Genomic DNA, 57,871 nt, shown 5'->3' with positions numbered 1-57,871 from the left:
CAGAGGATGAGAGAGAGAGAAAGAAGGAGAGGTGGAGAGAGGGAGAGAAGGAGAGAGGCAGAGAAGGAGAGAGAGGGAGAGAAGGAGAGAGAGGGAGAGAAGGAGAGAGAGGGAGAGATGGAGGTGCATGTGTCTGGTCTATTGCTCTACTTTCCCTCACGTGCCCCTAAAGAATAAGAACCACAAAGCCCGTTTACAAGCCCGCCACCAAACACACAATCACTCTACAGCACCTGGCATGGCCCAAGGGTGTGTGTGTGTGTGTGTGTGTGTGTGTGTGTGTGTGTGTGTGTGTGTGTGTGCATGTTTGTGTGTTGAAAGATGTTTTATATTTTTTTTATACTCTACATCTGTTTAAGATGTATGAAGTGTTAATGCACTATTTCGTGTAAACAAAATGTGTGTAATTAAGATGGTGCATATATAACTATGTGCAGATGTGTTTACACACATAAACATGTATGGGTGTATATGGCTGATTTCATGTATCATGTTACTGCTGTGGTGTCATCACCTTGATGGCCTTGCTGATACCCCACCCCTCTTTACACACACACACACACACACACACACACACACACACACACACACACACACACACACACACACACACACACACACACACACACACTCCCTCTGTCACTCTGTATAATATGGCCAGCACTTCTCCATCGGCAAGACTTCACCAGAAGGATACTAACAGAAAGAGTGAGAGAGAGAAAGAGAGAGGGAGTCCTGGGCGGAGGACTGGAACCTCTTCATCACTGGGGGAAATCGCTGAAAGACTCTGGAGCTTTTGTAGACGTGCAGTGGGGAAAATAAGTATTTAGTCAGTCACCAATTGTGCAAGTTCTCCCACTTAAAAAGATGAGAGAGGCCTGTAATTGACATCATAGGTAGACCTCAACTATGAGAGACAAAATGTGAAAAAAAATTGAGAAAATCATTTTGTCTGACTTTTAAAGAATTTATTTGCAAATAATGGTGGAAAATAAGTATTTGGTCAATAACAAAAGTTCATCTCAATACTTTGTTGTATATCCTCTGTTGGCAATGACAGAGGTCAAACGTTTTCTGTAAGTCTTCACAAGGTTGGCACACACTGTTGCTGGTATGTTGGCCCATTCCTCCATGCAGATCTCCTCACGTTTCATCTTCATTGCCTTTGCTGATGGAAGGAGGTTTGCACCCAAAATCTCACAATACATGGCCCCATTCATTCTTTCATGTACACAGACCAGTCGTCCTGGTCCCTTTGCAGAGAAACAGCCCCAAAGCATGATGTTGCCACCCCCATGCTTGACAGTTGGTATGGTGTTCTTTGGATGCAACTCAGCATTCACTGTCCTCCAAACACGACGAGTTGTGTTTTTACCAAATAGTTCTACTTTGGTTTCATCTGACCATATGACATTCTCCCAGTACTCTTCTGGAACATCCAAATGCTCTCTAGCAAACTTCAGACGTGCCTGGCTTAAGCAGGGGGACACGTCTGGCACTGCAAGATCTGAGTCCCTGGCGTCGTAGTGTGTTGCTGATGGTAGCCTTTGTAACGTTGGTCCCAGCTTTCTGCAGGTCATTCACTAGATCCCCCCTTGTGGTTCTGGGATTTTTCCTCACCGTTCTTGTGATCATTTTGACCCCACGGGCTGAGATCTTGCGTGGAGCCCCAGATCGAGGAAGATTAGTAGTGGTCTTGTAGGTCGTCCATTTTCTGATTATTGCTCCCACAGTAGATTTCTTCACACCAAGCTGCTTGCCTATTGCAGATTCAGTCTTCCCAGCCCACAATTTGGTTTCTGGTGTCCTCCGACAGTTCTTTCGTCTTCACCATAGTGGAGTTTGGAGTGTGACTGTTTGAGGTTGTGAGCAGGTGTCTTTTATACTGTTAATGACTTCAAATAGGTGCCATTAATACAGGTAATGAGTGGGGGAAAGAGGAGCCTCTTAAAAAAGAAGTTACAGGTCTGTGACAGCCAGAAATCTTGCTTGTTTGTAGGTGACCAAATACTTATTTTCCACCATTATTTGCAAATAAATTCTTTAAAAGTCAGACAAAATGATTTTCTCAATTTTTTTTCACATTTTGTCTCTCATAGTTGAGGTCTACCTATGATGTCAATTACAGGCCTCTCTCATCTTTTTAAGTGGGAGAACTTGCACAATTGGTGACTGACTAAATACTTATTTTCCCCACTGTACATGTATGCAAACTCTCACAGTTCAACACCAAATCCTCTCCTCGAAACGCAAAACCTTTCAAACACAAACCACGTGCGAGCCAGGATCCAGGAGGGCCACATCGTATGGCTTCATTAGGAACGCGTAGCCCGAGGCCCGTTTGCTGGTTGGGAGAAGCCCCCAGGCGGCTCTGGCTGGGATTACAGAAGGACGGATTTGATGGCAGCGTCCAGCATCAACACAACCAAATCTACTCTCTCCTCACTTCAAACCTAAACTTACTCTATCAGGGGGGCATCACTCGTTTGTCATCAGGGTTTGAGCCCCCAGCGCATTGGCCATGAAATATTTTGCCCTGTAATCGGAGCTGGATGTAACGTTGTTCAAGGATTGCAATTTTATTTGCTGTAATTAATTGCAACTTTGGCTAAAAAAAGCTATTTCAAAAACCTGAAATGTATAAAACCTCCACCTCACTCTCCTTTAGCCCGCTTTTGGAAGGAGGAGGGTGTCTAAGGGGAGGAGCCTGTACAAAAGGGGAGGGGCCTGGCAGATATTGTAGTGCAGTGTCAATAGTGCTTGAGTGGATTGTTTTAATAAATCTGGAAAATCTTTGAGGGGATGGCATCGAAACATTCATAGCTTAAATCCTCAAGACCCCTAACGATGCCCCTACAGTACACTGGGCTGGATTATAAGGAAGACTGTAACACACACACACACACACACACACACACACACACACACACACACACACACACACACACACACACACACACACCAGCAGTCCAACTGTCTTGTGGCACAAATATCATTGAGATACACTGAATGAAGCAGGAAGTGTCTGCCATCTTTGGTGGTTGTCCAGCTCATTTCCAGAGCAGGGGAGTTTAAACTGGAGTGTCTAGAATCAAGTAAAACTCAACACTTTACAGCACCATTACACTTCCTCTGAGGGGTCTCAACCCAACATTACCTTCACACCACCAAGGGACACTAGAGGCAGTTAGCACATGATGTTGTGTGTGCTGTGCCGTCCCATGTAAGGTGAATCTGGCACCATAATGAAGCCCTGCTCCCGAGCATATAAACATACGTGCGGCTGGAGAATGTCTGCTCAGAGCAGGGGGAGGTGGATTTGTTTGGCATGAATCGATCACGATGGCTGCAACCCCCCACCCCCAAGCCTGAGGAGAATTATGGGATGGCTGAGTTGCCAGGGATAAGGAGCGAAGAAGACAAAACAGCGAGGGAAGGAGGGATGGAGAGATGGAGGGATGGAGAGATGGAGGGAGAGACTGAGTTATGGTTGAAAGTAAGGGTGTAAATTACACTGCACCTGAGAGTTTGAGCAGGATTTGGAAAAGGATCCGCGCTCCGGCGTAAGTGCTGACTGAAAAAAACGGAAAAATGGGATTTTGTGGAGTTTGCTTTGTTCCTTCACAAAAGCAGCCATGACCGTTTGTCATTCTCCGTACAGGACTCATTCTTCCGCTCGTTTGTGATATTTGCAGCCATGGGATCCCGTGGGACTTGCTCCTGAGATCCGCCATCACGGTGGGAGGTTTTCCTTTTCGAACTGGGGCTTGTTTTACGGCGAGGTCCACCATCAGCCTCTGACACCTTGAACTTGATCTCCTTCCCCTCAATGCTGGTCACCATCCAAGATCCATTGCCTCCCTCAACCCAAGATGGAAGACACTTACCATGATGCTTGTTATATTAGCGCACAGTGAGCGAAAAGCATGCAGTGCGTCAGCTGACCCAGCAGGGGGTGCTGTTGACATCGCACGACGGCCTCGTACTCCAATGGTGTGGTGCCTTCCATTGCTGCATTGTTGAAACTATTGACTTCCATGGTGGAGGCATTACTGCATGCGTTCTGGAAAGCTCGCTTGAGCTGAGTTTGGGTCATCGACCAGGTCATCTTGGGTGGACCGTAGACACGGTGGCATCGTCTGTGCCGGGCCCACACCACAGTCTTGCCTGTTCTGGCGCTTTTTTTTCACTCCCACTCCCAAGAAGCCGTTATGGATGACCTACGGATGTGGAGAGCCGTTGGACAATCCTGGCCCCAACAGAAGATTAACACATTTCCCTCACTCAGCAGTGGTTTCTTCCATTTTTGGCCTCTCATTGTCGATCCTTGTTAATGACATGTCTTTTGTCGAGGCCCCAAAATGATCGTTCATCTTTCGGCTTGTGTAAACGGTCTGTAATGACCAGGACATTATTGGGAGGAAAAATGTGCAGTCTTAATAAACTGGGGCACTTGGGCTAAAACTGTGTAAATCCCTTTAGAGTCTGCTAAGCTGTAAAGTTTAGAGAAGGCAGACACAAACATTTGTATGTGTATTAAAAGTTGGAAAGCTCTAAAATGGGACTCTTAGACTCCAGGCCCAGATTGACGCGATTGGGTGTTTCCTGACTCTAACACATAAGATGTTGTCCAGTGGTTTATGATCGGGTTCTTCAGGAACCTTCAGGCCCAGCATATGTGTTTCCCCAAGTATTCCTGAGGAACTCATACACATGGTACAGTATGTCCTTGTAAAAATAAATCATGCTCTTCAATATATACAGACACACAGTGCATAGCATAGCGTATAGACCAGATGTTTTAGTAACTTGTGAAAATAACCAAGCCGTCATTGTTTTTTGCCCTAAATTTCAATCACCGCCACCCATCCTCTCACGCTTGTTCTTCGTGGTCTCCTGGTATGCCGCTGATCACTTAGCCAGGAGATCTTGGACTTCAAAACCTTTAACACCCCATCAGGGTGTCGCTAAACACATTTAATTATTACTCAGGAAGTGGAGATGTATTCAAATAACCACCATGAATTAGATTTACCGCCAAGTGCTTTATGGTGGTTTATAATTCCCTCAAGATCTTCTGGACACTCTGTGAACACCAATGTGTTAATGGGGGTTTGCATGGCTTATGTTTCAGCTTCAACCCAATGGCTAACAGCAGCAGGCATCCGAGAGCACCCTCAATCTTGAGTGTTGCGAAGGGTCCGCGTGGTTCCGCGTGGTTCGTTGTTCTGACCCCCCCGGCAGCAGCTGCGTTTGGCACCGTGCAGCGAATCGGCTTGAAGCTCTTTCAACAAGATCAAAACCGCACTTCACTGTCAGCTTTAGGCCGAGCTTTACGATTTATCCATCCTTTGTCGCCAGCTCCCGCAGACCAACGGCCGCCGTGGTCGTAAATGACAACGATGTGTTGTAAATGACAGCGTTATGGCCTACGTTATGGGCTCTTTAAGGCCCAAGGGCATGTCGGTTCATCGACATACACCATGGGGAGCGTAGTGGAGTGGAAAGGATTCAAACTTGTGGATCTACTGGGAACCGACAAGTGGTGCTTCCTGCCTGTATGGCATAGACAAACCGACATGCTGTTGTGTGGATAGGCTTGTCCGGGGTAATTCTGTGGCTATGGGGAGTTATGTAGTGTGCAGTATTATTATTGAGCTCTGACTCAGCATATTTACATGGTAGACTTGAGGTGCATTGCTCTCTCTCATTCTCCCTATCTTTTTGTGTGTGTGAGTGTGTGTGTTACCACCCTTCCCTCTCTAATCTGCATGCGCCCCTGGTGACCTTTTGACCTCCACCCCATTCTTCTTTCCTACCCATCAGCCCAAACCCAGGCCCATCACGAGCACCCTCCAGCTGATGGAGCAGCTCTGAATGGTGTGACACACGGTTATTATTGTGGGGCTCCCAGAGAGTTCAGTTATGCAACAGGCCCGCAGCCTGAGTGACTCGGGGTGTGGCCCGCATTCCAGCGGGCTTTTACAGCTCCCGCAGGTCACACTGCACACCGGACACTGCAGCATGGCCTCTGTCAGGGAAAGAATGAAAGACGAGCAGAAAAGAAGGAAAGAAAGGGAGGAGGGGTAGCACGAATAAAGGAAGGGAAATGGAGAGGGAAAGAGAGAGAGAGAGATGGATGAGGGCATTGAGGAGTACGAAGAGGGGAAGATTTCTCTGCTCCATCCATTATGAGGAGGGAAGCCAAGCAATCTGTTGCCAGTTTGTGCACGCCATGTCTCTCTGAGACTGATGTACGTAGCTCTCATCCTGAAGACGGAGCGGAGGACGCATGTGTCCAGGCAGCGAAATCGGCCCGAGATCAGCGATTTTCTAACTACGCTGGCGAACTCGGCCAATAAGAGCTCAGCAGTAAGGCGAGATGGGTATGACGTGCAGGGAAACGCCACGGGGCAAACCCAGGACGCGATGTCCTCCGAATGAACACAGGCCATCACACGGCCCACGCTGGCCAATAAAACCAACGCGCCAGTGCACAGCAGCTCTGCACAGAGTACGTCAGGAACAGCACATTTCATCTTTGTTCTAAGTGCATTTTTACAGACTGCCATCGGCTATCTTGTACAGGAAACAAGGCGACAGAATCGCGAATCTACTGTACAAACAGCATACGGAAAACCTTAATCTCCAGGGCTTGGGAAAACAACAGCTGAGAAAATACATAAGTTCAACTGAAAGAGCCTCTGAAACTTTATTCCAGCAAAACATGGTCTGCCGTTGGACGCTGCAGCTCTGCCTCGAGAACATTGTGTTTTTCTTGGCGTTAACGCGTTATAATATTGCCGTTTGTGGCTAACCGTGTTGTCAAAGGGTAGGTTTTAATACTTCACCAGTTTACCTTGTGTAAACCATGAAAACCACTTCACAGCAAGTATCCCACCACTCTAGTATGATGTGCAATCAGCTGTGGTTTAGAAATTTGTTTAGAAGGCCAATATATTGTTAGATGTTTAAATGATGACATATTACAATAGAACAGCCTGTTTATAGCTATTTGTAACTGTCAGCAGTAGCTGTCTAACTAACTCTCTGCAGTAGCCTAAGAATGCTTTATCATAACACCAATGTTTAGCAATTAGCAGTCATTTCTAGACGAATCAGAAATGTCTCATCATTTATTACAAACAGTTAAACAGTATAACAACACAGTTCTTTCTGACAAATGTTGTCAGAAAGCATGTGTTAGTACATTATTGTTAAAAGCATCACCAGCTTTTTACATATAAAGTTCCCACACAATAAATCCAAATGTTCAGATGTTGAAGCCATATTGAGGAGGGGGGGGGGGGGTGCAGTACAGAGATGAGACGTTAACTTGTCTTGGAGCAGAAGGAGTGTTGGCAGCTGGTTGTGTGCAGAAGGGGACACATTCATAAATTCATGTTACCCAGTTACCCTCTGAGAGCTGATTCAAAATGCTAGGATGCAGAATGCTAGGTAGGCCCAAAAGTGACCCGAGATCACGTCTTCTCTTCCGAGAAACTGTCGGCCTGCAGATATTATGTTGAGTAATGTGCAGAATATCCCAGCACTGACAGGAGGCTTCATCAAGCGTGTTCTCAGGAGTGCCGTCAAAGCACTGGTGTCAGATCAGTGGCCTGCGACTGCTCCATCTTAGGGGACAAACCAGTCTGTCTGGTCACAGCGATAAAGAGTGCTTGGGACTTCCTAGTATTATAAGTTTATATATAGTTTGATTTGATAAACAGTTTAAACATAACAGGACAGTGATGTCTTTTTAAGGCATTTTCGTTAATATTTGTTAATAGTCATTTATTAATAGTGCTTTAAAGCAGGTTGACCAGTAGAACCCTAAGTGTAAACAGTGTAAAACAGTAAACAGAAAATGAAATACGCATATTCAAAACATTTTTTTAGATTTAAATGGAACTTTGAAAGGACACTTTGGGGGTGTGAGTTTGGACTACACTATTTTGTCCTCTCGTTCCACACTTCCTTGTGGCTGAAATCGTGGTAAATTGAGACATTTCAGTCATGCTTGTGTTAAATGATGAGCTGAATCAGGCATTTTTTTTTTGGGGTGGGGAGGTGGATTGTCAACAACACACTAATAGCCCTCCAGGAGTGGAGTTACCTATGGCTGATACACAAGCATTCTCTTGGAAGGCTTCATGAAGGCTTCATGAGACTACCTTAAACTTTCCCCATTTCCATTGCCTGTGATACATCTTTGCTGGTCACTAGAGAGCCATACTGGCGAGCCCATTCAGCCGGTGCTGTCTAAAGTTTGTGATGCAGCAGGTTTATAAGACAGATTGAGGATTAAAATGAGACAGAAGGCAGGAGTGTTTAGCTTGGCATTTGTCCACAGCTTTATCTCTCATGCTCGGCCAGTGTTCTGCGGGGCGACAGCTAAGCAGACTTAACAGTCGCACCTGGACAGGTGCTGGCTCAGGTTCCAGACTGGACTTCCAGCACTGGACTGCAGGCCCTACTGTCCCCATTAGGCTTCAGTCATTTTCATTTTTGAACAGAAATGTTTCTCCAACATGACAGATCAAACTTGTCCAACGGCCCGGGCGTGTATCAACAAACATGAACCAGATAATTAAGATACCTCTTCCTTCACCGGTTAATCACTGCAATCGTTCTTTTTATACGGTATATTGTCTGTGTGATCCAAACGTCTGCTATCTGTAAGCCAACACACAGAATGATCATGTTATGATAAATCTGGTATTGGCTGTTCTCCACCTGGCATGAGTGAACGTTCTCTCCATGCACATGTTCTCCAGAGTTCATTTATCTTTCCCAGTGCTAGACATCTTGTGGAAGAAAAAAAAAAAAAACGACCGCGGTATGAAGTCCAAGACCGAAAACATCCTTGTGTGCACCCAAACATGAGGCCTTGAGAGAGCCAAGCACACCCACATACTACTCAGCCTTTGCTGAACAGCAAAACAGACCCAACACCTGATCTCTACTGTAGGGGATGATGGAACAGTACTTATACAGAGATAGAGAAGTGCCCATATAAATGCACCGAAACACCAGAACCCACCAGTAACTGACATCAAACAACTTTAAAATGAACTTACGCACAACCCACATTACAGTTCAGTGTTGAATTACGTGAGGGCGTGGGTCAGGGCCTTGGGCCAGATCTGACCTCAAAGTCATAAGAAGCTCACAGATGCTAACAGGAGTGGTAGGCGTTGGAAGGTCTTTGAAAGGAGGAACAACATCAAGTGGAATTGTCTGAAATGCCCAGACATTACATTTGACGTTGCAGTAAAGTGCCTGTCCTTGTCTGGTGTTCAGTTAAATTTCTGACAGTGCCTGGATTCGTTTCCAGTCCGAACTATGAACTGCTCTGTGTTATGTGATATTTTTTTTTTACAGCTTGGAATATGGATCTTAAAAGTTTAACTGAGTTTAACAAGGTCGTAAGTTGCTGGCGATGTGTTTGTAATAATGGTGAGGTTTTCACAGGGTTGGCCTTCTATCTCACTGTCAGCCTGGATATGTTAAAGAATACTTCAAACGGATGAGGTAGAAAATGGCTTCGTGTTACAGACACACACATGCGTACATCAGAACTGGAACTCATAATAGGTCAGTAATGGTTATTTTACTTCATTTTGCAAGTGCTCACCATCTCACGCTGTCTGCAGGGCTCCCGGTGAGCAAATGGGACTCTTCTGGTACTCGCGGGGTTAAAGATGGAGACTCCTAACAGTCGTGACCGGCTGGATGGGGAAAGTAACAGCGAGAACGTCCGCTGCAGCTCTGATCCAGCGGCCCGTGGTGCAGCGCAGTTACTCTCTCTTTCCCCCCCAGTATCTCGCCAGCACGAAATCACGAAGCATCGTTTATATAACGATTGTATTTATTACCCCAGAAGCACATATTTCATACTCCAGTCTTAGCCAGAGCTGAAAACCCTAACCAGGCAGGCCAGAGCATGCTATTTTGCAAACTACAATAAAACAAGGAGCCTATACGTGTCTTGTCTGATCAATGCAGGTGCATCTCATCAGTGCTGTTATATTCCCCTGATCAGTCACTGTTTGTACGTCTCATTCCTGAGTTTAGGGTTCAAAATGGGATTTATGATTTACAATGTTTCTTACGTAAAGGCCTGTCCCTGTATAAGCTTTGTAGATCTGCATAGCAACAGGATGTTTCAGACTGTTTGGACCTTTGGACCTCTGTCATTTTATGGAAGAGCAGAATGTAACACTCAGCAATAGCTCCGCCCTGCCGGCTGCATTTGTTGGAAGGTGTTTTCCAAGCTGTTCCATCGGAAACGCGCCAACTGGCCAGCATCGCAAAGAGAAAACCATGAAAACCAAATCACTGCAGTTCAGGTCTTCAAATATACAGAGTAAACATACAGCAGCCACGGTGTTCATCGAGGTCTTAGTGCTGACTAATCTTTCGATACTTTGAAGATTATAACCAATGGGGTACACAATGTGATGGTTCTGATCCGATTGTTTTGAAAGAAAATTGGAAACAACTGGTTAGCTGTCTATTGAATGAATTAGATCTGATGCACCGGTTAGGCTATAATCAAAGGAACATTGTTTTAAGAAACCATATGCCCTTAAACACAAACATATGGGTGTGGTTTTCCACACTGGATTCTCTTAAATCTGTGTAGACCTGAAATCCACCCATCGGTGGGCAATCAAGACCTCAAAGTTTTCAAATTGTGCCAAAGGAATCATCAGACTGGGAGCCTACATCAGAATCATGTCTACACCAGTTTTAATGTATCAGGTCATAAATGCTTATTATACTCATGCTTATTTTTACATTAATTGATCTAGAAAATAAAATAATCAAGGGATTTAGGTGAGGAACGCTAGTAGAATAGCATTATGCCTGAAGTGTGTTTAGGAACAATGTTGACTGCCAGCACTGGAAAACATATCAGTTTGAGATCTTTAATAGCTGAGACTATAAACAAACTTTTGAAATGAACTCCAGACAGCCGAACTGTAATGTCTGGGTGGTCATATGGCAGTCCAGACTCCAGGTATGGTTGATTAATCCAAATAAACCAAACTCTAGGGAAAATGATCACAGAGGTTGTTTTTAAGGTAAGGAGGTGATGGGGAGAATCCACTGATCTCTAATAATGAACTGCATAACTATCTAATGAACCATATAATGAACCACCTAATCAACAGTGAGCACCATACTGGTGGTACAGGTAACATCATTATGTTACATTGTTACACTGGAAATTCAGTGCAGAGCAGAGCAGCCTATTGTAATGGATGTTGCAAAAAAGTCCTTAGGCGATGGTTTAATTAGGACACTTTATGGCTGCATTGTGCGTATATTATGGATGTGCTTGTTATGTCTTTTGCTGATTTATAGATTCAATGACTAGGCTGTATGTGTAATGGTCAGTCTTAAAATGGTTTAGTTCATGGGCCTCACAAGACCCAATTAAATAGGGCACACGATCTAGTAAACTGTATCCATGCCACACTATAATCATGGGGGTGAAAGGTCAATATGAAAGCCATAATGCTTTATGCTTTAACTAGGATTTTTGAGCAAAACTACACAAACATTATGCAAAATCACTACAGGCACTACGTTTCCCATAATGACCCAGTGTATTTCCAAATGTTTGAGTGGCTGATGCTTTCTCTCTCTCTTTTTTTGGCACAAGGACAATATACAGAACAAGACAGGGAATAGAAATACAACATCAAGGAAAGAGTCTGATTAGCAGTGTGGGAAATTATGGCACAGTACTATTAACACAAACAAGATGCAGTTAAACGGAGAGAAACAAATAAACAGAAAGTATCAAAAGCATATATTAGACCACTGACGCAAAACAAGTGGTTTTGTTAGTAAAAGTGGGCAACGTTAACAAGAGGTTGCAAAATAAACAATAAATTGCTCATTTTACACACTTTGTTATTTATCTAACAAGAAAACATAAATAAGCTAAAACAATGATGCAAAACAAAATCGCACATGTGGTTTTATGAGAAAATTAATTAAGTTTGTATGTATGTGTAACAATGTTATTTAAAAAAAAGTTTATTGTGCAAAATACCTTTCTCATGAAAGAAACGAGAGTGAGCAGGTACCGAGAACAGAGAACACAGACGTAGATCGAGCAGAGGAGAAGAACAACGGAGAACACAGCTGTGGATCCGGCAGAAGAGAAGAAGAACAGAGAACACATACGTAGACCCAGAAGAGGAGAAGAACAGGGAATACAGTCATGAAACCAGCTGAAGAGAAGAAGAACTGACCACAGATGTAGATCCAGCAGAAGAGAAGATGAACAGAGAAAGCAGATGTAGATCCAGCAGTAGCAGTAAGAGATGACCAAAGAGAAGGAAAAGGAGTGTCCAGAAGTTGAAGCCAAAGATCACGTAGAAGAAACAAACCTTATGATAAAACATGCACGATTGTGCCCCTTCATCTGACTGGCTGGATAAAGAGCTTGATCTGTGGCGCTTTTAATTCTGTATATACAAGTTTAGAAATGTCCCTCATTTAGATTAAATCAATGTCAGCTGATCTAGCCTACTGCTGATTTGTCTACCTACCCAGCTAATACTGAGATAATTAGTTTGTATACAGACTGCAGTTGTCTGTTCTTTATTATAGATAAATGATTACAGGTCTGTTCTATGCTAAACGCATGCAGTTGTGCAAGGGTCCATTAGTCTGTCTCTAATGCAAAGCGATTGCTTCAGGCTGCTTACAGATGCAACGGTCTGGTGAATTCCGGTGATTGTCAGTGCAGAAACCAAAGGTGTGTATACATTGCATCATCATGGTGCCTTTTTGAGTCCCATTATGCTAATTAACAGAATCTGCAATGCATTTGAGTGCAGTGGTTCTCAAACTATGTACCGACAGTGGTAATCCAAGCACTCCCAGGTGGTGTAACAAATGACACTGTAAATTCTTTCACTTCAGATGAGACGCTCCAAGCAGGCTGCTGAGGGGTCGTAGGGGCCATTAAAGGATGTTGGTGGTTGTTAGGGGACGTTAGGGGACACCAGGGGCAATGAGATGATGTCAGGAGCAGTTAGAGATATTAGCTGACATTAGAAGATGTTTGGGCTGCTAGGGGAGATTAGAGGATGTTAGAGAAAGTTGGGGACATGAGAGGACATTATGAACATGAACCTGTTAAGACTTAAACAAGAGAACATGAACTAGAAGCAAAACCCATTTGAAAAAAGGAAGAGAATAAAGCACTTCAGATGTGATTGTTTTTAAGCTGTTTAACCACATGACAGGTGGGAGGCTGGTCTTGGCAGTACCTAAAGGTCGTCTCGCAAGCATTTACGAGGTAGAGAAGATGGCAAAAATATTTAATCCCCATACATCACAGTTTCCACAGGGTTGTTTGTAATGCCGGGAGGGTCGTCACGGGCATGGTTCTTTACCGTGGATGTGTTCTCTACGCTCCCCCCATCGTGAGGTCTGCTGAAGCCAGGCCTGGTGATGAGGCACCACTGTACTGGAATATTCTAGAAGTCTCCTGGAATAGCACCCTGGGGCAGCACATCAGAGCTCAAACCCACCGTGTCTGGTTGTGATCACTGAGTATGCTGTCCAGGCCAAAATTCCCCTGGAGCAGGTACTGAATGGCAGTAGTGCATATAATTTTAATTTGCCATGGTCGGTAATTTTGTACTGTGATTTCTTTTAAATTGAATAGATCGACCGAAATGCTAATAACATCTGAAAGTTCACAGTCTTCAGCTAACATGGAGGCTAGTGTGTTGCTGACAAGGCCCCCTTGTTAGTCATTAATAAAACACCTAACAAAGATTCTGTCCCAAAAACCGTAGATGTTTCTTATATATTTTTGCACTTTGATCCAAAGTTTCCAGAATTTTTCTCTTACACATTTTGTTCCACTATACTTGTATATCATTATGCATAATAAAGAAGTGGTACAACGGAGAGTGGAGCCCCTTCAAATCCACTGGCCATTGGTGGACAATCAAGAGGATAGTCTGGGGTGCCAAATCTGGGTAAAAATAGCACACTGGACATGAAATAACACTTATTTATTAAATAGTAATATTTATTTATTGTAAAGTATAACTTCTCAGTCATTTAATAAATATGCCTAATATAAAAATTCTAAAAACAGACTGGAATTCAGCATAACTATCACAGTTTCCCTGTCCCTTGCGTTGAGGGTCCCATGGAACTTCTAGAACTTCTGTTTAGTTTTTTTTTTCCCCACCCTTGATTTTTTACACCTGTGTTCACTGTTTTTATGCTCCATTTTCCTGTGTCTCTGGTGCCGTTAATCGAACGTTCTCACCATTGTCCTCAGCGTGGTTTTGCTATTGTATTTTGTATTGTGTTGTTGTTGCCAGCCTGCCCGTTGGGGTTTCACTTCAGCTTGTGTTTGATTTCATTCTTGCTTTGTTTCGTCATTACGTCTGGCAGTGTTTCTACTCATTGCGTAAATAAAGAACATACTTGTATGCACGTGTATCTAGCCCTGTCTGCACTGATATTGCAATAAAAAGTGTTACAAGTTCTGCCCATTTTGTTTGTTTCTGGGAACAAAAAAGTTTTAATGTGTTGTTATTCTGGGCCAATCAGCAACACTAAATAAATGTAGGGGCTAATTCAAAACCGGGAGCATCTAAATCATATTGGCACTGGTAATTCCTGATAGGCTAAACACATTCTGTCATTGCATTATGACATTCTAAATTATATATATTGGTTATTTATGGTTACATTTACTGCACATTAATTTACCATGTGGAAAAGTAATGAAAAGGACACAGAAACAGAACACTCTAATGAACATGTAGGCTGTAGACGCTCACGTGTCTGTGTGTAGTGCTGAACACTATAACGAACATGTAGGCTGTAGACGCTCATGTGTCTGTGTGTAGTGCTGAACACTCTAACGAACATGTAGTCTGTAGACGCTCATGTGTCTGTGTGTAGTGCTGAACACTCTAACGAACATGTAGGCTGTAGACGCTCACGTGTCTGTGTGTAGTGCTGAACACTAATGAACATGTAGGCTGTAGACGTTCACGTGTCTGTGTGTAGCGCTGAACACTCTAACGAACATGTAGGCTGTAGACGCTCACGTGTCTGTGTGTAGTGCTGAACACTCTAATGAACATGTAGGCTGTAGACGCTCACGTGTCTGTGTGTAGTGCTGAACACTCTAATGAACATGTAGGCTGTAGACGCTCACGTGTCTGTGTGTAGCGCTGAACACTCTAACGAACATGTAGGCTGTAGACGCTCACGTGTCTGTGTAGTGCTGAACACTAACGAACATGTAGGCTGTAGACGCTCACGTGTCTGTGTGTAGTGCTGAACACTCTAACGAACATGTAGGCTGTAGACGCTCATGTGTCTGTGTGTAGCGCTGAACACTCTAACGAACATGTAGGCTGTAGACGCTCACGTGTCTGTGTAGTGCTGAACACTAACGAACATGTAGGCTGTAGACGCTCACGTGTCTGTGTGTAGTGCTGAACACTCTAACGAACATGTAGGCTGTAGACGCTCACGTGTCTGTGTGTAGTGCTGAACACTCTAACGAACATGTAGGCTGTAGAGGCTCACGTGTCTGTGTGTAGTGCTGGTCCAAGCTAGCTGCTCATCTCACATTTCTTTCATTGCAGAAATGTTAAACTGTTAAACTTCAAATGTTAAAATGTTAAAATTCATTTAATCATTTCATTTATACCTCATGACACTCTGGTTTTCTTGCCAGGGTGGAGACTTTAGCAGGACTGTGGAGTATAGTACAAGTGTTGAGTAGACAAGCCAAAGGCTGCCATCATTGGCTCTAAACACTATAGCGCTGCTGAAGTAATGTTGGACAGTGTTTTCAGCCCGAGTCTCAGCTGTTCTATAGTGGTAATGGATCACTTTACGTTTCCTGCCGAGCTCTGGTCCGTCATCACCAGGCATCATTTCACACTGTTCTTCCAAAAACATGTCAAATGCCAAACATAAAAATCCAAAATGAAATAGAACATTCCTACCATAACGCATAAGCAAGACGGGCAAGTTCCAGAAATGGGAAATATGTTTGTTTTTTTTTTCTCGGACCTGGCCATCCAGATCCTGATTGAAACTCCCGACTAGTTCCATGCGGTCACATCTCCACAGGCTCCGCCGACCCAAATGGATTCCAAATATTTCAGATTGCGCACGGAGACGTGACCGAGTTCTCCCTGATCTTTCAGTGAGGCGACACGTTGGCCATGGCCAAGAGCCTGTGATATTGAAGAAAAAGATTTGAGCTTCAGCACCAGTACTGTGCAGACAAATTGTAGACACATTTTACACATTATCAGTGGGATTATTGTCTATTCGTGCTGCTTTCATTTTCTAATCCACTGTGTCCGTGCACCCCCCCATGCACAACCTCTATCATGAAGATTCAGGTCCATAGGAGAACACAGTGTCTGTGTTAGGTATTGAGAGGCCTACAGCAGATGTGGAGGCCTGGTTGGTGCCTTCCAGCAGGAAGAGGATGTAAATTCAGGAGCGCTGCCTGTTCCTCGTCCAAGGCCACGTGGAATATTCAAAAGCAGGTGACATTCCAACCGTTGTGGGTGCAGAAACTGTCCCTGTTTTTATTAGGCAATAAAAAATAAAAAAACGAAGGCAGCAAAAGAATTGTCCTGGATGGCTGAAGCAGAGTAAAAGAACCCCTTGACCTACATTGGCTAGCAGTCTGTTTTCAGCGGAGCCTGTCTATAACTCTTTACCCCACTCCAGGTGCGGATAAAGCCCTATTAGCACATACAGGCTGGCCCGCCTTCCTCTCCTCTTTCCCCAAACGGGTCCAGTTTTTCAACTCTCAGGAATGGATACCATCTGTGTACAGGCACTGCACAGTGATTTACTCAGTGTATATACAATATACATCCATCACGGAAACGTATGGAGCTGCAGACACGCGCACACGCACGCTGTGGAATCACTTTAAAATTAATGTCTTTTTAAGCTGTAATCACAGTCACCCTTTTGAGTCGCTTCTCAATATTTGACACGTTTCGAGCGCACGGAGTGTACGTAACAGGAAGGAGGAAATGATGTCGCATTCCATGTCAGGAGCCTACACTGGCTGGTTTAACTCTAGGAGGAGTTCCTGTCAGCAAACACAGTGTGCAATGAAAATGGCATTTAAACTGTCAAAGCCAACTGTTATCACAAGAAACTGAAGTTCCTTAATGAGGCTGATATTTTTCCATGCCTTGAAGCAAAAAGAAAAAAAACAAAGTACATTTGTTATCTAAAATCACTGCCTCATTGAGTCCCAAGCTTAGAAATAAAATGTGTAGAACTGGAAACCTATTTGCCCTTAACCTGTACAATATCATTCGCTAGTTTAAACATCTGTCAACCTGTCACTTTCATTACAGATAAGACTTTGATGTTATTAAAAACAGTGTAACAAGCCATTCGGACCTGTGCTTAGTTGTTTAAATGTCTTCTTTTGTAAATATAGCCCTGGGTGTGCTGATATAGCTGTGGTGGGTTGTGGCAGAAAGATGAACTGTTGTGTGAACTAGTGTTCAGACCTACATTCTCCAGTAGATGAAGTGTCTCATTTGACTGGAGTGTAGCAGTGGACCTAGTGATGATGGATTACAGGTTAATAGCCACCAGCACGTACATCAGAACCTCAGGGGTTAGCGTGTGTCTGTAGGGGATCATAGGAAACAGCACCACGGGCTGAAATCTAGATACTCACATATAACATGACACAACCCAGGTGGTGGCTACTGCAGTTTATGAGTATTTCCCTTAAAACGCCAGCAGCACTTATCATTATGCTAATTAGGTCATGCTAGTCGATTAGCATAAGCTAATTAGCTCATGAGATACATTGTGGGTTTCTTTAACTTTCACCTTGTGGGATGATTAGTAAAGTGAAGCACAGCATAGGCTAGCATAAGGCTAGAGCCAGTAGTTTTGCTGAGTAGTTTGATGAGTCGTAATACTGATAGTCTCATAATGATAATTGCTAACACCGTGGCTGCCCGTTCAGTTCGGTGCGAATGAGACCATGCACAAAAAGCAGCTCAAACCAGATCAAACCAGATCTAAAATGTCATTCTGATCTTCTTGTTTACTTCACACATGTACAACTTTCCCATTTACTCATGATGACGATACACACCCACACACCCTCAGGCAAAGTTTCCCATATTGCCTCACTGATGGTGATACACAAACACATACACACAAACCTTTCTCATAATGCCTAATTGATGATGACACACACCTGCACCATCACACACTGTCCACCCATGTGAACTTTCCAATGCTGTCTCAAATCCTGAAAGCATACCAAACCCTGGTTCCAAAACCTGGTTCCGTGTACTTCCCACCAACATGATGTTCAGCACACGAACATCACCAAAATATGCTGGTGGCACAGACGCTGGCTGATCTCCGCAGACATCCAGGAGCAAAATTCTCAAATTCCCAAACTCCCTTCTCCCTTGCCCAAACCAGCTGAAGCTTGGCTCTGACTGAAGCGTCCGTAGATTCGATCCCAGCTGCCACATTGTTGCCCCTGTGCCATGCTGTCCCTGGTGGTGGGACAGAACAACCTGACAGGATGAAGGCTAAATTTGGGGGCCAGCTGCTGGAGACCAAGCTAGGGTGTCTGGAAGAGGAGCCCCCACCCCCAGACGCTGGCTTTCGCCGGACTGTAGCGTTCGTGTGTGTGTGGATGAGTGTGGGGGGAAGGTGGTGCAGAGCGTTTCCTCACAGAAGATAACCAGGTCTCCTTTGCGTCTCCAGTTCCCACTGCCATCCTGTCAGGTCCAGAGGACAAAGGCAGCATTGTGAAAGGAACGATTTTCCCGCTTGAAGTGGACAAGATGTGTAGTCCAGGCAGGGAGACATTTTTATAGAAATCAAACCTGTTTATCTTTCTCTCTCTCTCTCTCTCTCTCTCTCTCTCTCTCTCTCTCTGTCTTTTGTTCACACATAAATGCAAAGGCAGCGCACACCATGTCAGCTCTCATCATCATGATGTCTTGCAGGTGCTGATTTGACGCACACAGTGTGTGTACCTTTGTGTTTATGCGTGTGACTGCGTGCGTGTCTCTAACACTGCCTGCTCGTGACACACTTGATTCGACGAGAAGGTTTTTCATTCCTCCAGAACATCCCTCTCATGTCTCTCAGCCTGTTATGTCCTATGGTTCAACTCTCCGAGACTCCTCCTCTCCACGCTCCTCCAGACTACTACTGCTTACTTGTTGCTGTTGTCTATTTCATAATATAAATTACTGCAACAAAGGAACAAACCTGTGTAGGCATCGAGAAACCAAACCTGCTTCTTCGCCTGAAGCATCCGTCACAGGTTATCAGCTATCATATATAGCTATAGCCATCAGCTAGAATATCAGCTATTGTCACGATGTCGTGTCAAGTAAGTTGATCGGGAGACTGAAATCTGAAGTGCTATCAAATCATCAGAAGATCTTGATCTAGATCCACAGCTTCTTATTAACGTCCGTATTGGTTGATCTGGACATCATGATTATCTGATCGTTGGGATTGATCAGCAAGACAAGGAGGGAAATCTATGACCATATTGATCATCTGTCTGATAAATGCAGTTGTTCATTAACATTTATGTAGTGTTCTCTGAATAGTAAAGAGACTAAATCTTTTTTGCTTTAGGAAAGTACAACTATGAAGGAAAAATGGTGGCTGACATTTAACACCAAAGCTTTCTGTCATACAGCATCAGGCATTATAGCACATTATAACACTTTGTGACACCTTGTCACACTTTATGACCGGACGTGTTGGCCAAATTCATGTTCCTTCTTCCTGTCAGTAAAGATTCTACAGGTCAAATGAGATGAAGATCCTCTAAGCGTTGACCCCGGGTCAGAGAGTCACTTAGTGGAATCCAGCACATGTTCGAGAAGAAGGTCAAAGGTTGACCCATTTTATGGGGCATGAACCCCTCTTAGCAGTGTCCACACTTCCATGGTACTCCATCTCAACCCTGTCATCCAGGTCTGGAAGATTCTTGCTTGCTGAGCCCAGAAACACAGGGCAAAGGATCAGCGCCTAGAGGAAGTTGGCTGTGGGTTCAGGAGACAAGATTTTGCGAGTTGACCAGACTCGGTCTCCTGTCCTGAACGATGTTGGTTGCCACCTCAGACTGATCTTCATCTTCCCTATCAACCCGGCCATCCACTCCTTCCTCTCTGAGGAACGCGGGCACACGGGTTAGTGGACCGGGCCTGGATGGAGCCCAGCGTCACTCTCCCACAACCTGCAGAGACAGATCATGTGATTCATGTGTGTACCTTCCCGCTGGCTTCCTGTTGGCTGCTTTTTGCTTGGACCTGTCCTAGAATATCTGACTTCCTGTTGCATGCTGTGGCATGTGCAAGGAAAGATTTACAAATAATCACTTGTTTTTCAGAGGGGGGTGTTATCTTCTTGTCCTTTGTTTTGATCTTCCACTACCCAGTTTTCATTTTCATCTTCTCTCCTCTTCTGTCCTATCTTCTGTCATTTCAGAATGAGGGTGAGATGACAGGTATCAAAGAGGTTCAGGTCCAGCATAGTGTTAGCCAGACTGAACTTATGCCTTCACATGCCCCTCTCTCTCTCCATCTCTGTCTCTCTCTCCATCTACCTTCCTGTCTCTCTCTCCATCTCTCTCTCCATCCTTTTCCCTCTCTTTATCACTTTCTTTTTCTTTGCTTGTTACCCCAGCCAGCTTCTTGTACTTATTGAAATAAAAGCCAGTGAAAACACACGTGCACACCCACCGACACACACACACACACACACACACACACACACGCACACACACTCGGGGGAGTGAGAAGGAAAGAGAGAGAGAAAGAAAAAGAAAGGGAAAAAAAGCCCCGCTCCCTCCCACCCTCAACCCATATGTGTGTGTGTGTGTGTGTGTGTGTATGTGCATGTGTGTATGTGTGAGTGCCTGTGTGCACAAGTGGGTGGGTGTGTTTGAGCATGTGTGTGTGTGTGTGTATGTGTGTGTGTTTGAGCATGTGTGTGTGTGTGTGTGTGTGTGTAAGTGGGTGTGTGTCTGCGTGAACGTCTGTGTGGGTGCGTGCCGTGACATCAGCACTCCCCTCCCTCCCTGGATTGCTATAGATTATGCAGGGCACTCACAGGAGCCTGTTGTGCAGTAGTTGTAGACTCACTGGACAGAGCAGGTCCTACATCTCCAGTAGAAGAAGCAACAGGTCTTAGTAAAGTTACTCCACAGGCATCCCTGTACAGACCTAGACACAGATCCAGACCCCAGACCCAGACCGTTGACCCGGACCCTGGACCCAGACGTCGTGCACCATGCCCGGATCCTTGCTCCTCCACGTCTGGCTCTGGCTCTCCCTGGCCAGCATTCTGCTCCTCTCCCTGTCCTCAGCACAGATGGTCAGAGGTAAGTGCACCTGGAGACCTCGACGACCCGCAGCGTGGTCGTACACGTGATGTAGACGGTCAGGGCTAGGGGGCAGCTGCAGATGCTCATACCGAAACACTGCGTTTCGTGCAGATGCTGTTCTGACTACTGACTGCTGTTCTGACTACTGACTGCTGTTCTGACCACTGACTGCTGCTCTGACCACTGACTGCTGTTCTGAGAACTGACTGCTGTTCTGACGACTGACTGCTGCTCTGACCACTGACTGCTGTGTTGACTACTGACTTCTGTTCTGACTCTGACTGCTGACTGCTGACCCAGGGGACTTGCTGCTAATGAGGACGCAGGTGGAGAGCATCATTGCTCGTGGCACCCTAAAGATCTCAAATTCTCATATCTGGAGAAAGTGCTAAAGCGAAATGCGAATCGTTCCTGTCAGCAGGCTGCGGATGCAGGATGCACGAGCGTTCTGCAGGTGGATCTGGAAGAGCACGCCGGCTCAGTCCGTCTCTGGGGCTCCTGAATCTCATGACCTTCGTGTCGCTCATGCGGTGGGATGCGACTAGCGGGCGGGGCGGCAGACACTTGTTTCTCGGTTCGTTTGCAGGCGTAGAGGCTGAGGACTGGACACGGCTGGGATTAAATGAAAGGGGCAGGGGTGTGTGTGTGAGGGTGTGAGTGTGTGTGTGAAATCATCTGGGCTCTGAAGTGGTGCTGCTGACGCAGTGCAGACGTTCTCACGTTGCTTATGCAATGTAGCGAACCGAACAATACGACGTTGTCTTCGCATATCACGACGTGAGTGCCGCGGCCCGCCAAGATTGCGTTTCCGTGACGCAAATGTCCGAGTGTGTGTATGTGCGTCTGTGCGTTTGGCCAAAAGTGGGCGCAGCTGTGCACGTGTCCTCACGTAGAACTTTGTGAGCTTGTGTGTGTGTGTGTCCGAGCTTGCTCAGGATCTGTGTGTGTCCCTGCGTGTGGCAGCATGTGGGTGCTCAGGCACATGTGTGTGAGTGTGTGTCTGTGTGTGTGTGTGTAAAGGTCTCTTTGATCTTTGCAAGACCTCTGTTGTTTTTAGTCCATGAGTATATAACAGTATGCCCTTTGACCCTGCTTTTGATAATACCCCCCATCCTGCACTGTGTCTGTCGCCCCAAGCCCTGATCACAGACACACTCTTTGTCTCAAGTGCTGCTAGTATATGGGCATCCTGTATGCTATTTATGTGTGTGCATGCATGTGCACGCATGTGTGTGTGTGTGTGTGTGTGTGGGTATGTGTGTGTGTGTGTGTTAGTGAATGTGTGTGGGTGCATGTGTGTAGGTGCAGATGCGTGCGTGTGTGTATGTGTGTGGGTGCATGTGCGTGCGTGTGTGTGTATGTGTGTGGGTGCATGTGCATGCGCGCGCGTGTGTATGTGTGTGTGTGTGTGTGTGTGTGGGTGTGTATGTGTGTGGGTGCATGTGCACGCGTGTGTGTGTTTGTGTGTGTGTGTGTGTGTGTATGTGTGTGGGTGCATGTGCATGCGCACGCGTGTGTGTGTGTGTGTGTGTGTGTTTGTGTGTGTGTGTGTGTGTGTGTGTGTGTGTATGTGTGTGGGTGCATGTGCATGCGCACGCGTGTGTATGTGTGTGTGTGTGTGTGTGTGTGTGTGTGTGTGTGTATGTGTGTGGGTGCATGTGCACGCGTGTGTGTGTTTGTGCGTGTGTGTGTGTGTGTGTGTGCATGCACACATGTAATCACTTCAGGCTCAGCCATTTGGCTGTTGCTGTCCTGAAGCTCCATCTTTAGATCATTTTCCCCTGAACTGCCACAGTGGGATTTGGGCCCTTAACAAGTCTGCAAAAAGGTTTTATTCCATTTTGCAACATGCCTTGAAATCACATTGCAGTCTTTGATTAGTCAATGTTTCAGGGGAGTACAAAAAGCAGTGGAAAAAAGTTTTAGCGTGCTTTCTCGGCTGCGGTGCCCAAATGAGCTAAAATCACAGTGTTTTACTGTACGGGGAACTGCAGCCCTGTTAAATTCAGGATGAAAAACGCTGCCCCCAGGGCAGAGGGCGGAGTCACGCCGCACAGCGTGCCATTATCAGCGGGAGCGCTTCCCACAAGGAAAATAGAGATTAAGGTGCTGGAAAACATGACAGCGCTGGAGTTCTGAGGTGTGTGTGCTGAGAAGATAAGATGAAGCCTTTGCACTGGTTCTGTGATTATTCTGACTCCTCAGTGTGTGACTGGAGGAATGAGGGAGGAGGAGAACGCATGACCAGGTGAGTGCTGGACAGACAGGAAGATGAAAAGGGAAAGTGAGACGATGGCAAAATAAGACCCAAAACAAAGAATGCACCGCGCAGCTGAAACAGACCAGACAGACAGAGCAGAGAGTCCCAGAGTGCTCCTGCTGAAGCCAGTGGAAATGATGGTTTGTGTCATATCTGGTGAACGGAGCAGTTATGGAGCAAAGAGATGGAGGCAATCTCTCCATCCAGCTGAGAAGAGGTATTTACGGCATGGCGGAGGTCTGCGATACAACCCTAAGCCCCTCCCCCTTTCTAAGCCCCCCGTGTGATGCACAGCTCGGACTTTACCGCCTTTTCTTAATAATCCAGATCAAGCCAGGCCTGTCTTTGTATTTCAGGTGGTTCGGAAGTTTGTAAGAGTTACTTACGACTTACTGTATATGTTTATAGGGAGCAAAGAGGGCTTCTGGATTTTCCATGGAAAGTTCTGTCTGGTGCTGACCATGCATTGGTGGATTGGCTTAAATTTTTCAGATCTTGGATTCACCATGGCATTCTGAGAAATCCATGCATCTGGAGTCAAGACGTTGCTTGGTGGCGTCCACCTAAGGGGTTGAAATAAATATTTTAGATTTCCAAATGAAATTTGAGTGATCCGTGTACATTGGCTCCGAGCCAAAGTATGGAATGGTGTTTATCAAGCAGGAATTTCTGAAAATCAGCATGTTTATAAGTTTAAGCACACCACATGAGAAGAAGGTGCCAGAGCTGTGTCAGCTCAGCAGGACAGAGAGTAGAAATGGGCTGTGGTCCAAGAGAATCCGGATCCATGTTATCAGAGTCTAGAGAACATTCCAGTTCTGGGACAAAGCTTTGGAGCTACACAGTCCTCCACATAGGCATTTTGGAACTTACCCCGCCGCACCTCACCCCCTTGACACTCGTTAATTTCGTGTCAAACTGGACATGTTCCTTCACGTCCAGAAACTTCCAGAACACCTATGGGAAGAGAGGCCAGCCGAGCGCGGTGGGACGTGCATTAAGTGTCCACACAGGACGGACAAGATGCAGCTGACAGGAAAAGGCCACTCGCCAAGACCAATGGCAACGGCCTACCGCTTCTCCTGGACTCCTTCTCTGCCAAGCCGTTAATAGAGTTAATTGCTCCGAAGAACAAGCCGCCACCTGCAGCCAGTGACTGTTCCTGACGGGCTGCCAAGTTCATCCTGCCGTTCATCAGCTCCACCTGCAACAGAGTTCCCGGCTCGCTCCAAATGGAACGTGTTCAAAATGGGAACGTGTTAACTGACTTGTGGCTGTCGGTGTGGAAGGGGGCTTGATTTTGTCTTAAGGAACATTCCTTTTTCTAAACTTTGATCGATGTTTGATGTTAATAGCTGCACGATGCCCTGTGATAAATTAGTACACGCATTACAATTACAATTACAAAAACAGCCTTACTTTTATCATTTCCAGCCATGCCGTCCACTTCCTTATTAGCTCACATTATCTGTATGAATGATTAAAGCAGGAGTCCCAGACGGGGATTTCTAAGGGAATTTCGGTAGCTATCAAGGGCCCATTAAGAGGTTTGGGTCTGAACAAACACTAATGAGCATGTTTAACAAGTGGTTCTCGTGCGAGACGGACTGATGTGACAGATGCTTCGAAGCTGATGATCCAGTAGCCCTACGAATCAGTATGAACCCCCTATAACGCATTCCAAAAGACTGTAGTGAGGCACTTCCAAATGAACTTAATGATCCAATTCTTTTGGCTCATTTAACCCAGTCTTATCCAATGGAACTATTGATTGATGGGAAAACTGGCAGGAAAGGAAACTCCACTCAGCTGCCTGAGCCTGCATGTATCCTTCATGCTACGATATTCCACTGGGGGACAGGAAGCTGCTCTCCTGGCTATCAGAACGTCCTGTTCATCGAGGCTTCAGAGAAGTGGGTGGGCGTACTTTTAGGTCTGGTTTCCATGACATGCAGCCCCACAGTTCTTTAAAAATGTAGCCCCCTTTTCAGCATCTTCCCGAAGCTCATAAATCAGGAAAGGCCATGGCCCACCAGGAGGATGTATATGGTCACCACTCTCAAAAACCCATGCTGTACATGGCTAATCACTTCCACATTCCCGTGACGTGGGAATTCCCTTTAATGAAATTCCACCGTGAAACAGGAGCCAGTAGGGTTTGGAATTTTAGAAGAAAAAAATAGTTAAGTACTTATGTTGCGTTACTGTAACTGAATGAAAACAATTTAGTAATAGAAGTACACTGTTCTCTGTTTCCTCAACAGTGCGGAGGCAGAACATGAAGGTCCGGATTAACGCCACGGGTGACACTATTGTTCTGAAGTTTGTTCGACCCAACCCTGACATCAAGCTTGAGGGCTACATACTAGGCTATGGTTCTAGCATGTTCTCCAAGCAGTTCATACAGTTGCCAGAGAATGGAGAACTCTACGAGACAGAAATTGGTAAGTCTTTCTGCAGATGTGCACATCCATCAAATTGTAACATGAAGATTAAGTATATAGGCTTCATTCTTCACACCAGAGTGAGAAGTCCCACAAAACACAAAATATGCAAAAACCTGAAACCACAATACATTAGTTTTCCACTACTTCAAAACAACCGCCTTGTGATCTTCCAAAACCAGTGAATTGTTATCATGATTGAAACCACAAACAGAATCAAAATTCTAACCAAATGGATTGGTCTTGGTTATGCACCAGTGGACAGTAAGATACTTGAGGTGGAAATAAACCATCTCAGCATTGACTTTGTTTTTTAAAATGGACAGAACCTCTTTGAAAGTCAAGAGGTCATACCTTAGCGTAAGTACTGCTTACAATGTTTTCTTCTGTGGAGCAGTTTCTTACCATTCATCCTTGTATGATGATCACATTCTCTGCTGTCTTGGGAGTCTGAGGTTAGGACTACATCAACATTCTTTAAAACTTTGAGTTGATGCTTAAAAAACTTAAAACAAATGAATCCATGAATTCCAAAGGACGTTTCACACACTGGAACACCAGCAAACATTGGCACGTGAAGAATGACTCGCTTAATCATGCTGTACCACAAAGCTCTATTAGCTTTTCAGGACACTTCCGAGCATGGCTAGCTTCATCACTGTATAGTGTGATGATGCGGAGGAGGCAGGCACTACGAAACAATTGCGGTGAAACATAGAACGTTTAACGTAGACACAAGTGCAGTTCAGCACGATAGCGCGAGCACACAAAACACGGACACTCACACAGGCACAAACTCAAGACAAAGACGAGCACAAGACATTGCGCGAACGCACATTAAATAAGTGCTGAACACATTCCCCAGTGATCACGAGACAAGGCACAGGTGAGACTAACAAACATGCTCACAAACAACCCACACCCACGGAACTACAAACATGGACATAACTGCACGCAGACGACATAACGACACGCCCACAAGGAGGGGTCCGGAGCTGTCACCGTGACAGTATAGTATATTGTTTATTTACCTCCCTATTTGCTGTTTACTGTGGTAACTGCCATTCTTACCCTTGTCCCAAACATTTGACAAATCTCACATCATTTGACACACTCACATGAAGGCTTTTGGCTGTTATACATGAACAAGTGTAGAAACCTGAAGGCATTTTTGGTCACTAGGACCTTTCCAGAACATTACCTCAGTGTGATTATCTTGCACTCATGTTTGGTTGGCTGCCCGCTGGTGTTTTTTTAAACTTGTGCTACCAAAGTCAGGATCAGCAGGGCCATGCCTGCACCCATGGTGGACCAAACACCTCACAGCTGAACTCCTAAATCAGCTGCTCTTGAAGTCATCACGTGGGAAGGCCTGCGGGGCACCGGGCAGGCCCCAAGGGCGAGCCTGGTCCAGGAGCTCAGGAACAAAGCCCCGTCTGTGAGGAAGGAACGGGGCCCCTGATTGTTTGGCCCTCCTACAGGACTCACTTGCTGACGCACAAACACACAGCAGAATCATTCATTCACGTTCTCGATGCAGACCACAGTCTGAATGCACTTACCACGGAGGTTAAGATTAGGATCAGACGCACGTGCACAGCAGATGGCCTCGACATGCCTGAACCTTATAGACCATTACTAGCTTTAGCATAGCCATCTGAAGCTCATAGACCATAGCTAGCATTAGCATTGCTGTCTGAACATCGTAGACTACAGCTAGCTTTAGCATAGCCATGGGAACCTCATAGACTGTAGATAAATTTAACATAGCCATAAGAACCTATAGCATTAGGATAGTCATAAAAGCCTATTAGACCATAGCTAGCATTAGAATAGCCGTAAAAATGTCATAGATTATATGTAACATTAGGATAGCCATTAAAACCTCATAGACCTTAGTTCGCATTAGGATAGCCACAAAACCTCATAGACCATAGCTAGCATTAGGATAGCCATAAAAACCTCATAGACCATAGCTAGCATTAGGATAGCCATAAAAACCTCACAGACTATAGAGAGCATTAGGATAGCCATCTATGTAATGGCAAACGCATCAGGCTAAATGGTGGCCTACTCCAGCCCAACAACAACCACATGCTTAAAAAAATCCCACACTTGTGCCTTTTTTGCCTCTAATTGTCAGCCATTCCATGATGAGAGTGTAGTGGTCTCATTCATTTAGTCCTCAGTCAGGCTTTTCCATGAATCCATGCATTAACTAGCATGTGATCTTAGCGTGGGTCTTTCCAAACAGCGGCTCTCATAAGCCTCGCAGCTGTTTGGCCAGCTTCTCAAGGGGAAGGAATGGTTTGTTTCTCCTCAGGCTGGCCTGTCATCATCAAACACACTGTTCCTGTTTTCATTTTGGTGCCTCCCTGATCTGGTCACTGCTTGCATTTCATTGCCCTGGTGACAGAGAACCCCTGGTGACCCCTGGCGACCCCAGGCAAATCAGAAAGACTTTAAGGAAGATCTTTGTTTAGGATTTCCCTGTCATCTTCTTCACTGCTGTGGTGTGCAATAACTGTATCTCTCACTCTTAGATGCTGAACCCAAGTACCTGGTTGCTGTCCAGCCAATTCCAATGAATGATGTGAAGAAACAATGCACAGGTATATGAAATATTCTCGTCGTATAGTACTGATACAGGTGTATCAGACACCTAAGAGAGTATATCCCAGATCAGTTCTTGTCTTGGATGTCCTGAGGAGATCCATTGCATGTCATGGTGAAACCAATCTTAGATCAATGCTATCCCTTTAAGGCTTATGCGCCTTGAGCTGATGCATTATTTTCTGCAGGTAAGGTGAACATGGAGAAGCCTCTTCACCTGGTCATTGGCACTGTCTCCCCAACCTCAGTGCTTCTATCCTGGGGAGTGTATATGAAGACCCCTTATGAGGGAAACATTATGAATGACTGCTTGGAGGATGGGTGAGGTTCTTTTTCTCTTTCTCGCTCTCTCATAAACACATACACAGACACACAGTCCATGATTCTACACTAAAGGTTTCCATATATGTACCCCGATCACAAGAAATGACTGATGAAGGCCCCTTGTATCAAATTAAAGGATAATTCAGTCTCCAAATTCTCCTCAAATTCTCCTCAGTGGAGCGTCCACCTCAGCTCTCTCTCCAGTTCCCTGGGGATTTACACTGATGCAGCTTTTGAACACAAACAAAGGAGGCCTGGTTTGGCTCCACGCACTGAGAAAATGCAGTTGTAAATTTGCTCTATATTCTGCTCACAGAGGCAGGCCTCCACGATCTGTGTTGCATAAGCCTTGTGCAGAAGTCTGCTGAGAGAGGGGGAGTCTGAATGGAAAAAGGTTGCGTGGGATAGGGGTAGGTATGGAGGTAGGGATAGGGGTAGGGATGGAGGTAGGGATAGGGGTATGGATAGGGATAGGGGTAGGTATGGAGGTAGGGATAGGGGTAGGGGTAGGTATGGAGGTAGGGGTAGGGGTAGGTATGGAGGTAGGGATAGGGGTAGGGATAGGGGTAGGGATGGAGGTAGGGATAGGGGTATGGATAGGGGTAGGGGTAGGTATGGAGGTAGGGATAGGGGTAGGGGTAGGGGTAGGTATGGAGGTAGGGGTAGGGGTAGGTATGGAGGTAGGGATAGGGGTAGGGGTAGGTATGGAGGTAGGGGTAGGGGTAGGTATGGAGGTAGGGATAGGGGTAGGGGTAGGTATGGAGGTAGGGATAGGGGTAGGGGTAGGTATGGAGGTAGGGATAGGGGTAGGGGTAGGTATGGAGGTAGGGATAGGGGTAGGTATGGAGGTAGGGATAGGGGTAAGGGTAGGTATGGAGGTAGGGGTAGGGATAGGGGTAGGGATAGGTATAGGGATAGGGGTAGGTATGGAGGTAGGGATAGGGGTAGGTATAGGGATAGGGGTAGGTATGGAGGTAGGGATAGGGGTAGGTATAGGGATAGGGGTAGGTATAGGGATAGGGGTAGGTATGGAGGTAGGGATAGGGATAGGGGTAGGGGTTTGTTTAGGGATATGCATAAGTGTAGGGATAGAGGTAGGTATACGGATAGGGGTTTCTGCCACTGTAAGTGTGTGTGCGCACTCTCACTCATGTGCAAGTGTGCATTCATGAGTGATTGTTGTGTCTGTCAACATGCTCGTGTGCTTTTCGACTTCTTTCTCTTTCTCCATTTATTTCTTCTGTCTCTGCCATATGCTGCTATATGTATTTTTTCTGTTGTGCGGAGAGGGCTGAGCTGCTGGAAAGGCTATTGGAAACAGTGAATCGCTCCAGAGCGGCTGCAAAGTCTCACACCAGCCTGGGCCCTTATTAAAATCGAATGTCAGCCCGTCTGTGTGTGTCCTGGCCACTTCTCTGAGCATGACTGAACGCTCAGAACCTCACGAGGTGGTCGGACCTGGGCCTAGCACCTGCAGCAAAATTAAGCGGTACCTGGCTGGGCAAATCAGTCCTGGACCCGACCTAGTGCCACCTGTTTATGCAGTTGGGTCAGTCGTTTATATTTACCACACCTGTCAAAACAAGAGTTCCATTTTATCTCCTACATCCTTGGGTGCATTGGCAGGGTTGGTGCCATGGTAGGCCAGCAATCAGAGTGATTCAGTCATTCACTGGAAACTTTTGTTTCATTTTGTACCATTTATATGATTGTGTTCATTCGTGGACAGAATTCAGTCCTTGATGACTCGTAATCAAAAAGATTTGTAAGACAGGTGAAATTATACCAGGAGTTCATCTCCCATGTCGTCTATTCTATTCTTGTAAATAATCTTTCTTTCTTTTCTCTCTTTGGGGATTTTTTCTCTGCAAAAAACACCTTCTCAGGTACTACACAGTCCGCTACAGAGAAAGGAACAGGAAGTGGATCTATCAAACATGCCCCACCAGTGACACAGTCATCGACAACCTGAAGCCTAACACTCCCTATGAGTTTGGTGTGCGACCAAACAAAGACGACCGTGGTGGGGTGTGGAGCAAGCCTGTTGTCCACAGCACAAACAACGCAGGTATGCGTAACTGCAGGGGATGTAATTCCGCAAAAGGAATTTTTATTCATGCTTACAGGAATGCGGGATGTGACACTCTGCGGCATCGTTAATTTCCTCTCATCCTGTGTGTTGTAGACAAGAACCCGCAGAAGACATACAAGCCCAGTCGGCCCAAGCCTGTGGTACGTTTCCTCTGCTGCTTGTGAAGCAGGGAGCTGCAGCAAACGCACGCGAAGGAACCCTTGGTCCTAATGAGAAACGTATTCCCACACATCATCAGACCTGCAGCCAGGGACCTGGCTTGTGCTTGAGAAAGGCGCACTGAACGTGTGCATATGTAATATAAAAGACAAAAGTTCATCCTCCTGTGATCAAACTGTAACTGCTGTTGCCCCAGTGGACCGTAACAGGTGTTAGAGGGCCAGTCACTCTAACTCTCTCCTGTCCATTCCTCCCCTCTCCTCTCCTCCCCTCTCTACTCCCATTTTTCCCATGCTGTTATTATTAAACTTGATCACAAACATGTCAAACTTGGCCTCGAGCCCTAGCAAGAACACTGTACACACTTAGCACATGCTGTTGTATTCAATTAGGTCTCCTGCTGTGTCTGTGTGTTCAGAAGGAAATGAAATACATTACAAGATGCTGAGAGAGGCACTCCTGGGTAAACCATAAAACCAAAGATCAAAGATCCAGTTCAGTGTTCAGTCACATTACTGCTATTATTAAAAAGCTCAAATAAAACTAACTCACTGATTTTCACACCATCATTAAACCCACAAAGTGTGACAGGTCATTGCTGAAAAATAGTTTCTGTTTTGATCTTGCAGAAGCCAGTCATCCCTGGCCCACGTGTCGTCTTCCCTCCCCGTCCTGGTAAGCCACATGCCACACGCTGTTAATTCAGCCAAAGAATGAATCCCAGAAGAGAAGAAAAGTGTGTTCATCTGTTAACATATGCGTATCGTTTGATCTCAGCATGTGTATAATGTGTCCACAGCCATCTATCCCCAGGGGGTTTGAAAGTGTATTCTTGTCTTGTCTCATCTCTGTCCTGTAGCATTACACAACAGAACCCAGCCAAAACCTCCCTCTCTGCACACAAACCCTGCCTTTCCAGGAGCTCCAAAGACATCATTCGGTAATTTTGCTTGTTGTCTTGTTTTATTTCTTTTTGCATAACTTCACTTTCTTTTATTCCTCTTTCACTTGGCAATTTTTACAGTAATTCACTGTCAACTTTTAGAGAAACTGACATTTGCCTATTCACTCTGCATAATACACACACACACACACACACACACACACACACACACACACACACACACACACACACACACACACACACACACACACACACACAACCTCAGAGACATACGGAGTTCAGGGTTTTTCTGATAACTTTTAATTGCCCTTTTAATTTCCCTTTTTGACTGGAGTAGCTTCATTGGTGTGCCAGCTCTCTCTGTCTGTTTCAACATCTCCTGGTTATTAAAAAAATTACATTATCTCCCACAGCGCCTCCTCTGGTCCAGCAGGAAACTGCACTTGCTCCCAGATCCAATGAGCCAAAATGGCCTCAGCTTCCCTTGGGTAACACAGAGAGATTTTATTTCCCAGTCACTCAGCTTTGCGTGCAGATGCTTCCTTCTCGGTCTTGCTGCTGTGGGTGGAAATTGAAATCATCAGCTTCATTATGATTTGTTGCATGCTGGCATGATCCAAGCCAATCATAAGTTAGAAAGTCCTGGTTCCACGGAAAGGAGGATTCCTGACTGGCAGAGACGGCATCCGAGTGTAAGTTTTTCCCAGCGTGCCATTGAGAGTAAAGTCTGTGGTTGTTCATGCATGGTGTCTCATTTTTGCACATCTCACTTGCACTAGTCCCTGAAACATCTAGGAGCATCCTTCATCCTCTGATCACCATCTGAGCCCAAAAGTCTACCCCATTTTTATTACTCAAATCTATCTATCTATCTATCTATCTATCTATCTATCTATCTATCTATCTATCTATCTATCTATCTATCTATCTATCTATCTATCTATCTATCTATCTATCTATCTATCTATCTATCTATCTATCTATCTATCTACCTATCTATCATACTTCCATTTTATAATCTTATGTGAGTGTCTCTCACTCTCCTGCTCTCCTGAACAGGAAAGAAAGTGTACTAAAGAAATTATACTAAAATACACCTGCAGCTTCCATCCTCAACCCTACATCAGGAAGCAAGTGGATGTCTGTTAAGTAGAGATGTAATGTTAAATCAAATTAATATTAATATACATTTATAAATTAAATATACAACATACCTTCATGAATGCTGAACTTTTGTCATTTTCATCTTTGTGTCACTTTCTTTTTACCTCTCTGTCTCTTCTCATTGGCCAGATGCCCCCCTCCGATCACTACACCCCACCCCACCCCACCCCTCCACCATTTCACAGAAATTTAATTCATTTTCAGCATTGCTGCATTTTGGTCGTTGCCTGTGGTCCAGTCTGCATGAAGCTGTCGCATGCCAAAAGACACCAGTCACTTATTTTTCTTTCCAGCTCCAGCAGGGAGAGGCAGTGCTCTGGGTTGACCTCCTCCTCCTTCCCTGTCTCTCCTTCTCTGTCAAACCGGGCCTGACTGATAATGAGACCATGAGCTAGTAAAAACCAAAATAGCAGCTAATCTTGGAGGAAAATGCTAAAGCGAGACGAAAAGAAAGAGGAGAGATTAAGGAGTTTGACGGGTATTCAAGTGTCTGCCATCTGGAGCTGATGGAGTGGATTTGAATGCCAGTCACTCACTTGCACAATCTCTCCTCACCCCGCAGCCTTGTGGGAAAGTGAGACTATAAAAAAATACCCATATGTGCTATTTGATTAGCACATCGATCAACAGCTGTGGTCTCAAAAATCGAAACCGTTCTGCTCCTTCTCTCTCAACACAGAGCCTGACAGCCGTGCTAGAAAAGCCTCCTCTCAGCCAGGGGTGGTTTCTACCAGCCGCCCCCCACTCCTGCCCACCCGACCCCCCCACCAGACCACCACTACCACTACCACCCCTCAGCCCCCTTCCGAAGGCGACAGGCATGGCCTTTCTCAAACCAGGGCAACTAGCAGCACTCACAGGCCTCATAGTTCATCGGGTAATTTCCATGTTTCATGTTCTTTTTGCTCGCTTTTACCATTTTGTGTTAGTTTGTTGTTTTAAAAACGAATGGTCTAACTGCAGGCGTTGTCAGGCAGCAGGCGATGTCTAATTCCGTATTTTGCCAGTGATTCGCTATGACAGTGTTTACAGCTTTGGCTAATTCATTCTCTTTTCCTGAACTGAGTGAACAAAACCAATTCAATTCCACACAGAATCTAGTACAAAAAAACTTTGACTTGAGGCCTCACACTGTTTCATGGTGATCACACATGTGATAAAAGTAGGTACTGGCACAAGTCAGAGATGGGCAAACCAAGAAAAAAACTGCTTCACCATCCAGTGTCTTGATTCTATAACCCTGCCCTCCACAAACAGCCCAAAAGTCTCCATCCTAGTGGAGTGTGACTATTCCTTGCCATGTTGTGTTGTCAGACGTACTACTACTAGTCTGTTGTCCAGGGTCTGTCTAGTAGACTTTGCCAGGACTAATATGTGACCTCACAGCTTCTGATTTTTCCTCAACAAGTCTTACACTGTGTCTTGCTTCCACAGGAGCTGCGCAAATGCACCTTATTGAGTCCCCAATCATATCACCGCTCATACACTGACACAACAGTGTTTTGGCAATATAGTGTGTATCTATACGTTGTGGACACGCGTGGCTGATGGTTCCAACATTACTGAGCAGTGACAAATATCTTTATGTAATTTGCTAGTGTTTAGCAATTGTGTTAGCATAGTGACATGCCTGTGGTTAACCAGGGTTGCCAACTATTCAAGATCCCTGTGTTGGAGGGAGATTAGAACCTGGAGGAGGTGGCAAGTGTAAATTGTTGACGGGGGGGGGGGGGGGGCTAAATTATTACTGGGGCGGTGTAAAATGGACACAAATTAAGTATTTTCTCGCGATCGATCGGTCGCCAGTGATTGGCGCCAGAGCGAACTAGCAACTCATTGAATCATAGATATGACGTAGAAGTAAATAAACTAGATTTTTTTTTCGGTGTGAGAAATCGGAAGTGTGGCGTGAGAGCTTATGAAGACAGTCAAATGCGTGTGTGTCACGCTCAATGCGTGAGAGTTGGCAACCCTGGGTTAACGCTGGTATTACCATACCGAGAGTCCAGTGTCAGCTCCTCTACTGGTTGATGTATGAGCAACTGCACAAGCACATGGTTCTTTCACCTCACATAGTCCAACACACTGTAACCCAAATTGCTATTGTCTGTCTTTACCCAGGTAAAGGCTTTCAGAGAGACCTGAGCTTGTCTGCTCCACCCAAACCCTTCGATTCAGTGGTTGCAGTGGACATCCGAAACAAGACGGCTACAGGCAGAAATCCTGCTTTCCCCCCCTCCTTTAATGGCATATGGCCCCCTTCTCTCCCCAGGGCCAACGAATCATCCAGGAGATTCGGGGGTAAAGGAACCACTCTAGCCCCATTTACCACCTATCAGTGCTTCTCTGCCTCCCTCTCTTATTCCTTCCCTCTGAATCGATAATGTTTTGCATCTCTTCTCCCTCTCAAGCTTTTTGCATTCTTTGGGTCCAAACCTCCCTCCCCCAGAACTGATGTCAGTTAAAACAATGCTGTCTGGTACTGCATTTCCACCTGTATCATATTAGAACAGTCTTACTGTCTCAACTGGAAACAAGATATAACATGGGCCTTTGAAATTAAACAACTCGTCTGCCAGTTGTGTCTACGCTCTAAAGCTGGACTGAAAGAGGAGAAACTTAGCGGGGATCAAAGATCTTGGATCTGCCCAGTGTATCCCTGTAGAATGAGAGTCTCACACTCCACTCTTGCAGAATCGAATGCGAGCAGCGCCTTCCTTACTTGAACTGACTTCCAGGAGATTTGACTCATCAGCTTACAGTATCAAGCCGAATCGGGTGCTGGAGGAAGCTAAAATGACAGTGACCCCTGCAGGGAGCAAAGAAGGCTAGCCTCCAAGCCTGGTGGCTTGGTGAAGACCAGCCGTCATGCTCGGTGGTCTCCTGACTGCGGTACTGCAGGCCCAAGCCCTTGTGATTTATGATGAGAGACAGGCTCAGTGCCTGCCCACCTACAAGCCCATCAAGCCCCGCCCCAGTCACCCCCTCCCCCAACACTCGTCGTAGGTCGGCTCATGCTAACGGCCTTTCTCATGCTAGCAGCTAGTGAAGCCACCTCGATGTGCCTTTCCTGCGTAACGCCCCTTCTTTTCCTTCCAACAGTGAATGGAGAGCTCCACAAAGGATTCTCTTTCCCCAAACCAGTCACGTGGTCCAGAGGCAGAACTGGTAAAATGAGCCGCCCGGGTGTGTCTGTCAGCCACCATTAACCCCGCATTCTCCCCTGCCACACCCCACCCTGTCTGTGTCACGTAGCTCGTGTCCAGTGTCTTTTCCCCATCCATCTCTGTCCATCCGACCATCGCTCCATCAGCCAGCTCATCCGCTCACCCGCCTGCTGTGTTTCACACGTGTCCTCGATTCCACTGTCTGTGTCCTGCAAGTTTCTGCAGTTGCAGGGCTGGTGCAAGCTTCATGGTGCAGCCCATGGGGTCATTACCACGGTTACTCTCTTCCATAGATGCTAGTCTTCTGAGGGTATACAGAGATTTTTTTCTTTCTGACGCATAAAAACAGGTTGTCGTATTATCAACTCAACTGTATGTGGTTACAAGATTTTAACATGGCTTCATGTTTGCAAGTATACTGGGATTCCCTTCTTGGGATTTCATGCTATTGTTCAGTATTGTTTCATGCTATTTGTTGTGTGCATGAGTGTTTGCATGTTGTGTGAGATCCATCACCCTGCATTCTGTGTCCATTATCGGTTTCAGTGGAAAATCAAAGATCACAAAATGGTGGTGCTCTTTAATCATTATAAACTACCTCTAGCTAACGTGAATGCAGTAACTCAAGCTTTCAAATCAAACTGAACTCTTAATAGTTCAGATGTTTTAGACAGCACCATAATTTTTTCACTGTAGAGAAACGTTTTTTGTACACTGTTGATGTTGATCAACAAAAGATCATTGTTGTTCTTTTTAAGGCTTTTTTTAGGTATGACCTTGTGTACATAAACATTGCCCATGAAACATTGTTATCACCTTTCTGCTTGTGTTTTCACAAAACAGTGGACTGCTTAGTTGGATTTTAACAATTTCAGGTCCATGACAAAACCAGCTTCACGCGTCCTAACACCTCTTGTCCAGGAAAAGGTTGCAACTAGGCAAAGCCGGTTTTAATCGCCCTCCTCTCCCTGCAGCTAATAACTCGCTGTCCGAAGTCATATCCCCAGAGGGCGGTGGTGACGTTGGGCGCGTGCGTGCTTCTGTCGAGGAGCGATTCTACGGTAAAGGCGCGGGACAGCTCATCGGCGGTCCGCCCTGGGCTGCCCTCTCGATAAGCGCCTCAAAGGCCGGCAGGCCGAAATCTGCATGAGAGCCGCACGCTTCCGGGCCCAGTCCAAAACCGCCGGCCTGCCCCAGCGAAAGGCCCGGCCGGATCTTTGGAAAATACTTCCCCAAGTGGAAGTATGGCGTCTGCTGGTCTTCGGCTTTAAGCGAACGAAGCTTTGGCTTGTTTTTGCACTCGGCTTTGCACTTAGTTTTTCGTTTCTTTTTTTTTTCGCCGCAAGATGTGAGGATCTGGATTCTGTTCCTCTGCCCTTCACTGCTCCAAAGCGAGTGTTTGGACTGCTCTTCCAAGGGCGGTTTTAACTGGTTTTCCAAAGTAGGAGCCATAAGCCTAAGTCGGTTTCCTTCTGGCTGTGAGAACTGACTGCAAGCATGAGAGAACACTGGGCCTCCACAGAGCTTTATGCGAGTGTTTAAGTTCTTGTATTCATTATAAGAATGGTGTTTCTTTGTTGGTCTCCATTAACTCCGTACATTGTTTGAATGGTGTTGTTTTATTGTTTATTTCTTTCATTTCACACAACATACGATTTGGTATATTCACAAGCGAGAGCACTCCACAGTTCTGATGGTGTTCGGACAGGCATGGCAAGGCCTTACTGCACTGGATCTGATGGCCACCATTATGAGGGGCACACAGGGGTTTCATTCCCACAGAAAATTTACGCTAAGAAGAGCAAATGTTGCCATGGAACAGTCCGACAGTGTTTAAAATCTCTCCTCAAAGACAGAAGATTTTCAGCAGAGTTCTCCAAGACACCTAGTCGAGGGATTATTTTAAATAGCATTCCATATTACAAGCTTTTGTATTTCAGAATGCAGGCCTTTTATGTTAATGTTAATAATTCGGTTCGTCCAGTGAAGAAATTGGAACCAATTTCTTTGATTATCAAAAATTTGGCCCCTGCACATGCAAAGCCAATTTACGACATATGTTTTGTATTTTTGCAGTGCACATTTCAGAAATATGCAATTAACCTGAGGAAATGTTGCTGCTTCTTTAAAGCCTGTCTCTAGGTCTTATTTCAAGATGATTATTAGGCTTTGTGTAGGCAGATTACAGGAAGGAGTCCTGGGGACCTTGATAGGAAAGTGTCTCTGCTGAGGTTTCCTCATTGAGTCTGAGATTGACCTAATGCTGTTGGAAAACAGATGTTTCACTCCTGTGCGTTTACTGTACACCAGTCATCTGAAGACTCCACTGTAAAACTTGTCAGAACCAATGAATGATTAGTATTATCTGGCTTGTTGCATTCAGTTACAAAAATAAAATCAACAATAGGATAATGACGCGCTAAGACATTTTCTAGACATTTTTGGGCAGCTTAATTTGGTAGAACTGGTCAGAAAACCTGGGTTCTGCCACTAAACAACTTTGCGTGTGCATCGGAGAGCCGGGGTAATCCGGACAAATGCCCTTGCTTGCTTCGCTCATGACCATCTGGAGTGTTGTGCTGAACTAACGATCAAAGACCCAAAGATCTTCAAGACCAAGACTGGGCATTTTATGCACAAAACCCTGAAAATGATTCTTATTCCTGCAGAAACATTTTGCTAATTAAAAAGGGGACTATTAAGAAGGATTACCAGACTGCAGACCAGCATCACCACAGCATGGCAGTTTAGCACTTCCCCACTTCTTTGATTCTCTAGCTCATTAGTCTTACATTTGAATCCAGTGCTAACTGTTGCAGAGCTTCAACCCCAACACACTGTGCCAGGTGCTGTGGAAGGAGTTCCACTGGTTTTCATTAGATGTGCCTATTTGAGGAGCTAAAAATGAAGTTTCATGGAAACAGCCCTCGCTGCCGACTCCGAAACCCTGAAAACCGATGCCGTTGGACGATGGCAACTGTGCGATCGAGGGCTCGTGCTCGCTATTAGTTGTGCTGAATGTGCTGCATGACGAAGTTGGACGCATTGCTTGGATCAGAACCCGGGGTTTCCCGCGCTGGCGACAAGAGCTTTCGTTACTCCAGGCCTGCTGAAGCCTCCTCCTTTCTGATTTCCAGGTTCCCCTGCTCGACCTCCTTCCTCCGTCAGCAAGAACACCAACCTGGTGGGCAAGCCAAGTGACCCCGGTGAGTGCTGGCATTCACATTAGATTACAGCCTATTAGTAAGAGCCCATTTTGAAGTCTTTAATGCCTTGATTATGTGATGGGGGTGTGCTGGGGGGATTGAAGTGCAGTAGCTCAGTGGTGAAGTTACTTGGCTCTTAATCACAGGGTTGCCTGTTTGAGTCCCCCCACTGCTTCGTTACCACTGTTGGGCCCCTGAACAAGGCTCTCAATTACTGAAACTGCATTCAGGCATAATTGCACATCCACTTTGACTAAAAGTGTTGTCATCTAAGTGTTGTGACAGACCCCCTGGCAATGGTTTTCCTTTCTATCACTAAAGGGAAATGTAGTCTAGTCTGAAATACTGAAATCTGAATTATTCTTATTATTATTGTTGTTAGTTTATTTCTTTTGAATTGTTACACCCACCAGTAGAGAACACAATAAATGTTTTTGTGCTTGAGGCTTGTAATCTTTGAGATTGATGCACTGTTGCACATCTACTAAATGAGCAGCCAATGGACTTTGGTATTTGAACCAAATAATGAACCAATAATAATGTTCTTTGAACTTTTTATGATAACGATGTTAAAATTCTCTTTGTAGTAGCAATTCATCATCTTGGAATTAGTCCAGTCATTAGACATCGTGAGTTAGTCCATCATGGTTGTGTGAAGTGTGTCCTGCCGATCGGTGTTATTAAACGCAGTGATCTGAACCTCCCTTGCAGACAAGACACATGTGTTGAAGGACAAGGCGGACATTCTGAAGCCAAAAACACCACCCGCGACGATCAAGCCAGCTAAACCCAGAACAACTCCACCCCCAGTCAATGGTGAAGCTCCATTCAGCCTGTCAGACTGCCACGTGTCCCTTTATGAGTAGAATAGGATTCCGAAAATATGTGATTTTGAAATTAAAGCACCACACTTAATCTTATTAACGTCCAACACTTCTTCTGCTTACTTCTCTCCTTCCATGCTACAGCAACACGGTTTGAGACGTGGGAGAACTCCTCTGTCTTCAGCTCGATTCCAACATCCAAAATTGATGCTATGGGCAAGGAACGATTCATCGGTAAAGAGATGTTTCCTGCTTTCTACTATAATGAAGTCTGAAAGCACAAGGGATGAAAGGACTCTAACACACATGGACCGTGGAAAAGTTTTAAAGAAATAAATCCCTATAATTTGCTCCTTAGCTTCAATTAAGTTAATCACTTTGAACTGAGATATCTTCACTGTGGAATGCTGGGATATGTTTTCGCTAGCTTCGGTGTTTACTTGTTTTGTCGTTTTCCTTGGCGTTATCTGGCATTTATTGAAGTCATTTTGTGCTGCAGCTCCCCATGTAGTGTATAAGACGGACAAGAAGCCGGATGAACCATGTTCCATCACCACGTCCCTCAACTACTTCCCCGAGGAGGAGGCGGGCGAGACCAACGTCACTGCTCCACCACGCACGCGTCCTTCCAACCTCACGGTGGTAACCGTGGAAGGCTGTCCCTCCTTTATCATCCTGGACTGGGAGAAAACTGACAACGACACCACAGGTTAAGGATCCGTCTCTTAAGGAGCCATCTAGGAAGATCAGTAACGGTTGCTCAGGGGAAAGCTTCAAGAAGAAAATATTGCATTTGCCCTCTGATGCAGCCAGATAATACGTGCTATAATTTGCTGTGATTCCTGTGACAGAGTATGAGGTTATCTCCACCACAAAAGGACCTGAAGGTGAGAAGGTGTCCATCGTCACCACCAACCAAACACACACGGCGGTGGAGAACCTTAAGCCTGAAAGCAGGTATGAGCATAATATACATGAGCGCTCATGCGCACACACACACACACACACACTTAGGTAAAACACACTTTGAATTGGTGAATAAACACAGCCTCTGTTAAGAATCTGGGTTGAGAATTTCGACCCCGGAGGGTGTTAGGACCTCAGGTCAGATCTGAGCTCCGCCTCAGGCCATCTGTCAGAGAGCCGCCATGCTGACTAGCACTTTTAACGAGCCTGAAATGAGATTGTGATCTGGCTCCTTTTTCCCGCCACAGTATAAAGCGTCTCTCCATGTGAACTGGGGCCCATTGCACGAGGGCCCTCCGAATATTCATACTTCACACATGGAAGAGCTATTAAAGAGGCCCTGACGCTCACTCGTCTCAGGATGCACATATCCAGTGTCACTGTGGATGTTCGACACGTGAAACTCGTTTTGACTCGCTCGAAGTTAAGCGCAACGGCCACTGAGGCTGGCACATTTTGGTTCGATTAGGCACCACACCCAATTGAATAAGACCAGTGTGAGTGAACTTCATGGCTCTGCAGGAATGAAACCCATAAGATGAAGTGTGGGCTCCTGTTGCAGGAGAGCGATGAATCGATTCAACTCGCCGTGCTTGAACGGCCTAAACCTGCATGAAGTTACACTTTACACCTTTCAGACAGGCCTAAATTGCATGGACAACAATTTCACACCTAGCGTTCTGTTAATAATATTTCTGTCTTCCTTAACTCATAGCTATGAGTTCAAGGTGAAGCCAAAGAATGAACTGGGAGAGGGGCCTCCCAGCGAGCCAGTGACCTTTAACACGGAGTCTGGTATGTTAAAACAAACCACATAGCAGTACACTTTGACTCCATGCCACGTGGACAGCAAGCAGGCGTCTGTCTGCACAATCGCTGCAAATCACACCAAACTATTGAGGTTTTATTGTTGTTTTCAGGGCACGATACCTGTTGACACCAGTCCAGTGCATGTTACATATAAAATGGTTTGAATGGTGGATCTGTCAGACTGCATTTCTACTCGCAAACATCTGCCATTTTATTTTCGACGTGCTTGTCTTTCCAAGTCTCGAGATGTGGTTCCAAACGAGCTTTTAAAAAGTCCATAAAAAAAGGCTCTGAGTTGGTCAGGGTGATGGTCCCAAAAGTATACCCTGCTTGGGCCGTCCAAGTGTGTCCATCAAAAACAACCGCTGTATATCCCTCAGAGAAGTACGTACAGAACTGGTGTGTGTGTGTGTGTGTGTGTGTGTGTGTGTGTGTGTGTGTGTGTGTGTGTGTGTGTGTGTGTGTGTGTGTGACCATGGGTGTGTTCGACTAACATAATGAGTTCAGCATGTTGCTGTGTTAGTCCCGACCCCAGACCCCATCACAGCGTGCGGACACGCGGCGTGCAGGGAAAGCCGGGTTACTGCCAGACCTCCCCCGCTGTCGTACTGACTCTCTAAAAACATGTCATAAATGCATAACAAATGAAGACTCACGTCATCCATGGGTTTACGGGGAAAATGTTAGCTCTGGGACCAGTCTGCCTTTCTGTTAGAGAAGGAGAGCTACAGGAGAAAAAGAAGAAGAATTTAGTGGAAGGGAGAGAGAGGAGTGAGAAGGATGAAGAGAAGAGTGAAGAGGATGAAGTAAGGAGGATGAGAAGTAAGAAGAGGAAGAAGAGAAGTAAGGAGGATGAAGAGGAGAGAGAGAGGAGTGAGGAGGAAGAAGAGGAGACCAGGAATAGATGATAGAGTATTGGGCGAGGGAGAGGATGCTGGAGCAGAAGATGAAGGGGATGTGAGCGTAGAGGGAGTGTGTGAGCGAGTGACAGGGTGGATGTGGGATGCAATGTGGAAAGACAATCAGAGAAGAGAGTGATGAAATTTTACCTCCAACTTCCTGAAGCTAAATCACTGTCTCTAAAAGCTTTAGACTGCCTGGCAGACTTGCTTGTGCCAGTGAATCTGTCCTCACCAGGGAGATTGAGTGACTCTTTGGAAAAACACACTATTTTCTGCTTGTTGGAATATATTGTAGTTTTATATTCAAGGCTTGCTGCCCTCGTAAGGGTAGCCAGCACGAACTGGAACGGCAGCATTCGTAACTTTCCTATAGCCCACAGATCATTTTGATGGCTACAGTCACCAGGCTGCCTTCAAAGGAACTAGTGAGTGTGAATATCTCATCTATTTTTTTCTTTTTTTTCCTCCACAGCTGACCCCAGAGTGAGTGAGAACGTTTCAGGTAAGTCTCCAGCACACAGGTTCTATACAAGGGAGTTACACATTGAGATCAGGATAAGGAGAGAAAGAGAAAGTTAATGTCCTTGGAGAGGAAGCTCACATCAAAACACATTCTTCATTCCAGATTTGAGTCCCAGCCAAGCAAAATAGCCAATGAGTACCCTGCAGGCAATGAGAGGAGCCGTATGCACATATCTAACCTGATCAATGTCCAAACGCAGAACCTGCTCTAGAAAACAGGGCCCTTCTCTACAGCAAACCCTACTCTAAACATACTCTTACTCTACTTTTGTAAGTCGCTCTGGATAAGAGCGTCTGCTAAATGCCATAAATGTAAATGTAAATGTAAACATACCCTACACTAAACATACTCTATTTCAAACATACTCCACTCTAAACATACCCTACTTTAAATATACCCTACTCTAAACTCTGAGCACATTTTGTGTTTGTTCTAGGCACAGACACAATATCCAGGGTGCACAGATCCAACAGAGTCTTTACACAGGTTCTTCAGAGATGATGCCTTTGCTCTCACATGCCTCCCTAATCAGAGTTGCAGCCTCAGTCCGTAGTTTTATGGGTACTCTTGCAGGCGGTAATGACGAGTCAATAGAGGCCAGGGAGAGTCAGTAATGGGCTTGTGGAGACAGACTAATGGATTGGCTCCTTGACTCTTCTAACAGGTCTAGCAGGTCTACAGGTGCGCAAACAGAATGAACGCATGGAAGAAAGCGTTAGGAGGGTGTCAGCGAATGTTTCTGCACGGCGAATGTTACGCGGATGACAAGTGGTCGAGTTAGTTAGAAATCAACTCGTGAGCTCTACTGGCAACACTACTGCACTTATATATGTCGATATGCATAAACGCATGACAGGTGGAAGGGGGCGAGATGGGTGTAGCTGAATTGAAGAGAATGAATCACACCTTAATGTAAACGAATGTGGTTGTCTCAGGTAAGGACGCGATCTGGACGCAGTTCCCTTTCAAGACGGACTCGTACTCGGAGTGCAACGGCAAGCAGTACGTGAAGAGGACGTGGTACCGCAAGTTCGTTGGCATTCAGCTCTGCAACTCGCTGCGGTACAAGATCTACCTGAGTGACTCTCTCAACGGTCAGTGCCCCGCAAACAAAAACGCACGTTCTTCAGATCAGGTCTGGTCAATGTTTAAGATAAGATATTGTCAGTTCCCTACGGAACTCACTACATCCATCCTTGATCCAACTCACGGAGCTGGATAACTGGATCTGAGTCAAACGTATGCTCTGCAGGGCAGTATATCTTTAGGCACAGGGATGAAACTGTACTCTGCCGGGCATTAGATCTTCAGGAACAGCCTGGAAAGGAATTTAGTGGTGATTTATATTATTCAATGCTCAAGAATTACTGTTAAGAAATTATATTATTTCTCTTGATTTAAAGCCCCAAGGGGAAATTTGATATTGCAATAACAGTGAAAAATAATATTTTCAGACATATATGAGGCCACAAGATATTAAATGCTAAAATGGGGGAATACGCAGTTTATGTCTAAATATATGATTAAAGTAGTATGTTGTACATCTTTAGCGTACATGGCTACACCTTCGTTGCTATTATAGGATTTTTAGTAGTTTTTCACGTTAAAGTCCAGGAGTATTTTAGCTAATTGCTTCCCATATGCCTTTGCTCAGGTAAATTCTATAACATTGGAGACCAGACGGGTCATGGGGAGGATCACTGTCAGTTTGTGGACTCCTTCCTAGATGGCAGAACTGGCACACAGATGCCTGCAGACCAGCTCCCATCCAGGAGAGGTAACAGGCGACAGCACATCAGTCAGACACCTCATGTAACAGTGTCAGTGAGACAGTTCACTTAACATTGCTAAGACAGTTCACTTAACAGTGACTAACCAGACAGCTCAAGCTGGCTTAAGATTTGTTATTAATGATAAAGCAAAATATATTATAGATTAGGACATTAACACGTTAATATATAATAATAATAATAACATAATAATGTGTATGCTTAGGCCTAACAATGTATGCTTAGGCCTACACAAAAATATAAAATTAGAAGTAGTGGTGTCAATTTCAGGTTCATAGATTAAAAGTCCTCACCAGGATTTTGCTCAAGCTTGCTAGATTTTCTAATTAGCAATCCAGGTAAAATTAGTGGAATCAACACAATCCAGGAAGCCTGAGCAAAATCCTGGTGAGGACTTTTAATCTATGAACCTGGAATTGACACCTCTAATTAGAAGATAATCAGTCCAACCTCCTTTTGTGTAAACTAAGCTAAATTTATTTTCAAAAACCCACCTACCAAATGGGAGTTCTTCAAGATTTTAAACTTGGAAGTGTGTCCTTCTACTAAAGGTCCTGCCCACTACAGAAACACTTTTGGGTATTCAAAACAAAATGGATCCTCCCTATTGGACACAGTCACTCTAAACTGCACTTGGCCTGCACCAACCCACTCTTCCTTCCCTTTATCAGGTTTCTACAGAGCAGTGAGACAAGAGCCAGTCCATTTTGGCCAGATAGGAGGCAACTCCCACATCACCTACGTGGCGTGGTACGAGTGTGGTACACCAATCCCGGGTAAATGGTAGGACCCCAACGAGCAGTCCACACAGAAGCTGGAGGAGCAGTTCTTATTGGCTGAGAAGGTTTTTTGCTGTTTTTTTTTCCACCAATGGCATGGTGTTGTGTGATACCTCAAGTTCGACACCAGAGTCCAAACCATGTATAATAATGTACAGGACAGAAGAGTCAGGGACTTTTAATGAGCGCGTTTGTGTTAGGTATTAACAGACCGTGTCTTGCTGTCTTATTTATCACTGCTAAAGAACAAGTTAAAGAGAGAGAAAAAAAATTATGAGAAAAATACTTCAGTGGGTTGAAGTTATGAACATTAAAAAATCTTTCGTTTAAATATTGGGAAGCTGGCTCCCTTAAAGTATTTTGGTATTTTATGTAATATTATTTATCGAATTTGTGCCGCCTTGTTACTGGGTGTGGCTTGCCAGTGGGTGTTGGGGACTGGGTTTTGGTTCAGTAATAAGAGACTCATGGGTTTCTCAAGTGTGAACTCACCTATAATTCACATACATTAGAATGAGCAAGAGAGATGCCATTGGACTGTGTATGAATGAATTTCGTAAGGTACGAACGTGAAAACTTACCATTCATAACTTCTTATGCAGGTTGAGTAAGATCTTAGACCTTCTCTCTGTGTCTTTCACACTTCTGAGACTTCTGTGTAACATCACGAGTCTCTTGCATTTCAAACGTAAAGTCAAATGTGTGCGTGTCTTAATCTCTTCTCTACTGCATTGGCAGACAGCCTACAACCTAGATTAAATCACAGAATTGAAATGTTGCAAAACCACAACATTTCTTTATTATTATTGGGGAAACATCGGCATATTTTCCATCCATCCAACCTTTTTTAATTATTTAATTCATTCTCTTGCTCACTCATTTCATCCCCATTCATACACACATATTATGTCCAAACAGGAACAAGAAACCCTGAGATGCGTTGTAACGAGTTTATCAACTTTCTTTGTAAGCCCTGCTTTAGCCGACTTGGTGGAACCGTACACTTGCAGTTTGCACAGCATAAATATATTTATATGTATATGGAGAGATAGTATTTTTTTTCATTAAGCGTACGAAGAAGAAAAACTCATGAAACGTAATCATGGCTGTTATGCTTTTACCACAGTAGCATGTGTGACGTGGTGTCGAACAGTTTTGCGCCAGCCGAGAAGAACAGGAAGTTTTTTACGATTTTTATGAGTTTTTGTACAGTAATTCTCTGCCTTTCCCCCAGACAGAGAACATAATAAGTGTATATATTTATATATATACACACACATAATGGAATTGTTTGTAAGATGAAATTGTATTATTGATTTTGGACCTAATTCTTACATTTCTTTGTGTATTATTTTCAATAATAAAAACTAGAATTTTGGATTTTCCTTTTGTAATAAAAAAGGATCCTGTCCCTGTTTTCCTTTCACTGGTACCACAAATATTTTTACAGATTTCTTAAGGGATACTGTTAAAGTCCAGGCTGTCTGCAGCATGCCTGTCAAGGCTGTGCACACCCTCCCAAGCTGGGCCATGAACGCCCGCTGGTTTCCTACCATTCCAGGAGATGAATCTCTCACCCGGTTTCCTGAAGCATTTCTGCTACTGAAAGCCTGTCATTGGCTGAGCCCTACCCTCATCTCCTCATCTACCCATGTCCCCGTCAACCAATTAGAAACATCAACATACACGCACACATTACCGCACTTTTCCAGCCTCAGACTGAAAAAAGGTGCTGCCAAACCCAACACAGGGACATTCTCTGAAAAACCACACCGCCCAGGGTGGGGGCGTGGCTTTATGAAAACGTCAACATAGCTTGAAGTGACTTTATAGAGCTTCCAATTCAAAGTCACAGTCTAGGCACAGAATCTGGTTTTACACGGTGGTGCGACTTTCACTTAAGTAAGCGATGGCAAAAAGAAGAAAAAAGAGAACAACAAAGAAATAGAGAGACGACGAATGAATGGACAGAGAAGCGATGGAAGACAGAACAAATGACAGAAGGAAACTTAAACCCAAAACAAACAAATAAAAAAAAAACCTGACAATCCATTTTACAGGTCAGCAACAAACCCAAAGCAAAAATGATATTTATCCCTCATGCTGCAGCTGCCCCACAGCACTGGCCTGACGCTCCAGATGCCTTTATTGCTTAATGGCCAGCTTCTAACTCTGACCTCTTGTACTTCCTGTGGGGCAGTGATACAGGACAGTGTTACAGGGCAAAAAGCAGCAGCACTGGTTACCCCACACCAAGGTTTACCTGTTAAAAGCCTATTGTTTCCCTGCCTACCTCCTGGGTTGGAACCAACTGTACTCCGGTTGAAACCACCTCTCCAAACTATTGTACTCCACCGAGAGCAGAACGTATTTCATATTTCAGATGGGAATTTGTTATTAAGAACTTCCAACATTCCAGATGTCCAGATAGAATCCAAGAGTCTGGAACTCCAGAGATGGGAATTTTAGAGGTTTAGATGGGCACTGGAAAAGAAACCTTTCAAAGACCAGAGCTCAAGATTACCGCTCATGAAAAAAAAAAAAACAAGCCGGTGACCTCTTTGACAGCGAGCCCTGGAGAAGCTGTTGATGATGGTGATGGAGATAGCTGATGATATCTGGTGATGATTGAGCACATGCATTATGCTTCATGTTATAAAGTGTTGCTGATACATACAAGCAAAATGCCTTTATGACTCAAAACATGCTCTTTGCCTCAGTACATCATGCCAGCAGAGGGGAAAAATTTATCCATTGAATGACTTTAAAAACGTATGAATATTCACTGGCTGTTTGTCTCTCTTTCTCTCTCTGCTTGTCTGTCTCTCTCCCTCTCACACACACACAGACACACACACACACACCCCAAATGACCATGTGCTGTTGACTGATATGTCACGCATCTATTAGTGAACTGGGTGTAATGAAAACTGTGGTCAGTAAGTGAAAGAGCAGAGCTCTGTGAGTGTGTGTGTGTGTGTGTGTGTGTGTGTGTGTGTGTGTGTGTGTGTGCATGTTTGTTATTGCCAATGCTGCATGTTTAGTTTCTCTTACAAATGTGTCTGAAACTGTCATATGGAGACCACAACACTTATGTCTTGTCTGTGTGTGCGTGTGTGTCTTGTGGTCAACTCAGTGTGTTCCAGTTGGCACTCTGCATGTTTGTGTGTGGGAACAGGGGCCCTGTAGTGAGCATTTATTTGGCAAACGTGTGCCTGTGAGATTTTTCGGCAGCACCCTCAAAAAGGTGCCATTCCATCTGGCACCCCACCATACCATAACTCCAGCCCAGAAACCCACCAGCACATTTTTGTAACAGTTGTCCGCCACGACGCTCTACTCAAGTCCGACAGCCATGCCGTAAATCTGCACGGCTGGAACAGCATCAGAAGACTCGAGACAATACAGTCGAGCGTGTTCTGGCCTCATCGCTGACCAGCAGGAGATTTTGTTTAAGAGCTGGACTCAGAAAGAAGCCCGGCAGGACCTGGCACAGACCACAACAGTTCCCCAACGTTCACGCAGCTCCTCTTCCTCACAACATCAGGATATCGTTACGTCGTGTAGGCGGCAGGAGTTTATGCCTGTTTAATTACCGTGTCTGCAACAAACCTGGGGTGTGAAGAGAATGAGAGAGAGAGAATGAGAGAGAGAGGGAGAGAGATACAAAGAGAGTGACAGGGAGAGAGAGAGGGAGAGAGATACAAAGAGAGTGACAGGGAGAGACAGAGAGAGAGAGAGAGAGAGAGAAAGAGGGAGGGAGAGGGAGATGGCAAGAGAAAAAGGAGTGAAGCAAATTAAAAAGAGACACAAATGAAAGTGTTTTGAGACCTTCCTTTCATGGTCTTATGTTTTTCTGGTTGTTGGAGGATGAACCAGATGAGGTGGTGGAGATGCATTCTGCTGACAAATCAAACATTAGCAGATGGGCATTTACAGTGAACAGACTTACAATGGAATTCAGGCCCTATGTCAACATGTGAGATCTGCAAAACCTCCATCATCACTGTGGCTCTTGCACTACCATTACACTACTATAGTTTGTTAAAATTATTTTATCACACACTAATTGTAGGTTTTGTTCCATTATCACCACCCTGTCTATAAGTGGAAAAACAATTGAATGATTAAATAACAATTAAACAATTAAAAGATTCATACCTGCTATCATTTTGGCTAATCGTATCAATCTAACCAGGTGATGTTTTAGCAAATTAAGCTGACTGTTAGTTATTTTACCAGATGGTAAGATGGTCACACAATGTACCCCCCCTCTAAACACAAACACACACACACACAGACACACACACACAGACACACACACACACACACACACACACACACACACACACACACACACACACACACACACACACACACACACACACACATAAACAGCTAATCAACCAGTACTTAAACCAACTATGACTCAACCTTCAATTGGATGAAGAAATTAGCTATACCAAACGTCTGCGTTCCATTTAGTGACATTCTGTGTGCGGTCTGCCTCTCCATTTTCATTGGCTGAGGTGGAGAATATGTCATGACAGTATGGAATCCACTGTTGCCAGAAATTAAAGAGGTGTGAGAGAGAGAGACTAAGAGAGTGAGGTGGGGGGAGTGAGCCTGTCATAACATGGTAAGAGGATAATCAGTCTTGTCTCATCCCTCTCTTTCTCTCGCTCCCCTTCCATCTGTTTCTCCCAGGACATGGAACACAGGAAACATTGTGTGACTTCTCAGAGACAAAGATAATATCATGCAGTATTTAGTAAAATGCTTCATTAAATAAAGATGATCTAACACTAACATCTGTCCCTTTGAGAGAGCCTTTACCTTGGGCTTCCAGCCCACCCACTACACCACAACATTCTTGTTGTCCCTCTCTGAGGTGACATGCAGCATCGCTACATCTACTTCAGAACCTATGGCCTAAATCAATAAAGAAATAAACATCCTTGGGTGGGATGCCATTCAGTTCCCAATGTGTTGGCATTGGCTTCTCGAAACCCAGATGGATGGCAGCTCTTGATACATTGGGGGGATCGTTTTTTTGTGGATCGTTTCAAGTTCGACACTGCAGCATAGACCCTGATTCTGGCCGGTCCGAGTGCTTTTCCCCGGTAAGACTAGGGATTCGCTATTCCATTGCTGCTGCAAATCGGCTCGTTGGGGTTAAGCATTTTCCTCCCAGCAGAACACTTACTTATGGAAATGTAGTTAGCATCATGGAGTTGAGCGAATGCTAACAGATCATGCATGGTTGGCTGTGTTCGCAATTTTGAATGAAGTGTGTCTCTAATGATGTGGTATCTCCAACGTTCACCTCATCCGGGGATTCCCACAAAGCATTGGCAGAGATGGTGGTGGGGGGATTCCTTCACAGATATCCTTCTCTTCCATTAAAGCCAGAGGAGCTAAGGCAGCATGACAACAAGGCTGAAAAAAACCTAACAAACTCGAGATTTCCAAAACAGACACTCTCTGGAGTGTGAGGCCATAATCGAAAACAGTATTTCACCCTGCGCAGCATACACACACGTACACACACACAGAGACACACAAAAATCTATTTTTGACAGAAAACTTTTTTCCAGAAAATGGGCCAAAGCTTGTGGTCCAGAAGCTCATTAATCATGTATGAAAGAGACAGAAAAAAAACCCCTAAATAAATAGGAGAGAAAAAGAGGAAGAGAGTCAGAAAGCGAAGAGAGAGAGAGAGAGAGAGAGAGAGAGAGAGAGAGAGAGAGAGAGAGAGATCGTCATGCTCTCTCGAGGAGATGCAGAGAGAGAAGCAGAACCATCACAACAAACATCGCTGACCACAGCGACTAGAACGAAACTAAAATCCATTTAAAAGTCTGAGGGCTTTTTGAATGTGAATACCAAAGCGAATCAAGTGCAGATTAAACAAAGTGTGCTGTCATATTAGTCCATCTCTGGGGCTACAGAACAACCCACACGAGGGAGTCATAAGTAGTAACGGCCATACCACCGTGTTTCCACGGTCACCTCCTCCATTTCATCTCAGACTACAGATTCATGTTTCACTCTGCATGCTGCATTTCCCATGCTTTATCTTGTTTACATACATATAGTGTGTTTTACATACTTGGACTTTATTAAAGGTATATATTGAGTTTATATATTAACATTATTATAAAACGTTTTTATTTCAGTTATTATTATTATTATTTTATTATTAGTAATTATGTTTACAAAGTGTAAACAAATGGAGAACCAGAGAACTTGGCACACACACAGTTACACAGCACACACACTTTACACAGCACACAGACTTGTAGCAACATTGTCTTCCAAACCACTGGTACCCACTCTGAGTTTGAAGTTCATGTTTGTGTACTGTGTATGAGAACATGTTAAGAAAGCACAAGACCCTCCACCCCAAACTCTAGATAGAGTTGCATAACCAACCACAGATTCATTTCAGGTTGACCTATGGACCCTCAAACAGAAAAATTAAATTATATTCAGAGCCTAAACCTGGAATAAACCTGAAAAAACTCAACAGACCATCTGCATCAAAAAGTGTAATTAACCTCTGACCTTTGGTTTTTGCGCAACACTGAAATCACTGAATGGTTCTATTTAAAAAGGTTCAATGTAATCAGAGGTTACATGCTTCCTTGAAAACCTTTCCCTTTACTAAACCATGAACGTGAGCTACTTCTACTAGAATTACATATACATGTTGCTCGGTGAGTTTTAAACATTGGCCAGTATATAAGAATATTAATGCACTGCATGTGTGTATGGAGTGTATATATGTAACGAGTGTATGTGACTGCATGTGTAGTATCAGAGTGTAGTAAAGGAATGACAAGGTTATGTTGGATATATGGGCTTATCCCACAACAGAGGGTGTGCAGATTCTGATCTTGGTCAGAACTTCACATCTTTGCAGGATGTGTGTGGTACACACATCGTCTCCTGCTCACAGGCTCACACACACCCAGTGTGCTCCCTATCAAGCCTGTTGTTATAAACAGAGAAGTCGCAGGAACCTGAGACCTCACCAGCAAAAAGTTGTCAAAAAGCAAGACCGTTTTGTTCTGAATGGGCAGGACATGTGAAAATGGGCGGGGCATGTAAAGAGGGCGGGGTATGTGAAAATGGGAGGGGCATGTAAAGAGGGCAGGACATGTGGAAATGGGTGGGGCATGTAAAGAGGGCAGGACATGCAAGGCCCCTCTAGAGAAACTGGCCAACCATTACATCAGTGTACACTACATAAAAAATGATAATTTTCGCAAAATTAGTAGACAAAATTTAATCAAGATTAAATTCAACTACGCTCCCTCAGAGAGTAGTTTAATCCTAAAACTAGGATTGCTAAATATTAGATCCCTGTCATCTAAAGCATTGCTTGTTAATTAAATGATTACCGATCATAACCTATGCATGCTTTGCTTGACGAAAACCTGGACCCGACCAGACGACTATATGGTCCTAAACGAAGCTTCTCCCGATATGTTCATAACCCCCGTCCAAATGGTCGAGGAGGGGGTTTTGCAACAATATATGACTCCGATATAGGCATTTCTCAACAATTCGGCTTCAAGTTTACCGGTAATTCCTTTGTGTTCGGAATGTCACCTGATAGCCATTAAGGACTCAGCTGTTCCTCATCACCACGCCCACATTCCAGGCATTCTTATACACCGTCATCACAACACCTCGTCGCGAAGTATTGCCAACCATGTTGCATACCGAGCGTTATCATACTCTGCTGTTTCTCCTGTGTAGCGACCTCTGCCTGTTCCCTCGACCCCGTCTCCTGCCTAGCCCTCAGGTACCGTACGGACTCTGCCTTCCCGTTACGACCCCGGACCAGATAGACCACTCTCAACAAACGGCATTCTCTGGTTGTATCTATCTGCCAAATACAGAGCACTGTGCTTTTGCGTAAGGATCCCTCTCTGTCTCTTCCAAACGTTACAAAATACATCGCTCGGAAGTATTGGTGGCCATCGTGGGAGGACGACATTCGCGACTACGTACTCGCCTGCGAGATATGCGCTCAGTCACGTACTCCACGCACCTTACCCACTGGTAAACTCCTCCCGTTGCCTATCCCACGTCGGCCATGGTCACACATAGCGGTCGACTTTGTCACCGATCTGCCTGTCTCAGGAGGCAATACCGTAATCTTTGTTGTAGTGGACAGGTTTTCGAAAATGTGTCGTCTGATTCCTCGCCCCAAGTTACCCACAGCCATGGAAACAGCCTCGGACATCTTCCACTACGTCTTCCGGATCTATGGGCTCCCAGAAGACATCCTGTCCGATCGAGGGGTTCAGTTCACCTCGCGCGTCTGGACCCAGTTCTGCAAACTGCTCGGAGTGACAGCCAGCCTGACGTCAGGATATTATCCCCAGTCCAATGGTGAGGTGGAGCGGTACAACCAAGAACTGGGTTGGTTTCTACGCCAGTACTGCACATCTCAGAGAGACTGGCATAAATATCTCCCCTGGGCTGAGTATGCACGTAACTCCATAATACACTCCTCAACCAAACTCACTCCTTTCCAAATCGTCTACGGCTATCAACCCCCATTTTTCCCATGGGATAAGACGCCCTCTGATATCCCTACTCTAGACGAGTGGCTGACGCGCAGTGCTCGTACCTGGGAACAAGTTCAGGTTCAGTAGAGACGTGCCCTCCATACCCGCCGCATGAATGCTGATCGCCGTCGTCTCCCAGCCCTGATCTATCACCCTGGTCAGCGAGTATGGCTCTCCACTAAGAATCTCAACCTGCGTCAGCCCTGCCGTAAACTCAGTCAATGTTACATCGGACCGTTTAAAGTGCTGAAGAGGGTTAACGCCGTAACCTACAAGCTGCAATTGCCCCCTCATTATCGCATTAATCCCACCTTTCATGTGTCTCTCCTTAAGCCTGTCCATTACAGCCCCATGTCTGTCTCATTTGTTCCTGCCCGTCCCCCGGAGCCGCTGGACATCGACGGTCGGCCGGCGTATATCGTCAGGGAGCTGCTGGAGTCCCGACGTCGGCGTGGTGGTCTCCAATACCTTGTCGATTGGGAGGGCTTCGGTCTTGAGGAGAGGACCTGGGTGGCCGCGCGGGACGTGCTCTGTCCCTCGCTCATCGCCGACTTCCACGCTGTCCATCCACATTTTCCTGCCCCCCGGGGCCGCGGCCGTCCGCCTTTGCGTCGTGGAGCGTCAGGAGACGCTCCGTTGAGGGGGGGGTAATGTCAGGAATGTCACCTCATAGCCATTAAGAACTCAGCTGTTCCTCATCACCACGCCCACATTCCAGGCATTCTTATACACCGTCATCACAACACCTCGTCGCGAAGTATTGCCAACCATGTTGCATACCGAGCGTTATCATACTCTGCTGTTTCTCCTGTGTACCGACCTCTGCCTGTTCCCTCGACCCCGTCTCCTGCCTAGCCCTCAGGTACCGTACGGACTCTGCCTTCCCGTTACGACCCCGGACCGGATAGACCACTCTCAACAAACGGCATTAGATCAACTCCGTTTATGCACTAACATCTCCAGGGTTGCCAACTTTTGACGTTCGCTTGGAGTGAGATTTTAACCTGGAGCCGGTGGCGAGTGTATTTTGTTGGGGGGGGGGGGGGGGGGGGGGTGGCGAACGAAAGTTGTTGAGCGGGGGGGTTGCGAACGTAAAATGGACACAGATTCAGTGTTATATCGCCGGTGGATGGCGCCAGAGCTAGCGAACTAGTAATGTATTGAATCATATATGTGAATCTGAGGTAAATAAACTGGATATTTTTTTTCGGCGTGAGATATCGGAAGTGTGGCGTGAGAGCGTGTGAAAACGGTCAAATGCGTGTGTCTCACGCTCAATGTGTGAGAGTTGGCAACCCTGCATCTCGCATTCTCTGGTTGTATCTATCTGCCAAATAAAGAGCACTGTGCTTTTGCGTAAGGATCCCTCTCTGTCTCTTCCAAACGTTACACTTTGAACATCTCATCCTCACTGTATCAAATTTATCAACCAACAAGTGTCGCAGTCGTTTATGTTAATTACTATTTACCGCCCCCTGGTTCATACTCTGAGTTCTTGCAGGAGTTTTCAGACTTCCTGTCTCATGTACAGAGGTGGGCAGTAACGAAGTACATTTACTTAAGTACTGTACTTAAGTACAGTTCTTGAGTATTTGTACTTTACTTAAGTTGATTTTTTAAAAATACTTATGACTTTCACTTCACTACAGTTGAATAACAAATACAGTACTTATCACTCCACTACATTTCTGTCCAGCTCTCGTTACTCGTTACTTCCACACACAACTCTCCTCCCCTCCCCCGATAGTATTTTCACAGGTGACAGCCTATCAGCAATCAAGGATGTGTCTGTGAGGTGTAAAATCAAGTTCAGTGTCGCTAGTCGTTGTTTTCCTAAATAACAGCAACATGAGCGGAGACGGCGGTGATGGAGCATGCCAGGGTTGCCAACTTTTCAAGATCGCTTGGAGGGAGATTTGAACCTGGACTTGGTGGCGAGTGTAAATTGTTGATCGGGGGGTGGCAAACGTTACCGGGGCGGTAAAAAATGGACACAAATTAAGTATTATATCGCGATCGCCGGTGGTTGATAGATATAGATCAGAGGTAAATAAACTAGATTTTTTTTCGGCGTGAGATATCGGAACTGTGGCGTGAGAGCGTGTGAAAACGGTCAAATGCGTGTGTCTCACGCTCAATGCGTGAGAGCTGGCAACCCTGGCATGCTTTTTTGCACCCATGGCCGTATCTCGACAAAATGTTCCAGTTTTCTGAACGGATGAATCATTCCTATCGTTTTAAATGCATGCTTTGTTTGCCAAAAACAAACTATATCACTGCATAACAAAATTCACCGTCCCACCTGAGGAAGTATATTACGGTATGCAGCCTAAATGTTTTGTTAAGTGACTATGTAGTCAGAGGAGCTTTGCAGTAAGGCTAGTGAAATGACTTTGCCTGCTCACTCCACTGCTAGGTCAGCTAGGATCACTATAAATAATGTTAACATTATATTGGCAAGTAATTCAAACTATGGAAACATCAATAAGGGAAACCGTGTGGGTTAATCCAATCTTGTCAAATAATGTTTCCATTCTAATGTCAGTGTAGAATTAATGTCAATAATTCTAATGTGGCTGTGATTTCTAGTTTGAAAAGAGTTTGTTAGCATGTTGGGTGGCATGGAGTTGGTGGGCTTTAGCCATACTGCAAAAGGTTGTAGCAAGGTTAGACTACCAAGATGCCACACTGCTAATTTTACTTTGTCTTTGTTTATATTGACTGTAGCATAATGTTGTATTGGATGACTGAATACCTAACTAGCAAAGAGAGAAAACCGTCATTTTATTATTGACTTTTAATATGGTAACATAATTTGCTTAAACAGGTTAGGCTAGGCTAATCAGTGAATTGTGGTTTTAGAAAATGTTTTTGTTCCTTAAACTAAAGTGTAGGTTAAACTTTTCTGCTA

General features: G+C 45.1%; 1 protein-coding gene across 12 annotated transcripts; it reads left to right on the top strand.

Annotated features, from left to right (window-relative positions):
* Positions 1–21,162: 21,162 nt before the first annotated feature.
* Positions 21,163–47,759, top strand: abi3bpb (ABI family, member 3 (NESH) binding protein b). Of its 12 annotated transcripts, XM_076984969.1 has the most exons (23): positions 21,163–21,445; positions 25,973–26,152; positions 28,696–28,764; positions 28,954–29,086; positions 30,976–31,157; positions 31,275–31,321; positions 31,970–32,015; positions 32,200–32,280; positions 32,658–32,732; positions 34,088–34,285; positions 35,530–35,709; positions 36,511–36,576; positions 37,550–37,636; positions 39,713–39,781; positions 40,493–40,597; positions 40,750–40,839; positions 41,105–41,314; positions 41,457–41,562; positions 42,287–42,366; positions 43,756–43,785; positions 44,742–44,900; positions 45,461–45,583; positions 46,268–47,759. In XM_076984969.1, the coding sequence occupies exons 1-23, from the start codon at positions 21,355–21,357 to the stop codon at positions 46,381–46,383; spliced, it is 2,523 nt and encodes an 840-aa protein (XP_076841084.1). In that variant the 5' UTR covers positions 21,163–21,354; the 3' UTR covers positions 46,384–47,759. The 12 variants fall into 12 exon arrangements, with proteins under 12 accessions (XP_076841084.1, XP_076841086.1, XP_076841087.1 ...); XM_076984971.1 differs by lacking the exon at positions 32,658–32,732; XM_076984972.1 differs by lacking the exon at positions 37,550–37,636 and having other exon boundaries at positions 21,164–21,445; positions 46,268–47,758.
* The last annotated feature ends 10,112 nt before the right edge of the window (positions 47,760–57,871 follow it).

Source organism: Brachyhypopomus gauderio, unplaced genomic scaffold (assembly GCF_052324685.1).
Source record: "Brachyhypopomus gauderio isolate BG-103 unplaced genomic scaffold, BGAUD_0.2 sc37, whole genome shotgun sequence".
NCBI lineage: Eukaryota > Metazoa > Chordata > Actinopteri > Gymnotiformes > Hypopomidae > Brachyhypopomus > Brachyhypopomus gauderio.
The sequence above is the reverse complement of the archived record's forward strand: the minus strand, read 5'-3'. Positions and strand labels throughout refer to the sequence as shown.

What these genes read in the sequence shown, in the direction of transcription:
- abi3bpb (XM_076984969.1), top strand. Translation starts at nt 21,355, where the DNA reads ATGCCCGGATCCTTGCTCCTCCACGTCTGGCTCTGGCTCTCCCTGGCC. An exon ending in CAGGCCTCATAGTTCATCGG is followed by an intron (nt 34,286 to 35,529) that starts GTAATTTCCATG and finishes GTCTTTACCCAG; the next exon opens with GTAAAGGCTTTCAGAGAGAC. An exon ending in GGGCAAGCCAAGTGACCCCG is followed by an intron (nt 39,782 to 40,492) that starts GTGAGTGCTGGC and finishes CCTCCCTTGCAG; the next exon opens with ACAAGACACATGTGTTGAAG.